The sequence below is a fragment of the Lolium perenne genome, chromosome 1, assembly GCF_019359855.2.
Source record: "Lolium perenne isolate Kyuss_39 chromosome 1, Kyuss_2.0, whole genome shotgun sequence".
NCBI lineage: Eukaryota > Viridiplantae > Streptophyta > Magnoliopsida > Poales > Poaceae > Lolium > Lolium perenne.
In genome coordinates, this window is record NC_067244.2 from 254406573 (window position 1) to 254478661 (window position 72089).

Genomic DNA, 72089 nt, shown 5'->3' on the forward strand with positions numbered 1-72089 from the left:
ACCTGACTTGTCATCTCTACGTTAGAGGATATGGTTCCGGTCTACCCCTGGCCTTATATTACAATCACGAGTATATTACTTGGACCATCTGTACAACATACTTTTGTTGCTCCTTGCAAAAAAAAAATACTTTTGTTGCGACTGGATTATTAATAAAGGCCGTGTGCATCACCACGATGCAGAGGCTGGGGTCATATCCCCTTTTCGAAGAAAAAAATTACTTAGACCATAGCCTTATTCAAAATCAATTCTTAGTCAAGCTGCAAAATCTCCTAGTACCAATCCCGAAATATTTCAGAAGGGCTTTTCAAAATTGATTTTCAAGATATATCATGATTATGATCGTGGTAACCGATTTTCAACGTGATGATGACTTGATGTGACACTTGGCCGTACTAGTACGGTCTCATATTTTTGTATTACTTGGACTGTAGCCAAATTCGAAATCTCATTCCAGCGGCAAAACTTCCCGCCCGAAAAATACAAATATTTCACACGCCTCTAACTTCCCATTCTACCCTCGTAAAGATGACAACAATGTCCATGCATAAGTCGGTTGGTGGGGGGTCTACCCGTCATTTTTTTCGATCACCACCTCCCTAGCTCCGAAACTCCCCGAAAAAAAATTCATTTCCCTCACTCTCTCCTCTGAGACCACCCACCGGAACTTCCCAAGTCCCTCTCTCTCCCACCTCCACGACCACCGCACCGGAACATCCCCGCCGGACTTCCTCGGCCTACCCGAGGCCTCGCGATCCTCGTCATCCCATTGTCTGCCGGAGCCGCTTCATCGACGCCGTCATCAACCGGACTGGATCATCCCCGCCAAACCTCGAAACCATATACTCATCCAGCAGTCTACCGCAGTCGCTTCAGCTGCGGTATCGTCCACCCCACCGGAGCCGCTTCGCCGGATCCGTCGTCCACCGCATCGGATCTAGCTCACCGACACCGTTGTGCATGAACCGGATCTGCTTCACCGGCGCCTTGCATGATCTAAACTCTTCTACTGTCGCTTTTCTATTGCTTGCCTGCAAGTTCTTGGTTAATCTTGGGGGAACCTGTTTGTGCTAACGACGCGCCGTTACGTTTTTGCAGATGAGATGAGTAATCATGAAGTGTAATGGCCGTCTCTCCAACCCCAACTAGCACATGTAGCGTACTTCATCACCGGATCTATCAACCCCAGGAAGATCTGCTGTGACTCCCACAGAGTGCTTCTCCTAATGTAAGTCCCTTGTTTTAGCGCCATGTTCTGGGTTCAGATGCTTGTTTGTCTGAAGCTCTTTTAGTTCATTCCTAGCTATGACCGTAACACGTTGCTATTTTCTACTTCATTGCTAACTTTAAGCGATTGAACATTTTGGTTTGCATTCCTCGCTCTGTAGATGTAGCCATCATAACTTCTATCTTGCTCAGTCGTTGTTACAAAATTATAGGTATTATAGTAACATCCTGCTATTATTTAGTTCATGGACAATTTTAAGTAATTGCACATGTTGGTTCGCATTCCCTGCTCTATAGCTTTTGGCATCGTAACTTCTATATTTGGTTTACATTCCCTGCTCTGTCGATCTAGCCATCATAACTTTATCTTGCTCAGTCGTTGTTACAAAAATTATGGCCTGCTACTATGTTGTTTGTGCCAATTTTTTACTCCATGAACATGTTGGCTTGCATTCCCTGTACTACAGGTGATGCCATTGTTTTGTATCTAGTTCATTGTAAGCTAACAAAGTAAGGACTTAGTTTGGCATGCTATCACTCTGCTATCTAGCCTGTAGTACAAATAAACTTGTCATACTACTAGATAATAATTTTGCGTGCCATCTTGTTCTTCAAAAGCTGCATTATTGACTTGTTTCTCTGACTTGGCATGACGCTCACATATGGAAAGCTGAACATATTGGTTTGCATTCCCTCTTATACAAGTTCACAGGTGATCCCACTATATTCTGTATCTGGTCCATCCTAAGCTCCAGCATTAACTATCCTCTATGTGTTGCTCATTACAAGTTTATATCCCGAAACATCTTGATTTGCATCCCCTTCACTATAAGTTCAGGAGTATTATTTAGTTCACGGCCAAAATGAAGTAATTGCACTTGGCACATGTTGGTTCACATTCCCTCCTCTTTAGCTTTTGCCATCGTAACTTCTATTTTTGGTTTACATTCCTGCTCGTAGATGTAGCCATCATAACTTCATCTTGCTCGATCGTTGTTACAAAATTTATAGCCTGCTACTATGTTGTTCATGCCAATTTTGTACTCCCCGAACATGTTGGTTTGCATGGGACTCGGCGTAGTAAGTCTCATTGCTTTCATTCTAACATGCTCGTTATATTGGCTGTTGGTATGCGGCATGCACTCTTTGTTTGCTTATTGTGCGCATTACAATGATCTTGTTATAACGACGAAATGATGAGTTCCAAATTCTTTGGCAAACAATATTGCAGTGTCTTTGCGTTTCCATAGTTGCTGTCTTAACTTGTAATGTCTTTGTTTCAGATATAGGTGCTGCATGGACAACTTAAAAGATTGCCGGATCGCTTCATTGTATTGCTAGGTTTAATTACCATTCAATTTCTCTGGATTCTGTAATATTTTTTCAAAGCCTTGCAGCTGATGTAATATTTAGTTAGTTTTTATAGTTCTTTCGCGCATTTTTTCTTTGGTGCTTGTGGTAAGTGAGGCTATCCGACAGAAATCAATGCTGCGTAAATATTCTCAGTATCTAAATCACGAATTCCCATCCCTTAAACGGCCCAATTAAGCGAAATCACATATGTGCCGGCCCGCATAAAATCCTAAGGCGCCTATTACGCCGCATATAAACAAAGAACTAAACGCGCTGGCCCACTTACTTATTGGGCCAGCCCACTTGATTTACGGTGGACCCCACACTCTAATTGGGCCGGCCCACTTGCTTGAAGGTGGACCCCACCCGCTACTGGGCCGGCCCACTAACTAGTTGGGCCAGCCCAATTGCTTTTGTGGTGGACCCCACATACTAAATGGGCCAGCCCTTTAACTGGAAAGTGGGACCCACCTGTGTTTTGGCCCGGCCCACTATCTTGTTGGGCCGGCCCACTTGCTATATGATGGACCCCACATACTAAACGGGCCGGCCCTTTAAGAGGAAAGTGGGACCCACATCGGAAGTTGGCCCGGCCCACTAGCGTGTTGGGCCGGCCCACTTGCTATATGGTGGACCCCACATACTAAATGGGCCGGCCCTTTAGCAGGAAAGTGGGACCCACCTGTGTTTTGGCCCGGCCCACTAACTAGTTGGGCCAGCCCAATTGCTTTTGTGGTGGACCCCACATACTAAATGGGCCGGCCCTTTAAGACGAAAGTGGGACCCACCTGTGTTTTGGCCCGGACCACTATCTTGTTGGGCCGGCCCACTTGCTATATGGTGGACCCCACATACTAAATGGGCTGGCCCTTTAACAGGAAAGTGGGACCCACCGGTGCTTTTGGCCCGGCCCACTGGCTTGTTGGGCCAGCCCATTTGATCAAATGTGGACCCCACGTACTAAATGGGCCGGCCCGATAGCAGGAAAGTGGGACCCACATGCTAATTGGGCCGGCCCAATAACTTCTTGGGCCGGCCCAGTTGCCTTAATGTGGACCCCACTTTGTAAATGGGCCGGCCCGATACCAGGAAAGTGGGTCCCACATGTCTTGTGGGCCGGCCTTTTTGCCTGTTGACCGGTCAAACGAGTGCATTCGGCCCGGCCCACATGCTTAGTGGGCCGGCCCATTAAAGTTTTGACCAGTCAACTTTAGAGGTTAGGCCGGGCCCACGTAACTAATGGACCAGCCCAGCTATATAGTTGACCGGTCAAACTAAGTCAGCTGGCCCGGCCCGTAAACTTAATGGGCCGGCCCGCTTAAGACGTGGCAGGCCTCGTGTGGGCCTACCATCTACCACGGGGTTTCAGCCGGTTAACGCCGTTAATCGCGCTAATCTGCGTACGCCACGTGTCAGTTGCATGACGTCAGCAGTCAACGGGCTCCCGGAAACACTTGGGCAACGGTCCGATTTTCCGTGGCGGAAGAGCGCCCAAGCGCGACGGACCGAAAAAATCGTCGTAGGACTTTGCCTGACGCAGTTTCCACAACAGAACCCATATCGTCGGGTTAGGCCCATAGGCGACGAAAAATACCCCTTAGCGGACGATTTTGAGACGTTGTCTATCAGAACTTTTCTTGTAGTGAAGTGTGCATCAAGTATTATCAAGAGATGATGCGTCGGCATTCTTACCAGGGGTGTTGCTCTTATCTTTCTTACTCTTATTCCCACTCTTTGGTCTAGGGAATACATGACCGCATCCGGGTGTAGAGGTAAAATTTAGAGTGCCTTTCCCAACATCTATGACTGCTCCCATGAGTTTCAGCAGGGATCTTCCAAGCGTGATTTGTCCTGTCCCTACACATTCAATAACGAGATAATCAGTGGATACCGTCCTTCCAAGAAAGGTTGTGAAAACACCTTCAGCTATACCCTTAGGAATTACAATAGAGTTATCCGTAAGAGTTATTTCTTCTCCCCCTTCAGTAAGTCCCCAAAGTGTCAAAGATTTATAAATTTTTTCAGGCATGAGGCAAAACTCGGACATAATATCACAACGAGCAGGAAAAGTTTCACCACCAATAGTAGCTTTAACGGTAGGCACCCACATTGAAGGTTCGAAGCTTAATGGAACATAATCATAATATTCGCGAATTCGGTTATACACTTCTTTTAAACAGGATATATTTGTTTCAATAGTGTTTAATCTATTATGCATGCTAGCATGAGATGGATCAAAATTATTATCGGAACTAAATGATGTAATCAATTTCCTTATGGCATTAAAAGCTTGATCCCCATCACAATGAAGGAAATCTCCTCCCACTACAGCATCTAAGGCATATCTATAGCGAAGAATAAGCCCGAAATAGAAATTACTAAGAAGCAAACTTAAGGTCATTTTAGGTTCAGTTTTACTATAAGCATCAAAAATTCTAGACCATGCTTCTTTAAAATTCTCTTCACCTCCTTGTTTAAAAGTGAAGATCGATTCCTCAGGTGATAGAGTAATAACTACGGGACTAGACATGATAATAAAGTAAATGCGAGTAACTAATTTTTTTGCGTTTTTGATATAGCAAACAAGATAGCAAATAAAGTAAAACTAGCAACTAATTTTTTTGTATTTTGATTTAGTGCAGCAAACAAAGTAGTAAATAAAACTAAGCAAGACAAAAACAAAGTAAAGAGATTGGGAAGTGGAGACTCCCCTTGCAGCGTGTCTTGATCTCCCCGGCAACGGCGCCAGAAAAAGAGCTTGATACGCGTACAACACGCGTCCGTTGGGAACCCCAAGAGGAAGGTGTGATGCGTACAGCGGCAAGTTTTTCCTCAGTATGAAACCAAGGTTTATCGAACCAGTAGGAGCCAAGAAGCACGTTGAAGGTTGATGGCGGCGGGATGTAGTGCGGCGCAACACCAGAGATTCCGGCGCCAACGTGGAACCTGCACAACACAACCAAAGTACTTTGCCCCAATGAAACAGTGAGGTTGTCAATCTCACCGGCTTGCTGTAACAAAGGATTAGATGTATAGTGTGGATGATGATTGTTTGCAGAAAACAAGAGAACAAAGATTGCAAGAGATTGTATTTCAGTATAGAGAATTGGACCGGGGTCCACAGTTCACTAGAGGTGTCTCTCCCATAAGATAAACAGCATGTTGGGTGAACAAATTACAGTTGGGCAATTGACAAATAAAGAGGGCATGACCATGCACATACATATTATGATGAGTATAGTGAGATTTAATTGGGCATTACGACAAAGTACATAGACCGCTATCCAGCATGCATCTATGCCTAAAAAGTCCACCTTCAGGTTATCATCCGAACCCACTCCAGTATTAAGTTGCTAACAACAGACAATTGCATTAAGTATTGCGCATAATGTAATCAGTGACTACATCCTTGAACATAGCACCAATGTTTTATCCCTAGTGGCAACAGCTGACAAGGTATCAACTTGTCAATGCCTATGGATTGTAGGCTAGGGTTTAGTTGGAAGTAGAGGGTAAGTAGATCTCGAAGGTTTCAGCCGAAAAGTACTCGACGATTATGAAAACTAGGGTTTGCAGACAATGATTCGATTGATTCGTCGTCCCTCGACTCCCCCTTTATATAGGAGGTGGAGCCGAGGGATTCGTGCTATACAAGTTTACAGAGTCCGGAACGGTTTATAACTCATCCCGCCAGATTACAAATAACACTTCCTATCTATCTTTCCTTAATAGATCTTGGGCTCCCGAATCTTCTTATTCTTCGGGTATTGGGCCTCCAGTAAACCCCGGGTACTATATTCGGCAGGACCATTTGGGATGCCTATGTTAGTAGCCCCCGAGATTTTGCTTGAATCGTAGAGTCAGGGAAAATCTCCACTGTTTATTTTTACTCGAAAGCTTTAACTTTTTTATATTTCTTCACATAAAATTCTATATTGTACAGGGATACTGGTAGTTGGGGCTAGTTCATCTGACGGATCAGGTACTAGTTAACTGCTCTAGTGGCAATCAGCAAAAACCTACTTCAAAATCACGTCCCTGGACATGATCTCGGGATACTGGTGTAAACTTCGACAGGTGCCGCTTAAGGTCTTACCATTCTGTCGAGTCCCAGTCAAATTTATCGGGTACCTAACGCGTCCGTTAGGATTTTTCTTCGTATCTGTTGATACGGATAAAAGTAGCAGAGCGCAGTCTTTGGCGATGCCACGCCCAGCAGAACGGATCTGGGGTCTTATCTTCGCAAATTTGCGGCATTCAGAAATTGATCGCAACTTCGGCGTTCTGAGAATATATTGTCGAGTGCTTTTCCGGCTGTTGGAATGGCACATTTTATCGAGTCAAATATGACTTATATTGCTCTCCCGATGGGAGTATATGTAGAGTTAATTATAACTCGAAATATACTCTCTTACTTTTCTATTTTTCATTTGATAATTTCATCGGGCACGCGAACAGCGTTCCCGATGGGAGTAGCCCCCGAGGCTACAACCAAGAACTTGTGCTTGGTTGTAGGCTCAACGTTGTAGTCCATCTTGTCGCTATATTGTCAATATTTCCCAATATGATCTCTTTCTTTCTTCTCTTCTCTTTTTTTTTTTTTTTTTTTTTTTATCTCTCGGGTGCGCGAACAGCGCTCCCGATGGGAGTAGCCCCCGAGGCTACAACCAAGGACTTGTGCTTGGTTGTAGGCTCTCGCAATTTCTATATTGCCATACTCGAAATTTTACTTTCTGTCGAAGTAGCCCCCGAGCATTTGGGCAAAAACTTGTTTTTGATCAAAGGCTCGCCAATCTTCTTTTATTTTTCTTGTCGACATGCTTCCCTTAATCAAATTTACTTCATCCTTCTCGAATAGTCGTGATTTTTTCTGCCCTGTGGGTCCATTGCTTCCACCACGTTGACACGTCGTGCAAGTGGGGGACACACGTCCTCCGCTTTTTCTGGCGCTCGTACGGTAACGCCTATCTCAGTAAAAATACCTTTTTGCCCTTGTATCTAGAAGATCTATTCTCACCACACGATTTCTTCATCCAACGGCACACTGCTTCACCCGATTCTTATATAAACCTTTCTTCAACCTCCGTTCATCCCCTCGCTTGCGCCGCTCACCTGTTCCTCTTCGCAAAACTTCCCCTGCGCCCAACTTTCTCTGATCTTCCGCACGCTCATACATTGCTTTGCCCATTGCCGTTGATGCCACCGCGCGCGCGTCTGACTCGCCACAAAGACTCGGAATCCAAGATGGCCGCCGAGGATCTTGAGTGGGAGAGATCCAAAATCTCCAACCAAGACACCAACATGCTGAAGAGGCTTGGCCTCATGAAGAAGGAGGACGCCATCCGCTTTCCCAGCGAAGAAAGCTACCCCAAGCCTCCAATGGAGTACCGGGTTAGTTTTGTTGATCACCTAATCCGCGGCCTTTCGACCCCAATTCACGATTTCCTCCGCGGCCTTCTTTTCGTTTATGGGATTCAACTGCACCAGTTGACCCCCAATTCCATCCTTCACATTTCTATTTTCATCACACTTTGCGAATGCTTCCTCGGAATCCCTCCCAATTGGGCTCTGTGGAAGCGCATTTTCTGCCTCCGCCGCAATGGCTCCCACAACGTCACTTATAACATAGGTGGCGTTGTTATCTGTGTTCGTACTGATGTCGACTATTTCGACGTCAAATTTCCTGATTCTGTCCAAGGATGGCGCAAAAAGTGGCTCTACATTCACGAAGAAAGCGCCAACTCCGTTGAGCACAACATAATTCCTTTCGACGGAAGTGCCAGAATTCAGCGCCGCCGCTCCTGGGATGCCGAAGCTTCCGAGGAAGAGAAAAAGGCGACAGAGGCACCGATGTCTCGTATTCGCCGCCTTCAAAACACTCGAGGCAAAGAGCTGTCTGGTGTTCAAATCACTGCCTACTTCCTTAGGATTAGAGTGCAGCCTCTTCAGGCTCGCAAAAATCCCCTTTGGACGTATTCTGGTAAAAATGACGCCAACAGAATCTCCGGTGATCTTTCCACCAAGGACTTGGAGAAGTTGGTTCGAAGACTTTCTCGCCTGGGCAAGGACCCAGTTCCTTCCTCTTGTCGCGTGGAACCGTACAGCTCCGCCAATCCACTCCCCGAGGTATTTTGTCTTCCCGAGTTTTTATCTTGTTCCGCACTTTCTCTGCATCTCATTGTATTGTCATCTCTTTAATTTTCCTTTGGTCACTATTTTTTACAGAACCATCCTACTATGACTTCCCTTCCTCCTCTTCCGGAGGGTGGAGAAGTCGAAGAACAGGCCATCGTCGCCGAAGATACTCAAGGTTCTTCTATTCCTGAAAGTGAAGTCGCGGGTTCTCACAAATCTGCGGCTTCTCATGAAAAAGAAGTTGAGTCTGAAGCCAGTGAGTCGACGCAATCCCTTCCTCCTGCTGTTTCTCCAAAGAACAAAAGGAAAAGGACTGATGCCGAGGATTCTGGCACCTCTAAGGCTGAAGAAGTTGTTCCTTCTCATCCGAAGGCAGCTTACGATCCTTATGTTGAATCCCTCGTCAGCTCGTAAGTCGTCTTTATTTCTCCCTATTTTTGTACTCGAAATATTTATCCTGTCTTGCTTTTTATGCTGCCGATTTTTTGACCAACAGTGATGACGAGGAAGAAGTACCAATTACTGACGTGGCTCCTCGGACAAGCACGTCACGTACTGTACTTGCCTCAGACACGCTAGTTGAGGGAGAAGAAACCTCGCCTCCTCAACAAAACGTCGTCACCACTACTCCACCATCAAGCCCCCTTGCTCCTTCACCAAAAAGGACAAGGGTTGAAAAGATTGTTGAACCTGCCCCTCAGTTGGGCAGTTCGTCGACTCTGCTCTTAGATGATGTAAGCTTGTCGACATCTATATTTTCCTTATTTTATTTTTTCACACCTTTTCTCTTTTTCATGCCGATGTTTCTCTTGCTGTGTTCACCTTGAACAGCCTATGATCAAAGATCTTCTCCGCATTGGTTCCCAATTTATTGGGTACCGTGAATATGCTAATAGAGCCGAAGGTAACGACTTTTACACTTGCTGTTTTTCCTTGATTTTTTACTCCTGTTGCTTGTCGCGATTTTTGATCTTTCTTCTCTCTCTTTTCCATATCTCGACAGAGAAACTTGCAGAGGCCAACGAACGCGCCGACGCACTTGCTCAAAAACTTGAGCAAAGTGAGGCGGCTCGCAAGAAAGCCGAACTCGCTGCTAGCAAAGCCAAGGCCGAAGCTGATGAAGCCAAGGCGAAAGCTGCTGGTGTCGAGGAACTGCAGAAAAAACTTGAGGATGCTACAGCTGCCTTAGATGAGCACAAAGCTGCGCAAGCTTCTCGTGAAGAAGGAATCCTCAAGCGCCTGAAAACTCAGAGTCGCCGCACTTTCGGTAATGTTGCTGATCCCATCTATCTTTATGAGAATCGTTGTTTCTTGTCTTTTCACTAATGCTTTGTTTCCTTGACAGTCCAAACAAACCAGGAGTTTGATTTGACGAATCCTGTCGATGACCCGCTCCTTGACGCGCTTTCCTATCTGGAGCTTCATGGGTCCGAGATTCGTGAAGGTGTGTCGAATGCTAACGCAGTATTGTCGGCGTTGTTCCCCTACTTCTTCCCGAAGAAAGAGGAGCCCGCGACTTTTCTCAACCTTGCCAAGATGTTCAATACGCCGGAAGACCTTGGACTGAAGATGCGCCAGGAGAATATGAAGGTTGCCGTTGAAAACACTGTCGCTTTGGTTGCTGAAAGTCGACAGACTATTGACTGGATGAAAGTTGGCGACACCGAGCAAATAGAGCAATCAAGGTGGAAGTCGCTAATCAAGGCAGCCAAGCCCAACACGAAGAAGATCTTGGCTTATCTCGGGATTAAGCCAGCGTCGACTCCTAGCTCGTCAAGGCCGGAGGTCTAGTTGCATGCCTCTGTTTTTCTTTCTGTTTCTTTTGCTCTTGTCGCCAAAGTAATCATTTGGCGACACGTATTTCCTTAGCTCCACTGTAATGCCCTTGTAATTATTCCGAGAGATTAATGAAAAACTCTATCTTTGCTTGTCGTTTGATGTTGTCCTGTTTAAATTTCAGTTGATATTTGATAACTATACTCCAACTTCCGCTCCTTCCAATGTTTCGCCTTCTTCTTCTCGCGCGAGGAGAGCTTTTGCTGATATCGCACTGTCGACGATACCTTGTCGCAAGAACTGGACGAACTTCGACAACAACTTCAGTATGCGAAGAAGCAAACACTTATGATGATGGAGCAATCTCGTAAGTCATCTGAAGCCGAAAAAGTTGCTCTCCAGCAAGCTCGCGAGGCCGTGGCTGCTAAGGAAATTGCTGCTTCCGAGGCTGAAAAGGCGACTACTCGAGAAAACTTCATGCTCGAATTAATGAATGAAGCCAGTGCAGATATGTCGGGTATGCCTGTTTCATCCTCTGATATCTTTCATCTTCATGCTATTGTCTCTTAAAGGTTTTCACTTCTTTGTTTTGATAGGTGCCTTTACTGATGCTGCTGCCGAGGAAGAGAGGGTAAATGCTAGGACAAACCTCCTTGTTAATCTTTCCCTGGACCATGGTTCTTTGTTTTGGGCTACCCCAGAGAGGACCCGCCAAATTGTCAGATTTCAAGATCGCACCTCTCAAACTCGCGACTTCCTTGACTTCTCTACCAAGACCTTGTCCATGGTTTACAACTCCATGTTTCCTCGGAACGTCCAACCAAAAACTCTTCCTGAATTGATGGAAAGGTTCAAGGATGCTCGCAGTATCCATGATTTTGTCAAAGCTCAACTAGTAGCTGGCGCCAGATTTGCTCTTATCATGCTCTAGATCTGCCACTCGAATCTTGACCTTACCCAAGTTGTCGCGAAGGTTCACCAAAAGGTAAAACGTCGGAGAGTTGGTGTTGACAGGATTAACACGAAGGTTACGCCTATAGCCGAAGAAATGATTGAGGACCTTCTTCGGATGGACGCCGACTTTTTTGCCGATGGCCATTATGCCGATTTTCTTGGTGCTGCTCCTGAAGAAAACAGAGTTACTCTTGATGACATATTGAATCAAGACTAGTTATTTTCTTCTTGTAGATATTTCTTCTTTGTAATCCATGACTATATTGTAAAGCAATCATTATATTTTTCTGTTTGTCTAGCCCCCGAGTGTTTCGGTGACTCTTTACTGTATTTGTATATTTGCGAGGTTTTGAACCAAGGCATTTATATATTTATGGCGAATATGAGCCCCCGAGCTTTTTATTGAGTACTATTTTGTATTTTTATTGACTCACGAGGTATTTGAATACCAAGGCAAGGCTTTTCTGTTGTCGATGAACTATATTGAAATTCGTCGGAGCAAAGACTTTGATCATGTCGATAAAGAAGAAAAGTTATATTGTCACTATCTTTATTATATTGCAGCACCGCGAGCCCGCCTCATTAAAAACCTTCTCCGGCCCCACTCGGTGCCCCGAAAAAGGAAAAGAGTGCGTCTGAAAACTCGCGGGCGTTTCAGTACATTGAAGTTTTACAAGGACTATATTTCGACTCTAAGCGTAGAACCGCCTAAGTTGCGCCACGTTCCAGGGGTTTGGCTCCTCCACCCCTGTCTTCTTGTCCTTTATCCTGTATGCTCCTCCTCCGATTACTTCCGTAACAATGTAAGGGCCAAGCCATGGTGACTCGAGTTTTTCATGACTTTTTTGCGTGAGCCGAAGAACTAGGTCTCCCACCTGAAAAGATCTTGGCCGCAAACGTCGACTGTGGTAATTCTTCAAGTCCTGTTGATATTTGGTTACTCGAGATAATACTTCATCTCGAGCTTCATCAAGTGCGTCAACGTCGTCTTCTAGCGCTCTTCTCGACGTTTCTTCATCATATTCAGCGACACGTGGAGAGTTGTGCTCTATCTCGATTGGTAGTACTGCCTCTGCTCCGTGAACCAGGAAAAACGGAGTTTCCTGCGTTGCTGTGTTTGGTGTTGTTCGGATGCTCCACAACACGCTTGGTAGTTCTTCTGGCCAGGTATGTCGAGCTTTTTCCAGTGGTCCTAACAAGCGCTTCTTGATGCCATTGCAGATGATGCCATTGGCTTTCTCGACTTGCCCATTGGTTTGAGGATGTGCAACTGACGCAAAGTTCAGCTTGATACCCACCTCTTCGCAATAATCTTTGAATTCATGGGATGTGAAGTTACTGCCGTTGTCTGTGACGATGCTGTGGGGCACTCCAAATCTGAAGACGAGGCCTTTTACGAATTTTACTGCGGTTGCTCCATCTGGTGAATTTATCGGCTTCGCTTCTATCCACTTTGTAAACTTATCGACAGCTACTAGCATGTACTCCTTTCCTCCTGGCCAGGATTTGTGTAACTTACCCACCATATCAAGTCCCCATTGAGCAAAGGGCCATGACAATGGTATTGGTGCTAGCTCTGCTGCTGGAGAGTGAGGTTTTGCGGCAAACCTTTGACACGCGTCGCAAGTTCTTACTATGTCCTTGGCGTCCTCGATTGCTGTCAACCAGTAGAATCCTGCCCGAAAAACCTTGGCTGCGATAGCTCGACTACTTGCGTGGTGGCCACATATTCCTTCGTGTACATCCTTCAGAATTATTCTTCCTTCTTCGGGTGTGACACACCTTTGCAAGACGCCTGAAATACTTCACTTATACAATTCTCCCTTGACCACCGTGAAAGCTTTGGAGCGTCGAATTACTCGCCTTGCCTCAACTGGATCGTCGGGTATTTCTTTCCTTAGGATGTATGATATGTACGGCTGCATCCACGGTATCTGTATCACCATGACCAAGTCCTGATCTTCTTCTTCGTCCTCTTGCTTTTCCTTGGTAGCCCCCGAGGGTTTCTTCTCCTTCTTTTTTGATTTTGTCGACTTAGTGGATCTCTCTGTTATCTCTTCCCAAAATACACCTGGCGGGACTGCAAGGCATTGCGACCCGATGTTTGCAAGAACGTCGGCTTCGTCGTTGCTCAATCTACTAATATGATTTACTTCGCATCCATCGAACAACTTCTCGAGCTCGTTGTACACCTCCTTGTATGCCATCATGCTATCATTGACTGCGTCACATTGGTTCATAACTTGCTGTGCCACCAACTGTGAGTCGCCAAAGATTTTTAGTCGAGTTGCACCGTTGTGCTTTCGCCATCTTCATCCCGTGTATGAGAGCCTCATATTCTGCTTCATTGTTAGATGCGTTAGGGAACGTCATCCGAAGGATGTACTTCAACTTGTCGCCTTCAGGTGATATGAGTACTACTCCTGCGCCAGCCCCTTCTAGTCTCTTGGACCCATCAAAGTTCATGGTCCAGGTTCTCGATAAGTCTGGGGTCCCGTGTTTTGCAATTCCATCCACTCTGCGATGAAGTCCGGCAGAACTTGCGACTTTATTGCTTTTCTTTTCATACGTGATGTCCCGAGGGAAAGTTCTATTCCCCAAAGGGAGACACGACCCGTAGCTTCGGGTTGTTCAATATATTTGACAAAGGAGCTTCATTGACCACTATGATCGGATGTGCCGAAAAATAGTGGCGCAATTTTCGTGCTGTCGTGAACACTCCATATGCTATCTTTTGGTACTGCGGATACCTTTGTTTTGAGGGCGATAAAACTTCGCTAACAAAGTATACTGGCCTCTGCACGCCGTGGAGCTTTCCTTCTTCTTCCCTTTCGACAACTAGCACCGTGCTCACCACTTGGGGCGTGGCTGCGATATACAGCAGGAGAGGTTCCCTTTCTTTTGGCGCCACCAAGATTGGTGGTGTCGAGATCGTACGCTTCAAATCCTCGAAAGCTCTGTCGGCTTCTTCGTTCCACTGGAATTTATCTCCTTGTTTTATCAAAGCGTAGAACGGCAGCGCTTTTTCTCCCAACCTCGCGACGAATCTGCTCAAAGCAGCGACTCGCCCAGTTAGCTGTTGTATTTCTTTCAACTTTGTTGGCTTCCTCATTGTTACGATAGCTTGTATTTTATCGGGATTTGCTTCAATCCCTCTTGCTGAGACTAGGAACCCCAGAAGTTCTCCTGCTGGGACGCCGAAAGAACACTTCGTCGGGTTCAGTTTGAGGCAGAACTTATCAAGGTTGTCGAAGGTTTCCTTGAGATCCTCGATCAGCGTTGCCCCCTTTTTTGATGTTATGACGACATCATCAATGTATACTTGCACGTTCTTCCCAATCTGTGTCGCCAAACACTTCTGCATCATCCTCTGATATGTTGCTCCCGCATTTTTTAGACCAAAGGGCATTGTTCTGTAGCAAAACACGCCGTAAGGTGTAATAAACGCAGTCTTTACTTCATCTTCTTCTTTCAATCTGATCTGGTTGTAACCAGAGTATGCATCCAGGAAGGAAAGACGTTCACATCCAGCCGTGGAGTCGATAATTTGATCGATCCTTGGGAGGGGAAAGTGATCCTTTGGACAATGTTTATTGAGACACGTAAAGTCGACGCACATGCGAAGGACCTTAGTGTTTTTCTTCGGCACCAGCACAGGATTTGCTACCCATGTGGCTTCTGTGAATATCTCTTTGATAAATCCAGCTTCTTGTAGTCGATTGATTTCTCGACAAAGCATGGCTTTGCGGTTTGGTTCCAAACGCCGCAAAGGTTGTTTGATTGGTCTCGCTAGTGGATCCAAGTTTAGGTGGTGCTCGGCAAGTTCCCTGGGTACTCCTGGCATGTCAGCTGGACACCATGCGAAGATTTTCCAGTGCTCACGGAGGAACTCGACGAGCGCGCTTTCCTATGCGATATCCATGTTGTTTGAGATAGATGTCGTCTTTTTTGGGTCTGTCGGGTGAATCTGCACCTCTTTTGAATTTTTCTCGGTACTGAAAGTTGATTCTTTGTTTGGCCTTCCAACGTCTGGGCAAGACGTCGTAGTCAGTCATGCTTTTTGACGCCAAGTACTCAGCTTGCATCCCGAAAGTTTCTGACAACCGGTGGAAATCCTTGTCGCACTTATCGGCTAAGGCAAAGCTTCCTTTGACTGTGATTGGTCCCTTTGGTCCAGGCATCCTCCACAACAGGTATGTATAGTGTGGTACCGCCATAAATCTAGCATATGCTGGTCGTCCCAACAGAGCGTGATATTGCGACGGAAAATCCACGACTTCAAACTCGAGCCTCTCGATTCTATAATTTTCTCGGGTCCCAAACTGAACGTCGAGATTGATCTTTCCCAATGGATAACTTGGTTTCTCTGGTGTGATGCCGTGGAACCTTGTGTCTGTTGGTTTCAAGTTTGCTAAGGATATGTTCATCTTCCTCAATGTATCTGCATACATAAGGTTTAAGCTGCTGCCGCCGTCTATGAACACTCGAGAGACATCAAATCCCGCTATAACTGCTGGCAAAATAAGTCTTGATCGCCCTGTCGAGGAACTTGCTGCGGATGATCTGCTATTGTGAAGCCGATATCTTGTCCCGACCAATTAAGGTACTCAACTGTTGGTGGAGGCATTTTCTCTCGCCATAAACACCTGTCGTGAGATTACTTTCTCGAGCTCTATTGGACGGCCTTCCCTTCCGAATCATCGACACTGCTCCATTGGAGTTAGGATCAACATAAGGTGGTGGTGCAAAGCTGCCGCTATTCTGAGCTGATGCCGATTGTCTTCTCGTAATCGCGGGAGGAGGCGGCAAGTGAATCTCGCTCGGGTTCTCGGGGATTTCTCTGTGCTGCCCGCGCATTAGCGTTCTCTGCATACCGCAACATTGCCTGAAAATTTCGACAGTCTTTCTGCAGGTGCCCTGACTGTCTTTTACCGTTGCTGTCGAGGAAAAAATGCATCTGGCACGGTCCATTCATCATCTCTTCAGGGGACACGAAAGGTCTTGGGAACCTAGGCCCGCTACTTTGCATGTTGCGTGAATCATCCCTGTTATCACCTCGCTGTTCATTGCCTCTCTGGTAATCATCTCTGTTGCTTCCTCCTGTATTTGTCCGAAAACCTGCCGAAATTTGTCCTGGAGCGTCATAGTTCTGGTACGACCGAGGAAATCGTCGCCTCGGTTGATAGTTTCGACCACGGTCCTCCTCTGGCGACCTGTGCCGTTTGTTATGGACGGCGTCTTCTCCATCTGCCCATTTATTTGCTATCTCCATTAACGCGGATACTGTCTTTGGATTGGTCCGTCCTAAGTCCTCGACAAAATCTCCACGCCTGACTCCTGCGACAAACACATCTATTGCTCTCTCGTCAGATATATTTTCTGCCGAGTTTTTGATGATATTCCACCTCTGGATGTACTTTCTCATTGGCTCATCTGGCTTTTGTCGACACGCTCTCAACTCCTCTAACGACGCGGGTTTTTTGCACGTGGATCTGAAGTTCTTGACGAACACATCCTCGAAACTTTCCCAGCTGTCGATGGATCCTGGAGCGAGTTTCTTTATCCAAGATCGTGCAGCTCCACTCAAATGCACCTGGATGCTTTGCATGGCTGTTGCCCTAGTTCCTCCTGTCAGCTTCACCGTCTCCAGATAGTCGACTAGCCAATCCTCTGGATCTTGAAGGCCGTCGAACTTCTTGAAATTATCGGGTAACTTGAATCCCGAGGGACTCGAGTTTTCCGGACTCTCCTTGTAAAGCATGGCAAGCCACACATATCTTCGTCGGTCAGCTCCGGAGATTGCCGATGATCCCTTCTGCTCTGCCGCGCTCTGTCGACTCTTGCTTGTGCTGCTGTGTCTCTTGCTCCACTTGGCCCTTCAGGTGCTGCCAGCTGTTCTTTGCTTTGCAGGTCGTGGACTATTTTGCCTTGCCGCTCCTTCGGGAGGCGTTGATACAAACGCTGTCCCCATAGCTCCAACTCCTGCTACCGCCATATTGTACAGTGTTTCCCTTGGATCACCTGGAGTTGGTTTAGATGCAAGGATAAAAGCATGTGTCGCCATATACCCAGCCTCTGGTGTCTTAGGGATGATGTTTCCTCTTGTATCTATCGACATAAAAGACATGTCGAGGTTTTGGACCAAGTGCTCTCTTTCTGCTTCGGGTATGTGTTGCAGCCTTGATCTTGCTCATTCGCGCCTCCCCGTGGCTATCACCCGTAGTTCTAGATTGTCGACTTAGATCTGCCCTTCTCTGCTGGATGCGTAAGCTGCCTCCTTTCTCTGTTCAACTCAGCTGTCTGTTTTTCCAATTCCCCGGCAGCTCGTGCGAGCCTATATTGATATGCTTGCAATTCCTCCGGTGTGGCTGTGGTAGCCATTGGTTACGTGCCGTTCATATCTATCGCCGCTCTGTCCCAAGCTGCTTGTTAAAGTTGAACTCTAACTCGATGCTCAGGCCCGACGTATTTGTTGCCCAGGCCTTGGCGCAGATTGCAGGGATCGACGTATGGATTTCCCAAAGCGTCGAAAGCCTCGAGATGTCTCCTCTTGATCTTCAATGGCGTAAATCTGATGATACTTTGTACTCAGATCTACGTTGGGTTTGGTGACATCATCGTTGAGATTGATGAAGACCTTGCCCACTGTGAGAGATTTGTCGATGAAGTCGTAACTGTCGACATCGCTTGAGCCATCGCTTATATATGAGTCCGCAGATGACTCAAACGACATGTCGTTGAAGATCTTGGCGAGTTTCTCTCTTGCTCTGGTGCTGACGTAGCGTGTCGCCGAGGTTTCTTCTTCTCCTGACTCGATAGACGATGCATAGCTTGAAAAATCGGAATCGACCACCGACGATCCCGACGAAATCGGAATCTCGACACGATACGATCCTTCCTTCTCGACGCGAAAGTGAAACCTTCCGAACGTCATCTCCATGGGCTCCGCCAGATACGTATATGCATCCAAACGGGAGGGTGGGTGAGGAACAAAATCGACAAGACCAGCAGCGATCTGTTTACCTCGATCCATTGTGTTGCTTGCGGTTGACGATGTCGAAGATCTTGAGCGTACCATCGAGATCAGATCCATACGCCTCTAATTCCCACAGACGGCGCCAATTGACAAGGTATCAACTTGTCAATGCCTATGGATTGTAGGCTAGGGTTTAGTTGGAAGTAGAGGGTAAGTAGATCTCGAAGGTTTCAGCCGAAAAGTACTCGACGATTATGAAAACTAGGGTTTGCAGACAATGATTCGATTGATTCGTCGTCCCTCGACTCCCCCTTTATATAGGAGGTGGAGCCGAGGGATTCGTGCTATACAAGTTTACAGAGTCCGGAACGGTTTATAACTCATCCCGCCAGATTACAAATAACACTTCCTATCTATCTTTCCTTAATAGATCTTGGGCTCCCGAATCTTCTTATTCTTCGGGTATTGGGCCTCCAGTAAAACCCGGGTACTATATTCGGCAGGACCATTTGGGATGCCTATGTCAACAGCACATCCGTAACCTTAGTGGTTCTTGTCACTCCTCCAGATTCACGGAGACATGAACCCACTATCGAGCATAAATACTCCCTCTTGGAGTTACTAGCATCAACTTGGCCAGAGCATCTACTAATAACGGAGAGCATGCAAGATCATAAACAACACATAGACATAACTTTGATAATCAACATAACAAGTATTCTCTATTCATCGGATCCCAACAAACGCAACATATAGAATTACAGATAGATGATCTTGATCATGTTAGGCAGCTCACAAGATCCGACAATGAAGCACAATGGGGAGAAGACAACCATCTAGCTACTGCTATGGACCCATAGTCCAGGGGTAGACTACTCACACATCACTCCGGAGGCAACCATGGCGGCGTAGAGTCCTCCAGGAGATGAATCCCCTCTCCGGCAGGGTGCCGGAGGCGATCTCCTGAATCCCCCGAGATGGGATTGGCGGCGGCGGCGTCTCAGTAAGGTTTTCCGTATCGTGGCTCTCGGTACTGGGGGTTTCGCGACGGAGGCTTTAAGTAGGCGGAAGGGCAGGTCAGGAAGGGGCACGAGGGGCCCACACCCTAGGTCGGCGCGGCCAGGGCTTGGGCCGCGCCGCCCTATGGTGTCGCCACCTCGTGGCCCCACTTCGTCTCCTCTTCGGTCTTCTGGAAGCTTCGTGGCAAAATAGGACCCTGGGCGTTGATTTCGTCCAATTCCGAGAATATTTCGTTACTAGGATTTCTGAAACCAAAAACAGCAGAAACAAAGAATCGGCACTTCGGCATCTTGTTAATAGGTTAGTTCCAGAAAATGCACGAATATGACATAAAGTGTGCATAAAACATGTAGATAACATCAATAATGTGGCATGGAACATAAGAAATTATCGATACGTTGGAGACGTATCAATTCCTCACCGTCCACACGGCCAAGAAGACCGGCCAGCACCAGCGAACGCCACCCGCCTTCCGGTCGACGTCGCCAGCCACCGTCCAGGGCCGCCGCCCCGGCGTTCAAACTCCATCCGCCGAAGATCCGAGGGAACCCGGAGGACAACAGAGCAAGGGATCCGCGTCCGTGAGCGCCCGATGGCCAGCAACATCACCACGATCCTGGAAGTGGCCAGAGCGGCACCCGCAGCCCCATGGCTGCCTCGGGTATCAGATCTGGGAACTTGATGGGCTCGGCCGGGCCAGGGGCCCCTACCCCGGCCCGAGCGCGAGGCGGCCGCACTGGCCGCGCTGCCCGTCCGGCTCCACTTGCAGGGCGTTGCGCCGCCGCTGGACTGCCATAGCGCCGTGGTCACCCACCCTCGCGCCCGCCACCCGCCTTCCTCAGTCCGCAGCGGGCCGAGCTCGCGTCGCCCGCCGTAGCAGAAGCTTCCGCGGAAGCTGCCGCCGCCCGAGCACGCACTACCCGTAGAGCCTCCACGCCGCCGTCGAACGGCCGCGCTGCCACGCCCCCTGCCCAGCGCCGCGCCGCCATCACCGCGAGGAGGAGAGAAGCCGCCCCGCCGCCGCCGACGCCGACCGAGCTTCGCCCGGTGGCGCCTCCTGGCGGCGGCGAGGCAGGAGAGGAGGAGGCAGGACGAAACGTTCTCCTAAGAATAACATCCACGGCTGATGAGTGTGCATATATAGAACATGAGGGCATGTGAACCCACTTTTTGAATAGTTCCGTTTGTGATGTCAAAACATGTTTCAAAAATCGAAACACAAAATGATTTCCTAGATGATCTCAAATATGTGCCCTGGACGTGAGTTTCGTGACGAAAAAACTTTTTATTTTGTCTCGGCAAAAAAGTGAAATTTTGCAAGGCTATATAGCAGTATATATGTGACGTATTTTGTCTTTTTTAGATTTTGAAATAAAAAAGTGGTTTCTCCGCGAAAACTTTCGACGCACACATGAAACATGCGTACGTACCCGGATATTTTTATTTCAGAATTTTTTAACATTTGAAAAATACATTTCCAACTAGGATTCACATGCACCCATGTTTAAACCGGACTTTTCCCTGATAGCACGCGCTATCGTTATTTACCAGGATCGAGTACCTCACATAATAATGCATATGTATGTACTACATACGTACAACTATAATTGGTCAATCTGCAAATCGTTTCGCATGAGTGGAATGCGCCAATTAATGTATAATTTTAATTATGAATTAGGGTAAAAGATATGGTAGTTAACTAGGGTCGTACCGTCTCTATATATGCCGAGGCGAGAGGCTGGTCGTGGCGACAATTGACATTGCCTCCATCTAGTTCATCAACGAAAAGAAAAAAAAAACTCTTCCGATATGAAGCACTGGTGGAAAAAGGGGCTTTGGTCGCGGTTCGCAACTGCCATTAGTCGCGGTTGCGCAACCGCGACCAAAGTAGCGCGACTAAAGGCCCCCCCCCCTTTAGTCGCGGTTCCTTACGAACCGCGACTAAAGGCCCGTCCACGTGGGCCGCAGGCGAGCGCCAGGGCGGAGGACCTTTAGTCGCGGTTCTTCTGGCCAACCGCGACTAAAGGCCTCCGCAGGGTTTAGGGTTTAGCCCCCCTCCCCCTAAATCTGGTTTCTTTTTAATTTGTATTGTTTTATTTCTTTTGGGTTTTAATTTTGAAGGAGTTTCACATATTGTACGGTACTGTATACATACATGCATATGAATGTACAATTTCAAACAAATTTGAAATTAGAACCAAAAAGAATTCAAGAGGAATATACAATATATATTCAATATCGGATGACCATATACAATATATATTCAATATCGGATGACCATATACAATTTTGAACAAGTTAGTTACAAATTCTGGTGCATATAAAGTTCTACGTCATCGTAATAGTGTTCTCCTCTAGGATCGATGACTTCCCTCGCCAACCATCCAGCTAGTTCCTCTTGAAGTGGTCGGAAGCGAGCTTCTGGACTAAGCGTCTTCCGGAGGTTATTCCTCAGGATGTTGTTCTCACACGTCTGGTCCCGCTCATTGCAGTATCTCCGGATCCTCTCACAAACATAGTATCCACATAGATTGGTCCCCGGTGGCTGAATATCCCCGATCGTCCGCACTGCCATTTTAAAATGTAGCTCTTTTTTGAATTCACCGACCTTGGTATCTACGAACCGTCTCCAAACCCTACGAGGCAAAGAAAATTAAATAAACAAGAGAGTTATTAATTAGTTACTTGATATTAGTAAATGATGAACGAAATAGGCCGATCGATATAGAGCGCAAATGAATGAAAATAATTACTTTTGCATCATTTTTCTCATGTCGGCCCAAAGCGCCGGATCCATATTCAGAGAGTCGTGGACGAGAACAGAGGAGGTCTGAACTTGAATTACCATAAGAATCCAGTGGAACCTGCGGACACGATACATGCACAGTCATGCATAACTCATCGATTAGCCACATACCATGCATGGAGTAAACAAAAGAGAATGTGCTCAAGACAGAAACACTCACCCAAAATGGTAAGGAAATAGAATATCACTTTTCTGTTGCTGTTTTCTAATAAACCGCCACAGGTCATCCTCCACGTCGGCGGGGTGGTGTTCTAACACATGTGAATTAACGATGTGTGGGTCAATGAACCCAACATCATGGATGTTCCTTATTCGCATTTCCCGCTTCTTCATTCTGCATAATAGCGTACACAACAAGATAGTTAGGACAAGCAGGCAATGAACGAGATGGGGTAGAAATTAATAAATCACTTACGTAACGTAGCAACCGATGATAGATTTGTCGAGGTCGCGCAGATTGAACAATGGAACAATTCACTCAGATGAATTTGTACCCAGTAATGTTTGAAGTGATGCTCATATCTAACTTCCGCATAGATATACTCTTTGGCGTTTTTATGTTTTATGTAACCCTTGTACCAATTTAGCAGACCTAGCATTTGTCGAGGTAGATCCCCTTCCTGCGCAGGCTCGACGAGAGGGCCATTCTTCACATATGTAAATACTACGTCCTTCATTGGCGCCTCATCAAGGCCTAGCGATTGCACGAAGAGTGATACCTAACTCGGCCGCTTGTTCTCCGGCACTCGTTACAGTCAATCCATGTCTGCCGCAGCTGCTATGATATCGGGGGCATCCGGATCGGCGGCTTGCACTATGAGCGGGGCGATCGATTGTTTACTTTGTTCCCGAGCTGGGCAACTTCTTTCCCCTTTCTAATTTTGACTCGGCCTCGTCCTTCAAGGCTTTCTTCTCCGCCAACTCTTTCCTGTTCTTGAACGCGAGTGCTTGCCTACGAAGTTCACGTAAATAGTCGTCAGGCAGATTCTTCGCGGCTTGGGACGGTGTGTTCAAAAATGACTTAGCCCACTGCTTTTCCTTGTCGAATATACGGCTTGGGCTCGCCTCTATTTTCTTCTTGACGCTCGCCTTCCATTTCTCTAAATCAGCAGCCGCGCCCGCCTCGACTTCCTCGGCACTACTTTCCCAAGGCCTCGTGGGGAGAGGCTTCAGTGATACCTCCGGTACCTTTGTTTTCTTAGGTACGTAAGGGTCCGGGTTAATAACCCAGGACTGCTTCTGCTTCTTCGCCGGAGGTGGATTGGGGGGCGGTACCGGTGTCTGATCACACGCCGGACGAGGATCGGGGCGCGGCGTCGCTGGCCGACGTGAATGAGGTGTATTAGGTGAAGCACCACCGCCACCGTCACCGCCACCGCCACCGTCACCGCCACCGCCACCGCCACCGTCACCGCCACCGCCACCACCACCACCGTACGGGGTGGACTTGTTGGCGCCGCCCGGAAACTTGATAAATTTCTTCTGCCATAGAATGAACTGCGCTTGACATCTCCAAGTCTTTTCACCCCTTCGTGTATAGCAATGTCAATGTCCAGGTTTTCAAACCCTTGGACTATCTCCTCCACCGTGACACGAGCATAGCCATCTTGAATGGGGTTGTTGTGGTGGAGTGCTCCAGGTGGCAAAGCACTGCCGATGGCTACCTTCATGGACATGTTCCCGATAGGATAATACAGATGACATGCTTTCATCTCCTTTATATCGTCCACGGGGTAGCGAGGAGGCTCCGGTGCAGTAATTTGGACCACCAGAGGCTCCGGTGCAGTAATTTCTATCGTCGGTGCACCAGCCGGTGAGGCCTCCGTGGAAGCCACGCTGCTTCTTCTCCGCTGCTGGCTTCCGAGATCCATTGGATGATCTTCAGCATGCTGCGCCCGAGCTGCATCTCTTTCGGCTACTAGTACACTCACGGTTTCCTTCAAGACATCCATTTCCGTTACCAACTTCGCCACAACATCTCGCATCCCGATCCATCTTTCTCTTACGGCTTCGTAACCGTACGGGTCATCGTCTGGGGGAACCCTACTTTCCACGGAATGGGCCCCATGCCTCGTATACGTCCTCCGTGTTCAGGATTCCCGAGGGCTTTTGTCAGGGCGTCGTTCTCTCTGTTGAACCTGATCCTCCCCTCTTGAGCCTCCCTCATTGCCTTAATAAGCTTTTTGGTGGGTGTAATTATTTTGCCCTGGTAAACACACTCCCCTGTCTCCGGGTTCAGCGATCCCCCATGCCCGTACCACCAGCTTTTGGCCCTTGGGTCCCATCCCTCCGTACCTGGACGGATTCCTCGCGCCCTCAGCTCGTTCTCCATCTTCTCCCACTTAGGCTGCCAAAAGCGATACCCTCCTGGCCCCATTTTATGATTGTACTCCTTCTTGGCCGCATTTTCCTTATTTTTTTTCGATAGTTCAAGGAACTGCTCCGATTTCTTTTGCTTCACAAATTCTGGCCAATCATGTTGCAGTTTCTCATATTGTCCTTTGAAATCCGGAGTCTTGCCCTGGTTGACAAAGTCATGGGCTAGATTTTGCTTGTATTTCCGGAATGCGTTGGCCATCCTAGAAAGAGCGAACTGTTTGACTAGCTTGCGCCTCTCCTTGTTTTCCGCAATCTTGTTACCCTCCTCATCGTATTTGCGGTATTCCGGAGGTAGAACGAAATGTTCCATAAGCTTGTTGAAGCAATCTTTTTTTTCTCTCTTATCGACAAAAGTGAAACCAACACGTGCCTTCTTTGGCTCATTCCACTCCTGGCGGGTGATCGAGACGTTGTCTCTAACAACGGCTCCGCATTGGCTGACAAACTTGGTGGCGTTCTTGCTGGGCTCCAGCGGCCTGCCGGTTGCTTCGTCGACAACATCGATGGTGCATGTTTCTCCTGGTTTCATCGTCTTGGTTGCGCCACGCTTTGACGACGTACTCGATTTTTTCGACGATCCGGCCGAGGGCTAAAATAAGAAAGAGAGTCGCGCGCGTTAGTACACACACATTTATTCAAATCAGTTAGTTTGTATCACCAGACGCTCAAGATGTATATATATATACCTCGGCGCCGGAGGTGGTTGCTACTTCCAATTGAAGATCATCGTTTATCGACGTTTCTTCGGCATCATCTGCTTGCTGACGGCGCCCTTCATCTTCACACTCAAGGTTCAGATAAGAAGAGATATCATCTTCTTCTTCTCCGGTCGGCACATATGGAATATCGCCTTTTATGATGCCGAACATATGGTCTTCAGCGTCCGGATCATAGTTGTCCAGAATCGGGTCAGCTCTATCGTCCGCCATATGTCAGTCCTGAAAACATGTAGTCAAAACAAATTAATTAAGTGCAGAAGGGGGGCGGTGGCGGTGGCGAAAGGGCGGTGCCAAAAGGAGGGGGCGAGGAAAGGGTGGGAGAGGGTGTCGCGGTATATGCGGGGTCGCGGTGGCGAAAGGGGGGCGGCGGAAGGTAGGCGCGCGGTGGCGGTGGCGAAAGGGCGGCGGTGGCAAAAGCGCAGTGGCGGTGCCGTGTGTTCTCCTGTCCCCATTACCCCATCCCTGTTTGCTGTGGCTGTGCGGTGGTGGGATTGGCCGACTAGTCCGTCGTTAGCTTATATATGCATGATGCAACCCACCGGACTTCTTTCGTGTCATGGGATTGCCCGTCTCCTCTAACATGTAATTCGTTTTTTGTTGGTTCATCAAACATGTTTATTTGGTTCACCCACTTTAGTTACATATTGTGATGAAACAACAAGTTACATATTGTGATGAAACAACAAGTTTATTTGGTTCACCGGCCCACTTTAGTCAAATTTTAGTTTTTTAGTCAAATTTTAGTTTACAATTTTAATTAACAACAAGTTTATTTGGTTCACCGGCCCACTTTAGTCAAATTTTAGTTTTTTAGTCAAATTTTAGTTTACAATTTTAATTAACAACAAGTTTATTTGGTTCACCGGCCGGCCCACTTTAGTCAAATTTTAGTTTTTTAGTCAAATTTTAGTTTACAATTTTAATTAACAACAAGTTTATTTGGTTCACCGGCCCACTTTAGTCAAATTTTAGTTTTTTAGTCAAATTTTAGTTTACAATTTTAATTAACAACAAGTTAATTCGTTTAAGTCAATTTTTAGTTTTTTTTCCAAAATCTTTTGAAGTCAAATTTTAGTTTACAATTTTAGTTAGCAAAAACAAAAAAAAACAAAAAAAAATGAGATCGGGCCGGGCGCCGTACGTGTATCAAGGCGCGCCCCGCGCTTCTCTCTCTCCGCGCGGCGGGCGGCGGCGGTTCGAGAGGCGGCGACGTGCAGAGGGTACTGCGGCGGGAGGCACTGCGGCGGCGGCAAGGCAGGTGCAGCGGCGCGTGTGCGGCCGGAGAGTTCGCGCGGGCGCGGCGAGTCGACGACGTACGTACGGGGGCGCCGGGCCGGGGGCAGCGAGGTCGCCGAGGGCGGCGGCGGCTGCGGCCGTTGATGGCGGCGGCCTGGCGAGGGCGGCGACGTGCGAGGGCGCGGGGGCAGCTCGACGGCGTCGCCGAGCAAAGCGAGCGAGGGCGGCGACGTGCGGAGAAGCTTCACGGATCGACGGAGAAGACGAAGATCGAACCGCCGTCCGCGGAGCGCGGTATTTATATCGTCGGGGCTTTAGTCGCGGTTGGGTTACCAACCGCGACTAAAGGGTACTTTAGTCGCGGTTGGTAACCCCAACCGCGACTAAAGCCTTTTTTCGCACCTTTTGCGGTTCATGAAATCGATTTAGTCGCGGTTGGCCTGGCCAACCGCGACTAAAGGCTTTTCGAAATTATTTCGTTTCAAAAATGTTGAGAGTACATATAATATATCAAAAAATTCATAAAAATAAAACTAATTCAATTCAAAATGTTAAAAATACAAATTATATATCAAAAAATTAAGAAAAATAAAACTAATTCATTTCAAAAATGTTTAGAATACATATAATATATCAAAAAATTCATAAAAATAAAACTAATTCAATTCAAAATTTTAAAAATACAAATAATACATCAATAAATTCAGAAAAATAAAACTAATTCAATTCAAAATGTTAAAAATACAAATTATATATCAAAAAATTAAGAAAAATAAAACTAATTCATTTCAAAAATGTTTACAATACATATAATATATCAAAAAATTCATAAAAATAAAACTAATTCAATTCAAAATTTTAAAAATACAAATAATACATCAATAAATTCAGAAAAATAAAACTAATTCAATTCAAAATGTTAAAAATACAAATTATACATCAAAAAATCAAAAAGTAAAACTAATTCAATTCAAATTCTTAAAAATACAAATAATATATCAAAAAATTAAGAAAAATAAAACTAATTCATTTCAAAAATGTTTACAATACATATAATATATCAAAAAATTCATAAAAATAAAACTAATTCAATTCAAAATTTTAAAAATACAAATAATACATCAATAAATTCAGAAAAATAAAACTAATTCAATTCAAAATTTTAAAAATACAAATAATACATCAATAAATTTAGAAAAATAAAACTAATTCAATTCAAAATGTTAAAAATACAAATTATATATCAAAAAATCAAAAAGTAAAACTAATTCAATTCAAATTCTTAAAAATACAAATAATATATCAAAAAAATCAGAAAAATTCTTCCCGCCACTTTCTTCCCGCCACTTTCTTCCCGCCTCTTTCTTCCCGCCACTTTCTTCCCGCCACTTTCTTTCCGCCTCTTTCTTCCCGCCACTTTCTTCCCGCCTCTTTCTTCCCGCCACTTTCTTCCCGCCACTTTCTTTCCGCCTCTTTCTTCCCGCCACTTTCTTCCCGCCACTTTCTTCCCGCCTCCTGTCTTCCCGCTCCCATTTTTCTCGCCATTTGTCACTACATATAGGTAGCCCGGCTTGGCCAGCATTATCACATCTCTACAATCTCTCATCACTCTCTCATGGCTTCCACCGCACCCACTCTAACCTACCAGCAGGTGGAGGAGCTTTGCGCCTCGAACTACCCTTGCCCACCGGGCTACCGCGTCCCTTCCGGCTGGAGCCTAAGCGCGGCGGCGTGCCGGTCCCTCCCGTCCTCGTGTACTGCGCGTCGGGCGGCCATCACGAACCACTACTACCTCGACCTCACGCCGGAGCAGCGGATGAATCCCCGCTGGCATCCCGATAACCAGCATACTTGGGACGCCTTCTTCATCAATCGGCGTGAGAGGGCGCTCGCCAGGTATGAGGAGGACGGTCTGCCTCCTGGAAACTTCCACGAGGCCGGCCGTCGGCTATGGTGGTACGGCCGGACTCTGCAGAGCGTCATGGACTACATCACGGCCGGCGATATCCCCCGCCTGCGCTACCCTCGATTCGAGCCACGAGCGCCGCCCCGACGACAGCCGACGACAAGCAGCGACGACGACGCCGGCAACTTAGAAGGCGACGACTACCAGTACAACGGCGGCGGCTATGAAGACTACGAGTATGCATATTATACGCCTAGGCAGGAGTATGACTAAATCACTCCAAATTTCATGTATGCAGGAGTATGACTTAGTCACTCCAAATTTCTTGTATGCAGGAGTATGACTTAGTCACTCCAAATTTCATGTATCATCAGTGCTATCTCGAGTCAATTGAATCATTCGAAAATGGACACCAAACACATCACGGGTAATATAATTCACATGATCCATTCAACAAAGTTTGGTACAATAAATTATTACACATCATTTCTTTCCTTGTGTCCCTGCTTGCTTACGATTGTGCCGTATCCATGGAGCATCCTCATCATTTAACTTAATGCTTGGGTCGGTGTTCACTTTGAAGGGCGGAATTTCAGCAAACATATTATAATCTTCTGACATGTCTGTCTTCTCCTCCACTCCCACGATGTTTCTTTTCCCTGAAAGAACAATGTGGCGCTTTGGATCATCGCATGATGTACTGATCGTTTTCTTATCTTTCCGTTTCCTCGGTTTGCTACTCATGTCCTTCACATAGAAAACCTGAGCGACATCTTTCGCTAGGACGAATGGTTCGTCAAGGTAACCAAGATTGTTGAAATCCACCATTGTCATTCCGTATTGCTGGTCCACCTTTACCCCACCTCCTCGTTAGCTTGAACCATTTGCACCGAACAAAGGGACCCTAAAGGAGGGTCCATAGTCAAGTTCCCATATCTCCTCTATGTAACCATAATATGTGACCTTTTGCCCATTCTCGGTTGCTGCATCAAAGCGGACACCACTGTTTTGGTTGGTGCTCTTTTTATCTTGGGCGATCGTGTAAAATGTATTCCCATTTATCTCGTACCCTTGGAAAGTCGTTATAGTCGAAGATGGTGTCTTGGCCAACATGTACAAATTGATCTACAACCTTATTGTCACTCATTAAATGTTTTCTCAACCAACTGCCGAAAGTCTCCATGTGGGCCTTCCTAATCCAGGATTCGGGCTTCCCAGGGTTGTCCGAGCGTAAAATATTCTTGTGTTTCTCAAAGTACGGAGCCACCAAGCTGGAATTGGTCGAATCGTGTGGTGTGCTTCAGTCAGAGAATGGCCGTCCATACATATCATTGATTTCCTTCCGATCGTGCCTTTTCCACTTAGTCTCCCCTCGTGCCGCGATCGAGGAAGACCAATCGGCTTAAGGTCAGGAACAAAGTCAACACAAAACTCAATTACCTCCTCATTTCCATAGCCCTTGGCGATGCTTCCTTCTGGCCTAGCACGGTTACGAACATATTTCTTTAATACTCCCATGAACCTCTCGAAGGGGAACATATTGTGTAGAAATACAGGACCGAGAATGGAAATCTCATCGACTAGGTGAACCAGGAGGTGCGTCATAATATTGAAGAAGGATGGCGGGAACACCAACTCGAAACTGACAAGACATTGGATCACATCTTTCTGTTACCGTTGTAGAACTTCTGATTGATTACCTTCTGAGAGATTGCATTGAGGAATGCACATAGCTTCACAATGGCTACTCGAACATTTTCCTACAGAGCCCCCTCAAAGCAATCGGAAGCAATTGCGTCATAATCACGTGCGCTCGTGAGACTTCAGGTTTTGGAACTTTTTCTCCGCCATGTTGATTATTCCCTTTATATTGGACGAGAATCCCGACGGGACCTTCATACCGCTCGTGCATTCAAAAAAGATGACCTTCTCTTCTTTGGTCAGAGCGTAGCTGGCACGACCTTGAAACCGTTCCGGATGCCGGTCATCAGGGTCTTTCAAACTTTGCTGGTCCTGCCGTGCTTCCTTTGTATCATTTGACTTCCCATACACGCCCAAGAAGCTTAGGATGTTCACGCAAATATTCTTCGTAACGTGCATCACGTCGATTGCAGAGCGGACTTCTAGGACTTTCCAATATTCTAGCTCCCAGAATATAGATTTCTTCTTCCACATGGCTACGTGCCCGTCAGCTCCCTTCGGAACTGATTGTCCGCCAGGACCCTTTCCAAAGATGACTTTCAAACCCTTGACCATATCAAATACCTCAGCACCAGTGTGTTCTGCAGGCTTCGGCCGGTGATCTGCCTTGCCGTTGTAATGCTTGCCTTTCTTTCTTACTGGATGACCTTTCGGAAGAAATCGACGATGCCCAAGGTACACGTTCTTCTTACAATTTGGCAAATGTACACTTTCAGTCTCATGTAAGCTGGGCGTGCATGCTTTGTATCCCTTCTTTGACAGTCCCGAAAGGTTACTAAGAGCAGGCCAATCGTTGATGGTTACGAAAAGCAACGCTCGTAGGTCAAATTCCTCTTCTTTGTGCTCATCCCACACACGGACACCAGGTCTGCCCCAACTAATGGCCTTAGGTACACATCGATGTCGTTGCCGGGTTGCTTCGGACCTTGGATGAGCACTGGCATCATAATGAACTTCCGCTTCATGCACAACCAAGGAGGAAGGTTGTAGATGCATAGAGTCACGGGCCAGTACTATGGCTGGAGCTCGCTCGCCAAAAGGATTCATGCCATCCGTACTTAGACCAAATCTTATGTTCCTTGCGTCGGCTGCAAAATCTTTGAACTCTCTCGTCGATCTTTCTCCATTGCGTTCCATCTGCGGGGTGTCTCAACTCCCCGTCCGACTTACGGTCCTCTTTGTGCCATCGCAACAACTTGGCATGCTCTTTGTTCCTGAACAGACGTTTCAACCGTGGTATTATAGGAGCATACCACATCACCTTGGCGGGAACCCTCTTCCTGGGTTTCTGGCCCTCAACATCGTCACCAGGGTCATCGCCTCGATCTTATAACGCAATGCAAAGGTATACCGGGCATTCATTCAAATTCTCGTATTCACTGCGGTAGAGGATGCGATCGTTGATGCATGCATGTATCTTCGTAACCTCTAAACCTAGAGGGCAGACAACCTTCTTTGCTTCGTACGTAGTGGCGGGCAACTCGTTATTCTTTGGAAACATATTCTTCAACATTTTCAGCAAGTTTTCAAATGCCGAGTCAGCTACACCTGCCCGTGCCTTCCATCTCAGCAAATCCAGCAGCAGCCCAGCTTTTTCAGACCATCATCGCATCCGGGGTACAGCGCCTTCTGTGATCCTCTAACATGCGATCCAAATTCTCCTCTCTTTTTCAGTTTCGCAGCGTCTCCGTGCATCAGCAATGGTCCGACCAAGATCATCAACGGGATCATCACGTGCCTCTTCTTCACCTTCCCCTTCACCTTCCCCTTCACCTTCAGCATCCTCCATGAAAGTATCACCGAAATGAGCAAGATAGCTTTCATCGATGAAATCATCCCCTTCTTCATCTTCTTCCATTATAACCCCTCTTTCTCCATGCTTGGTCCAACAATTATAGCTTGGCATGAAACCGTGCCGAAGCAGGTGCATGTGAACATCTCTTGAGGAAGAGTAACCATTCTGATTCTTACATTTAACACATGGACAGATAACAAAACCCCCCTGCTTGTTCGCATTAGCCACTACGAGGAAATCTTTCAAACCCGCACTGAACTCGCCGGAGAGTCGGTTACCGTACATCCATTGTCGATTCATCTGCATTATTATAATATAAAATATATAATTAACCATCATATGCATTTGTTAAACTAACTAGCTACAAACAATATAAATTAAACAATGAACTACACACACATGCACATTTTATCAACGACACATCAAAGGTTCAAGTTGCTAACCGCGATCGAGGAGGAAAAAATAAATGAGAAAGCTCAAGTGTGGCTCCAACACTTCATATCATGTTTGTTTCATGCTCTTGGGGCATTTCATCAAACACCTTATGTGCATAAGAGGAACCAAAAGCAAACCTAACACCCACTTGTGAAGCTTGTGAAGAGAATGGCACCAAATGGCTAAGTGTTGGCTGCTGGGTGGGTATATATAGGGGAGGGGCTTTAGTCCCGGTTGGCCTGGCCAACCGCGACTAAAGGCCTTCGGGCACCTTTAGTCGCGGTTGGCCTGGCCAACCGCGACTAAAGACCCCCCACGTGCACCGGCTGGCCACCGAGCGCCCTGGGCCCAGGCCTTTGGTCGCGGTTCGCCACACGAACCGCGACTAAAGACCCCATTAGTCGCGGTTCCTTCACCGTCGCGACTTATGGGGCTTCCCGGAAGCCTGTTTTTCCACCAGTGAAGGAGGCCAGCGTGGTGAACGTGATTGCTCATGTGTTGATGGTGTGCCTTCTTGTCGGTGGAGACTGTAAGCATATCATCACAACTATCCACTATCTTTTAGAAAATCGACTTATCCATGTATATATACGAGGTATATATACTTGCATATTTTGTGAGCTGACAAGTATAGGATATTGTATATGTATAGGATATATATTGTATATGTAGGTCGCCCTGATACCCGAAGGAGCTACCGAGATGCTCGTGCCGACACAACTTCGGTTGATTTATCGTCAGATGAGAGTAAGATTAAGTTAATAATGTGTCTCCTAGGGGATGCAAGAACAAAGGTGAAACAATTATCGTCCAGTGCATCTGTTGCCTAACTAAGCCAGACGTGCCGTGTTTTCATTCCATAACAGTGTCAGGCAAATTGCCCACCCCTGAATTTAAAATAAGGGTGTGCATTACTAACCATATAAAATACTCCCTCTATTGGTAGAAAGGATGTCTCAACTTTGCATGTATCTACACACTAAAATGTGTGTAGATACATACATATTTTACAAATTTCAGACTTCATTTTATGGACGGAGGGAGCTATTCGAGTAAAATTATGTATCGTGTTCAAATTTTGTATACAAGTTTTAGGGTGATTGGCATTTTTAATAACCGTTCATCTGCCCCGATCTAACGGTGATAATTAGACGGAACCAAATTGACGGAACCGGAACCGCGGGACCAGAACCAAAATTTGTGGGACCGGAACCTCAAATATAATTTACCAACATTATAAAAAACACCTCATATTTACACATATCTTAAATCTGCCCGGTGTAGACCAAAAAAAAACCACCCCTCATATTATCAGTACTATCCGCTCGTCTCTCTCACAGCCGCTCAGCTCAGTCTCTCTCACTCTCTCCACAGCTGCGACTAGTACTGGCGTCGGGACGGAAGGGATGGCGAGGGGACGGCGACGGAGTCACGGCGATCCCCGCGACGGAAGGGATGGCGAGGGGACGGCGGCGGCGGGTCTCTCCCGTCCATCTAATGGAGGGGAGGGGAAGGGGACGGACCAGCCTGCCCCGGCGATCCCCGCGACGCAGGTGACGGTGAGGGGACGGCGACGGAGTCCCGGCGATCCCCGTGACGGAGGGGACGGCGGCGGCGGGTCTCTCCCGGCCATCTAATGGAGGGGAGGGGAAGGGGACGGACCGGCCTGCCCCGTCGATCCCCGCGAGGCAGGGGCGGAGACGGCTGCCCTCCGACGGAGGGGAGCCTGTCCCGGAGCCGCCGCCGCCACGGAGCCGCCGCCGCCACCGCGAGCCGCCGCCCCTCCCCCGTGGCGGGACTCACAGCCCCGGCCTGTCCTTCGAGCGTCGACACCCCCTCTCCTCTGCCGCGAGCCGCCACGCCCTGCTCCCGTCGCGGGACCCGTCTTGTCCGCCGACGAAGGGGATGGGATGGTGGGAAGCGCTTGTCGCCGCGGCTGAGGAGGGGAGGAGCGGCGGCAGCGACGTTTGTAGAGGCCGGAGAGGGGAGGAGCGGCGGCTGCGGCGTGTAACGTGACCGGCGAGAAGAGAAGCGGTGGCGGCGGCGGGTGGCTGTCGGCCGACGGAGCTAGGGGAGGAAGGAGTGGGCGGCGGCCGCTTCGGCGCAACTTCACATGCCCGGTAAGGCATCGATCATTGCCAAAATGCCAGGTGACCTTAGTATAGCCTACTTCCGATGCCCTGTGCTTATCAGTATTTGATGTATCTCCAGTATTTGATTTATCTTCGGCGTTTCTTCTGATGCCCTGTGCTTATCAGGATACAGAAGGTATGATTGTTCTGATATCGTTAGCTACATGGGTGGTGTGAACTGTGGCAAAACGACAATGACAAGAATCTGAATGCACTTAAGAAGCATAATCTTGTAAGGTTGTCCTCCTCCGATAGTTCTTTCCCCTGTTCTTGAAATTTTCAATTTTGGACTAATATTCTCTGATGCTTCTGTTACTGAACTTTTGTAATTCTGTTTCTAGGTCCAGGCCACTGGTGAGGACTTTTCTGTTGAGCCATCTGATGAGAGGAGGTAAGACGGCAGGTGCATGTGTTTGATCTAAGGTAATGTGTAGCTGTGACTGGAGCAAATATCTTACTATGCTTACCACATTACCGATGAACAGAAAAATCAGAAGCGGTATGGTGAAACAATAAAAATGCCTTCTAATGATGTTGGAACTTGTTCATTTGGCGTTTGTGAATAGTGATATAGTCAACCTTTATATACAATAACTGTGGTACTAATCATACTGATAACATCAGCCCTTATTATCAACTTGAAACTTATCGGAAGCCAGCTGATGATCACAAGGATTTTGTAACCTATAACATTGCTTAGAACTAGTAGCATAGAAATAACAAGTCAAAACAACTGGAAAATTGAAGAGAATTCTAATAAGATCATTCATCACCGTTTGAGCAACTTCAAACTTATCGGAAGCTTAAAAATAATAGGTGATGGTCACGAGAATTTTGTAAGCTATAACAGTTGCTTAGAAGTAGTAGCGTACAAATAATAAGTGAAAAACAACTGAAAATTGAAAAAAAAATGCTAATAAGATCATTCATCTCATTTAGAGACCACATCAAACTTCATGGTGTTGTGTACGGGCTGGTCTTTGTTTTTGATGGTTTGCGTATGCGTTTGCCGTCGGCAAGTCCAGCGGGAGTCTCGGTGGCAATTTCTTGTTCGACCGTATCGGTTGGAGTGTTAGTCTTTACTTTTCTCGGACGGCCACGTTTGCGCTTGGGTCTAGGAGGGCTGGTTTCCATGACGACGTCTTCCTTGGGTTTCTCGGAAACATTAGGATTGCTGATTTCCCTGATGTCGTCTTCCACATCTTTAGGATCCTGTGCAATGCTGGCAGTATAGTTCTCTTTCTGTACAGCAGAAAGCGGTGTGTCAGTTGCATTCATGAAAAGTAGGAAATATGTGACATGAAACGTTGGCTGTGTAGCACTAACCGTTATAGGTTTCTTGTAGGATTCTTTTCGAAGCGGGTTGCAATCTGAACGCAGCAGCCTTGAGCATATTTTGAAGCTAAAAATATCTATCAGCGCCTAAATTCGATACCGACGTAGATGTTAGCATAGCCTTGAAGGCATAGAAAATTAATGGGTGCAAATGAAATAGTTTTTTCACACTGACCTGCGTGAAATAATCCATCATTTCATTTCCGTCCCATGACAACATGTATTTCAACGTGTACGCCCCACAGGAGTGGCTGCAATGTAAAGTAAAATTTTGGTAATCTTGTGCAGGTGAGTAATAACTTAGCAAGCATCACATACCCATCCTTCTGTTGTGGTATGTTAGTATAGCATACGGTTTTCCACTTGGCAATATTGATCTGCTTAGACGTTGTTACCCAGCCAGTGTTCACGGCTTCGTTAATGCACGACTGAATGGACAACACCTGATTTACAAATAGTTGTGTTAGTAATTTAGAAGTTCACGTGCCATGCGGTACTCACAGGCTTACCAGGTCTCTTTCCGACTCTTCGTCACGATATGAAAGAAATGCAAGTTTCCTAGCAAAGTATATGCTTCCAAGACGAAGACAAATTGAAGTAATTAGGGAGTTTTACACAAGCAGAATGAGTGTTCCCCACAAGCCTAGATGCTGAAACTGGATTTGGTTTCCTGCAACTTCATTTTCCAAGCAGAATGAGTTATTGAAATTAAAATTTACGCAAGATGCTTCCACCTATACAGAGATAACATGTTTTCTTTTTATTTTTTCTTGAAATCACTGACAAGTTGATAGAAAGTGAAGCACAAAGATCAGACAAGAATAATACCTCTACAATCAGACTTCAAATGCACCCGTCATAAAGCTTCTTCTCGCAGCTTGTTGTCCTACACAACAGAAGGAACCATTAATGGCACACACCACATTAATGACTAATGCACACACACGAAACAAGATCAGATATATTTTCTACCTCTTTCAACTTTTTGCATGTACGAACATTGTGACCCTCGTCCCCGCAATAGCCACATTTGCCCTTTGATCTTGGCTTCTTCATCTTTGCCTGCAGCCTTTTCTTCGGCGCACCTCGGCCTTGCACACACAAGGGATCCAGAACCTTCCCCAAATCCCCAGGAACAGTTTGCTCAGTTAGAGGCAGCACCGGGCCAAACCTAATAGATTCATTCTGACCACTAGTTGATTCCATGCTGTCGTCTGGTGCTTTCAGAACCATCTCAAGACGATGGTACGCCTCGTCCGACTGACATGCCCTGAAACATGCCGCGTGACTCAATTTCCGCAACTCACGGTACCTCATCAGGCTTTTCGAATAGTCATACATGCCACTATTTCTGCTCGGAAGAGGGTATGCAGACCTTGCACTCATCGTCCACCTGGTGGGAACACAGCACCTAGGAAGTTCTTTTGCTTTAATTGTTCCTAATACGTACAGTATGTGGGAGCATGGTGTGCCTACGCATTCCAGCTTACGGCAAGAGCAACTGATCCTGTACGGAGAGCCTTCTTTCTCCACAGAGCGCACTTCAAACTTCTTCTCTCTTCTATCTTTCTTAGCCACAACAAACGTAACCAAGTCGGATCCATCTAGGTCACTTCCATCTAGTATATTGCTCATAAAACATTTGCTGACAGCATCTAAGCTATATCTGACCATCTTAAACACACTAGATGTGAAAACCATTGCAGCGTGTACCTCAAGACTTGAAGCATCCGGCTCTGTATATGGAACGGACTGCAAGGACACGATGTTTAGGACCGTCTCATTCAAGCGTCGTGTCGAAAGACAACGCTCATAATGCTCTAGCATTTTAAATAATGTCATCTGCGAACTAAGATGCGTATGAAGGACAGAGTTTAAGCTCTCGCTCCGCTGATTACTGCTCAATCCTAAGAAACAACGGCCCGCCAGATATGGGGCACACCACAGCTTCCTCATCTGATACATCTGATGCAGCCACGACTCCTCACTTGTTACTTTATTCCTTTCCAAGAAATCTAGCCATTTGCTCTCATGCTCGGCAATGGAAGAGGAATCATATATGAAAGATCTGAATTCCTCCTTAACCTTGTCATCACTAAGATGACGTACAATGTTCTGCTGAATGTGCCATACACACAGCCTATGGTTCGAGTCAGACCAGATCACCCTGATTGCTCTCTGCATTGCAAGGTCCCCGTCGGTGATCACAGATATTGGGTGCTTCTGGGACATGGCTTCACTGAAGACCTCCAGCATCCACTCGTACGCCTCCGTCGTCTCATGGGAAATAATACCACATCCAAAAATAACAGTGCTGCGGTGGTGATTCAACCCAACAAACGGCACAAATGGCAGATTGTACTTATTGGTCCTGTAGGTGCTGTCGAAAACAACAACATCGCCGAAAGCCTTGTAGTCAAGCCGGGATTGACTATCACACCAGAACAGTCCCTTCAGATGATCATCTTTATCAACCAGGTATCTGAAGAAAAAACCTGGATCTCTCTCTTCACGCGCCATCATGTGACGGATCACAGTTTGAGCATCACCGTCAGCAACTGTTTCCTGCTTGTACTGATGGCAGAAATTATAAATGTCCCTTGTCGTGCATCCAACCTTATCGAAACCACCGCATTGCATGCGCAATACATCCATGATTTTGTGTTTGCGGATCCCAGCAGTTTCCATCTCTATAATGTCCGCTTTCTGCTCGGCGCTGATTCTTCTATGTGAACGTAGCAGGCAAGCAATATCCCCTGGGGCCAGTTTATGCGTGTGTACATCGATAAAATCCTTCACAAACCACTGCCCTGTTTCCTCGGCTCTTGCGATGACCAGTTTGGCTTTACACCCAACACGAGTGATATTCCGTGGCCTCCTCTTCATATCTGCTCTCTTCCTCTTCATGTGCTTCTCTTCACGACAACCTTCGCGACTACACACAAATTTCCTCAAAATTATCTCCTTGTTGGCTTCATCCCACTCAACGTAGCTTCTCCGCACGCTAAATCCTTTCTCAAGAGCATAACTGTTGTAGAAATTGAATCCGTCTTCCTCGCTAACAAACGTCTTGATAACGATCTCATGGTACTCTTTACAATCCCCGCTCATATCAGCCATATCTTCCTGCATATCACATACAAACTAACAATTCATATTTTTAATCACGGTACAAGTATAAAGCAGAAAAGACCGAGGACAATATTATACGTGAATCATTAACGATTTAAAAAAGATTGTATGTACAACTAGTCCTTACCTGATTATATACTACGATATAGAATGGTTAAGTTCATAGCTATAATGGTACCAGTCAAACAAAGCATCCGAGGCCATACACTTGCCATAAATATACAACTAGCCCTACCAGCAATATTGTATCTAGTGGTGAACATGTAATAGCAAGAAGCAACCAGGTTCAGTTTCATGCCAAACTGTTGATCATCTATTAAAAACTGGACTCTCGTATAGTTGATTACAGTATCGCGTTATCTTGCTGATTTATTTGCTGCTCATATATCTGAGCACATGGGTAAGCTGATACAGTGATACTTACGGTACTTTTCATGCATATTTGGAGAAAGCAGCATCAGACTGCAAGCTCAACAGATTCAGAACACTATGTATAAAAATGGAAGACTTGTTTTGGCGGGACTCAGCTAAAGCACAGTACCAAAATAAAACTTACACTGTTACACACTATGTACCAGGTAGGACTTTAAAAATCTAGATATTGTGTTAATATAATTAACAATCTATAATTGCAACAGAAAAAGAAAAAACACTCGCAAAGCTGACACCAAGTTTCAGACTTCAGAGAACAAATGGGTGCACTTGCATGGCAAGAAGCAAGCAGGTTCAGTTTCAGCAGATGTTGTACACAGCAGATAGCTAAAGCATTGACAGACGGTGCCCGAAGAGGTCAAAGCTAATCAAACAGCGGAAAATGATAGGGCTTAGTTCAAGGATTAAGCCAATGTATCAATATTGAAGGACGCCAACACACGATCATTCTTGTCACCATTACCACATGGGCAGGCACCAGATCTTGAGACCCTTACATTAGTAGTATAGATTTACTCAGTAATGCGCGTCGACCGGCCAACCCATCCAATGCTACAAGAGACTCCTTTGATGATACTTTGTGTGCAAATTTTAATACTGTGGTTCCGCAGTGAAGAACAAAGCAATGTGCTGGCTCAATTTTAATACTTTGTGAAGAACAAAGCAATGTGCTGGATCAATTTTAACAAAGCAATCTTAATACTTTGTGTGCAAATTTTATGAATCGGAGCTTACCGACGTCCACAGAAGCGATGCTCCCGGCGATCCCAGCGAAGCTCCGGCCGATTCCCGATACCGAGGGGATGGGCCAGTGACTCCCCCGGCGATCCCCGTGACGGAGGGGAGGGGGTGGCGACGGAGATGAAGGGACAGTGAATCTCCAGGCGATCCCCGCGACGGAGGAAGGGGCGGCGGCGGCGGCTCTCGGCTGCGGCGGACAAGACGGGTCCCGCGACGGGAGCAGGGCGTGGCGGCTCGCGGCGGAGGAGAGGGGGTGTCGACGCTCGAAGGACAGGCCGGGGCTGTGAGTCCCGCGACGGGGGAGGGGCGGCGGCTCGCGGTGGCGGCGGCGGCTGCGTGGCGGCGGCGGCTCCGGGGCGGCGGAGGCTGCGGGGCGGCGGCGGCTCCGGGGCGGCGGCGGCGGCTGAGGGGCGGCGGCTGTCGCTCTGGAAGACGAGTCAACTCGTTTCTGTTCTGCCCGTTTTTCCTTTTCTATCCCTTTTGATTTTGGTTTCATACAGATTCAATGAGTTGGAGTTTAAAACGTGCTTTCAGAATTATCGTAGTATTGTAGGAGTTACAGAAAAAGTTATCACTGATTTAATCAACGGTCAAGAAAAATTAGATTAGACGGAACCACAATTTAGTTAGACGGAACCAAAGTTCCGTGCCAATCACCGTAAAAGAGCTCAATTTTGTATTATGAGAGTAGTTGTATTAGCTATCTTGTGTTGTGTGTCTCACTAAAATATTCTCTTTCAACGGGAGGTAGTGTGGAGATATAATTTTTTTCAGCGTGACGATTGTGTTATATAAAGTGAGTCTCCTCTCCGATTTCCTTTAACAAAAACCAAAATTTCCGCTACAAATAAACAGAAAGAAAGAAATCTAAAGAGAGTTCCAAAAAATAAAAGAAAGGACGCTTCTAAGATGCTACCCAAAAGGCTACATCAAACGAAAACTACCAGACGCCTGGGCATCCCCGGGATGACCTGTAGCTACACGCTTTTGCTCCGGTGCTGCCCCCCCTGCCCCCCCCCCCCCAGGAAAAGTGGAATCGTCAAAACACATCAACGGCTGAGATCGCACGATACATGTTCGGATTCAGGGGTAGTTTCGTAATTTCACATTTCGGACAGATACGTATAGGCCCGGTATAGGCCCATATGGCCCGCGACTGTACTGTATGTATTCCGTGTACCATCGTGTACGTGGCAAAGTCACGTGCGTGTACCGAAGTGGAAGGGGCGTATAAAAGCCTCGTGGGCTGCTCCGCCTCCCTCGCCCCACCATTTCCCCCCCAAATCAGGAACGGAGAAAACCCTCTCCCTCGAACACTTTGTCTTCTCCACTCCCTCTCCAGTGCCAGTTCTCTTCTTTAATCTCTTCTTCTCCGCGCATTTCTGTCGAATCGGAGGTCGATGGAGGGTAGCAGCTCCACTGTGCAGGCGGCCGCCGCTGCCTTGGTCAAGAACTTCGGCGTGGCGGAGGCAGATGTGGTGCCGGGTGGAGGGAGCTGTCTTGGTGCGGTCGCATCGGGCGGCTTGGTGGCGGCAGCGGTGGACCAGGAGGAGCACGGATTTGGCGGCGCAACCGTGCCGGATCTGAACGTGGTGCCGGCGGGTGACACTCTGGTATATCTCGCTAGATTCTCCATCTTCTATCCCCTTCTCTGGCACGGGTGCTTATGGTTAGATGAAAGAAAAAAGGCGATGAACCCTAGTGTTGTTATTAGGGTTCGATTTTAATGGAATAGATGGATGTAGTATCTTTGTGCGGATAAGGTTGATGCATACCTAGGCAGTAATTTCGGTTGGAGGTAGTACCGATTGCCCTAGGGTTTGTGATGGATTTTATTTCATTTTACATCGATAAATTTGCTGCAAATATTATGTGTTGGAATGACAGTTGAAATGGATGTGGAAATGATGGTCAGCCGCATCAGCATTAAGTTTATTTTTTGCTTCTGATTCATAATCATCTCAACACAAGAGCAATGATGCAAATGCAAATTATTTCATTGCCCTTTGTCTTTTAGATAGCCACCCATTGCTAATCTCTAGCAATTGCTTTTCATTCAAATATTGACCACAAGATGCAACATCTTCTGGTGCTCAGGTGCCTATTTTATTTGATAATTATTGCTTATAAAATTTATGGTGCTGCTCCAGGGGCATTCCCATTTGTGCATAAGATATTTCATTTTTTAGATTGTGTTGTAATCTATTAATTCCACCTGTATTAAACATGCTTTCTGTAGTAAGATTTAACATGCTTTGTATAGTAAGATTTAATTGTCATGTTTTGAATTTACTATTGTAATTTAGAATGTGCTTCCTTTCTTTGAAGCACCTATAATTTCGTAATGATTGCAATAGAATCTTGACTCTGATTCCTCTATTATCTTTACTATTAAGAGCAATATTATTTTAAGGTGAAACACAATATTGCTCTATGATTACTTTATGATATTAAGATCAGTATTAATGATAGGTTGTCTGTTGTTCTGATTGTGTTGAGTCTGTTGTTCATGAGCAACCAAGCAAAAAAATGTCTGTCTCGGGATATTACATATCTTCCATAACACAATTTGTTTGTTAGTAGTAGCATCAATTGTTTGCTACAAAGTTTCAGTAGTATATTTTTATTACATGATTGCATAATTGCTTTAGGGATTCACATTGATTTTAAAATCTATGGTAATGCTCCTATGCTCTAGGGGTGTTATCTTGATATGATGGCAACAACATTGACATAATAATTTTTTCCCTGTATTTATTTTGTAAAAAATATTATGCAGTCACAGGTTATCTTCTATTTCATCAATTAGTATATATACATGATTGAACACAAACATATGGGAAAATATGTAGTTACTATAATTGTACATCACCACTGTATGAATAATAGCATGTGTACCTATTATTTGAAATGGTATGATTTGGCAGGACCTCCACTTGTGGGTGTTAGAAGCTAAAAACCCATAAATGCAATATGATAGCACATTTAAATGTTACTGTAATTTGCATCCTCTTCCATTGCAATTATGCATAGTTAAATGCTACTGTTATTTATTGCCAAGATATGCATATGTAGCACTATCCATTTGATTTATTGTAGTACTATATATGATGCAAAATGTTGGTTTGTTGTTAAATTTATTAGGTCTAGTGTTAAATTTTGGTAATAATGAGTAAATTTATTAGGTGTAGAGTTAAATTTAATTACAACAAAGCATCATATATTGTATTATCTGCTTAGTAGGTCAACTTATTTAGTTGATATTTGACAATGTGAAATCTCTATTTATGCAACTTTTTTTGCATGTTTGTAAATCAGGTTGTCAAGACCTCGGCTGCTGCCTCTGGCCGCAAGAGGAAATATTACCAGTTGTACGATGAGGTTTCCTATTAGTTAGCCCATTCCTACTTCTCCTCTGAAATCTCTTCCGGTGATGCCGTGTCGGTGAGATCCTTTTCTCAACGTTAAATGAGCATGGTGTAATTGTAATATGTACATTTTTTACCTTATTGTTGTAGAATACATGTGATGAATGCATATGATGTTGGTCTAACTGAGATTTGTTGTTTGCAGTACAAGTCAACATCATCTAATGCCTCCTCAGATGCAGATGTCAGCAAGTACAATGTGGCGTCGTACGAGAAGAAGATTGAGGAGAAGATCTGGAAAGAGGGTCTGGATGCTTACCTGAACAAGGACTTGGAGAACTACTGCAAGTTCCATCCCAACAAGCAGGTTCCTAGGGATGGTAGCTAGAAAGGGCTTGTGACCCATGCGAAAACTGTGAAGCCAAAGGATCTGCGCGACAAGGCCAACCATGCTGCCTGATCAAAGTACTGGAGTACTTTGGTCAGGATTGACTGAATGCTCTGAAAGGATGTGAACCAGTACATCATCAGTATAGATACGATGATGTTTAATTATGTGTCTTTTGAACTACTGTTGCTAATGTGTGCCCCTTTCTATGAAGACTACTAGATCTTATGTTGTGGTAACCAGAACCAAAATTATGTAGCAGTGTGGAACTGCATGATGATCCAATAATGTATGAATTGTACATGGTATGTAGCAATTGTGTTTGTTGTTGCTTGTGCTTCACTTTGTTCTATATATAAGTGAAGTATCAATTGTGTTTGCTTTTTTATTGTGCTTGTGTTATCACCAGAATTTGACTGAATCAGAGGTGGGCCGCGATCGAGATGGGCTTGAAGAATATACATGGAAGAATATACGTGAATCGGCCTTATATGCAAAGTTTGGGCTAGTTTGCCCGTGTATCTGTAATATAGTAGGATACGTGTCGGTTAGATAGAGTTTGGCTCGTGCCCGGTTGGGATTATTCCCACGATTAGAAAGTCTACGGACTATAAATATGTATCTAGGGTTTATGAAATAAACAACAATCACGTTCACCACAAACCAATCCCGCCAACTCCCTTGTCTCGAGGGTTTCTTCCGGGTAAGCATCATGCTGCCTAGATCGCATCTTGCGATCTAGGCAGTACAAGTTTATTCGCTGTCCATGCGTTGCTCGTACTGAAGCCTTTTTGATGGCGAGCAACGTAGTTATCTTAGATGTGTTAGGGTTAGCATTGTTCATCGTATCATATGCTATCGTCGTGCAACCCTTAGACATCTAGCCGCCCTTACGCCTATCTTAGGTGTAAGGGCGGCACCCCGCTTGATCATTATTTAGTAGATCCGATCCGTTATGGTTGCTCCTTGTTCTTCAAGGATTAGTTTAATATCTGCATAGTTAGGCCTTACAAACGGGTTGAAGGATCCAGTGGCGCGTAGGGTGTAGTTTGCTAGCCCTAGACAGGATGTTCCGGGGATCAACCTTGTGTTGGTTTTTAGGCCTTGTCTAGGGTCGGCTTACGATCACCGTGCGTGGCCGCCAGGCTCAATCACGAGTAGGATGTTCCGATTATGTGGTGAAAACCCTAAATCGTAGTAGGTCGTTTTAGCTTTATTTTGATCAAGCAGGACCACCATATATTCGTACACCCCGTACGGATCATGGGTGGATCGGCTCTTTGAGCCGATCTACAGGACAACCTGAGAGCCGATCGAGGCTCGTATTTAATGTTTACGTGTATGCCATGCAGGAAACTAAGCGAGACACATCCATCACCTTCCTGACCAGGTATAGGTCATGTGGCACGCCCTTGCACCAGCATCGGACGTGCGTGCCGAATCTTTGCGGGCCGTCGCTCGGAGGGACCAGGGCCAGCCGCAGTCCTGGGAGCCTCCCGGCTCTACTGTGTTGCCCGTCGCTGCTCGCCGGTGGGTTTCTGACCGCAACACATTCTGGCACGCCCGGTGGGACCATCTTCGACATCAACCGCATCGCCATCTACATCTGAGATGGCGGAAGGCACTCCAGTCACGTACGAGGATTTGACCGAGGAACTCAAGAAGAAGTATGACGAGGTCAAAGCAATCCTCGAAGCCGACCTCATCGGCTCTTTTCACAGAACCCGCTCACATGGCATCAGGTGGAAAGGGTTCTCACTGAAAGGCGCTCGATGGAGTGGACTGTCCGCCCGTCGAAGAACGCACCGAGGTCTGCGTCAGGAGATTAACTTCATGGTAGCTCATTCGCTACACCGCCATTCTGAGAGCCTGGTGAACACTTTGGAGCGTGTCGCTCTTCGGGTGATCCAGGAGATCATGAGGCATCAGTACTCTCCGTCAGGACCAGCTCTCGGGACTTACCAAGGAGAGATGCCACTCCAGTCCTGTCCACCGCTGCCATTCGCGTTGGCAGCACCAGAAGTGCCGAATTCACCGGCATACGTCGTCCACAAGATCGGTGGTGACCCTAGTGACTACCAGTTCTTGCATGAGGCGCCTAAGGAGATCCCTCACGGATACACGTGCACATACGTGCCGCATCGCAGAATCGGGCACTCACAAACCAGATCGCAACGGCAGGGACTTCGGAACAACGGGAGGAACTTCGGGAACGGATCTCGAGAAGCGAGACGTGGCTAGCTAAGTATGCCACTCCGACAAACCTCCGGAGCTCAGCTCCTGCAGTTGGCTCAGAGCTGGAAAAGCAAGCATGGCTGGCTAAGTATGCCACTCCGGCGAATCTTCAGAGTTCGACTCCTGCAGCCAGCACCGCGGATCAGATCAGTACCATCCTGAGAGACCAGTTCGGCATGGTGCCGAAAAGGAGGACAATCGGCTATTCCAGGCCGTACCCCAACGAGTACGAGTTGATCCCGCTACCACCCAAATATCGGCTCCCCGATTTCTCCAAGTTTAATGGATCAGATGGTTGCAGCTCCATCGAGCATGTGAGCCGATATTTGGCACAGCCGGGCACGATCTCAGCATCAGATGAGCTGCGTGTGAGGTTCTTCGCACAGTCCCTCACAGGATCGGCTTTCGGTTGGTACACATCGCTGCCACCAGACTCAATCCGGACTTGGAAGAAGTTGGAAGAGCAATTCCACATGCAATATCACTCAGAGGCTTCCGAGGCTGGCATTGCCGATTTAGCACAAGTACGTCAGAAGCGCGGAGAAACAGTGTCAGAATACGTCCAGCGCTTCAGAACTGTTAGGAACCGATGCTATTCGGCTCGTTTGACCGAAAAGGAGGCAGTCGAGTTGGCGGTGGTGGGTCTAGCATCACCGATCAAGGATATGGCTTCCCAAGCAGACTACCCTTCACTGGCGCACATGGTTCAGAAACTGTCATTATATGAGCAGCGCCACCCAGAGCTGTACCAGGACAAATCCAAGCGTGCAGTAGTCCTGGTTGAAACAGAAGAAGATGAAGGGTCTGCGGGAGATCAAGAGGTAGCAGTGGCTGAATGGACTCGGGGGGCAACCCCCATATCCTGCAAATGGGTTAAGCCACCAGGTCCGCCCAGAGGGTTTGATTTCGACGTAACTAAAACTGAGCAAATTTTTGACCTCTTACTTAAGGAGAAGCAGTTGAAGTTACCCGAAGGCCTCAAAATCCCCACGGTACAGGAGCTGAACGGGAAGCCATACTGCAAATGGCATAACTCGTTCTCCCATACCACCAACGACTGCAGGGTGTGGCGTCAGCAGATCCAAATGGCGATAGAACAAGGACGTCTAATTTTCAACCAGTACGCCATGAAAGTCGACACTCACCCCTTCCCCGCCGTTAACATGGTGGAGTGCACTTACCCTGGAGGGTGCCAGCCAGGATTCTCGTTCAACATCAACATGGTAGGACCTGGACACCACTCTGGTAAGGACGGAGACGAGGGCAGCTGCTCTCGTAGCAAGGACACAGAGGAAGCCGTTCCACGCGATCGGCTCCGTCACGATGGCAAGCGCTACATCACAGAGGGAGAAGTGAGGAATGTTAGATATCAGCGACCTCTCTCTGATCACCTCCTCAACAAGTATGTGAGTCAATATGACCAACGCCGACGGCCCAACGACGATGATGAAAGAGATCGTCTGGCTAGGGACGCCAGGAGGCATCGTCGGCATGATCGCAACGAGGAGAGATATGAGCGCCAAGCCAAGGAAAGGTCAAGAGAGCAAGACAACGAGGATAAGCACTGGGACTGTCCCTTCTTCAGACACTGCTGGGATTCAGGAATAAGCCGATTGCCTACAATCGGCAACTGCCCAGAATGTAGACAAAAGAAGGAGGATGCAGCTAACGTGTCCGTGTTCAAACGTCTAGGACCTCTCCCGCCTCGGAACAAACACGCTGAGTCCTCTCGGGTGGAAGATCTCGAGGAATTGGAAGATGATGATGAAGAAGAAGATAAGTACCACCGGCCAAGGTGGTGCCCTGATGGACTCAGCCGTTCCCAAAAGCGTAGGGTTCAGCGACTACGTGGTCTGGAGGAAGCCGAAAGGTTGTACCTGCACACGTTGAGGAAGGCGCGGCCTGATCTGGCCGCTAAAATTCAGCGAACCCTGGACGAAGAAGGTCGGCCACAAAGGAAAGAGTGGTGCCCTAGACAAAAGAAAGCCGATGATGAAACATCGGCTGGCACAAACATGGTGTTCATCCTTCCGACGGAGTTTAGTGCTCCAGGATTAGACGAAGCACCTGTGGCACAACTTGACTGCGGCCCACGGCCAGTTATCTTTGAGAAGCCACGAGAAAGAAGCTACAGACATCTGAAGGCCCTGTACTTGCGAGGTTATATCAATGGGCAGCCTGTCAACAAGATGCTGGTGGACACCGGAGCGGCAGTCAACATTATGCCATACTCCATGCTACGTCGGTTGGGACGCTCCAGCTCGGATCTGATCAAGACCAACGTGACACTGAGCGATTTCAACGGCCAAGCGTCTGACGCACAAGGTGTTCTGAACGTGGATCTGACCGTAGGAAGGAAAACCATCCCTACGACGTTCTTTATTGTCGATAGCAAGAGCACCTATGCTGTCCTGCTAGGAAGAGATTGGATCCACGCCAACTGTTGCATTCCATCCACGATGCACCAATGCGTAATACAATGGGATGGAGATGAGGTAGAGGTCGTCCATGCAGATGACTCAGCCGAGATTTCAACGGCTGGCATGAACGCTTGGGAAACAGCAGGCCAAGAGCCACTCTCAGGCATCAATTTGGACGACTGCGAGCGCATCGACGTGACAAAGGATGGGGTTAGGCTGGTCTTATCCACCGGCCTGACCGTGTAGCAAGAACAAACCTATGGACAAACGTGGCGAGGCCGATCCTTGGGATCGGCCCCAAAAGATCTATGGAGGAACATTACAAAACCTTCATTGAGTGATTCAATCGACATGGAGGCCGATTCCAGCAATCGGCCAAAATTATCTTCACCACACATTCTGCCTGTGTTCAACGTCGATCTAATGGGCAGCGGTCTTACGTCGGCTGATGAGAGTCAACATTGGTCCTAACGGAGCCGACGTTCAAATACAGTGCCTTGGCTAACTACAGAGCCGATATCTGCAGTTACCTGACAGATTCGGCTCGGGGGGCACCTAATCAGATGAACATGTGCAATACATGTGCAGTGAAATGTTGGGGGCCGATAGAAAATCGGCCAGTAAAAAAATTTTCATGGTATACAGCCGATGCACGGGCATCGACTTTAGAGCTAAGAAACAAAGCCGATGCACCGCCATCGACTCTAGTACAAATTACAGATCTACCAGCTGCGTGTTCAAGACGCGGATTTTCACCAAGTCGGTCTTCAGTTCAGCTTCAAGGCCTTCTGTTTCCTTGAGGGAGTAAACAATGAGAGCTTCCTCAGCCAATGAGCCGATTTTGGTGCCCGAACTTTCTCTTCGAGGACTTCCAACCCTTTGCGCCAGTTCAGCAGCGCTGTCAGAAGCGTCAGTTTTGGCATGGAAGGCAGCCTTTTGCTCACTAAGCCGTTGGTGTTTCGTCTACAATATCGGCTTTCAACGGAGGAAGAGGCGATCGATGGGGGCAAGTTTGGCTGGCTCGGCATGTTGGCTGTCTCAACATTGCCTGAGTTCAAGGCCCTTGGACTGAACTGTGTGTCCTCGCCACTGTTCTCACCTTAACTGAGGCTCGGGGGGCAGCTGATTTGGTAGACACTCTGTTTTTGGAAGCCGATTGGAGTGTCATCGGCTGACCCTGCATCATAACCTTCTTCGAAAGCGGTGAGTTGTTGCAGAAGAAGACTACTAGAGCTGCGGAAGGAGCCTGAAAGGGAAACCGTCGTCATCTACAGGGTCTGGTGGATTCTCAAAACAGCCGATGAACAACCATCGGCTATAGGATTGCAAAGTATTATGGTCAGACATCAAATTACAGTCTGAATTTGAGAAGTGCTTGACTGACGGTCTAATTGGTATCTGAGTCTGGCTTCATGGGCGTCGGAGGCGAAAAGTCCGATACGTTATTATCGGTCTTGGTGCGGCAAACGAAAGACTTGAAATTGGATTAATTGAGAATCAAATTAGAAGAACAATTCTTATTGATTCAAAGGAACGGCTTTACAAGAAAGAGCCGATGGCTCTCAAAAGGGTCATCCGATGCCTAGTGCACTGCTACTACTAGTCCTACACTAGTTGGCCCCTGTTCTAGGGGTCGTCGCTGTCCTCATCGTCGCCATTATAGCTGCCGCCGGCGCTGCTTCCAGAGAGTTCCTCGTCGCTGCTGCCCCAGCCCTCGGCCGGAGCCTCTTCTTCCTCGTCATCATCATCATCCTCGCTGTCCGCCCAAGCGCGGAAGCGCTTCGCCGGCGGATACCCAGCGGAGGAGGAGGAATCATCCTCCTCCTCTTCCTCTTCTTCCTCTGCTTCTTCTTCTTCCTCCTCCTCGTCGGAGGAGGTGGAGTTCGCCCAGGAGTGGAGGTCGTCTTCGCTCTCGCTCTTCAGTTCCCCTTCGATGAGGAACTCGAGGTCGTCTTCTCCATCGGTCAGGGGTAAGTCACCATCTGACCCGACGAGTGCTTCGGGTGGGCCATCCGGCACGGGATCAAAGTTCCACTCCTGCTCGCTTGAGGAGGAAGATTGGAGAGAGAGGCCTGAGGAGATGGAGGAAGAAGAAGACATTGCTACAGGGAAAGAGGGGTTTTTAGGTGCCGATGGCCTGAGCAGAGCAAGGGGATGAGGTGGCGAACCGTTCGGCACAGTTAAATAAGGGGGAGCCTAGTGGAGATTCAATGCCACAGCAGTTTCCGAGGAAGTGGTGCCCAATAAAAAAACAAAACAATTTTGCCAGGACACACGGAAGTGGAAGAGGCAAGGCATCATGATGAAGGATACTGCGATGGTTCTACCACGACATGACCCGACGAAGAAAGAGCGGAGTGATTTTGGAATTATCAATTCCAAAACCAGGTGGGCAAGTGTTATCACCAGAATTTGACTGAATCAGAGGTGGGCCGCGATCTAGATGGGCTTGAAGAATATACATGGAAGAATATACGTGAATCGGCCTTATATGCAAAGTTTGGGCTAGTTTGCCCGTGTATCTGTAATATAGTAGGATACGTGTCGGTTAGATAGAGTTTGGCTCGTGCCCGGTTGGGATTATTCCCACGATTAGAAAGTCTACGGACTATAAATATGTATCTAGGGTTTATGAAATAAACAACAATCACATTCACCACAAACCAATCTAGGCGCATCGCCAACTCCCTTGTCTCGAGGGTTTCTTCTGGGTAAGCATCATGCTGCCTAGATCGCATCTTGCGATCTAGGCAGTACAAGTTTATTCGCTGTCCATGCGTTGCTCGTACTGAAGCCTTTTTGATGGCGAGCAACGTAGTTATCTTAGATGTGTTAGGGTTAGCATTGTTCATCGTATCATATGCTATCGTCGTGCAACCCTTAGACATCTAGCCGCCCTTACGCCTATCTTAGGTGTAAGGGCGGCACCCCGCTTGATCATTATTTAGTAGATCCGATCCGTTATGGTTGCTCCTTGTTCTTCAAGGATTAGTTTAATATCTGCATAGTTAGGCCTTACAAACGGGTTGAAGGATCCAGTGGCGCGTAGGGTGTAGTTTGCTAGCCCTAGACAGGATGTTCCGAGGATTAACCTCGTGTTGGTTTTTAGGCCTTATCTAGGATCGGCTTACGATCACCGTGCGTGGCCGCCAGGCTCAATCACGAGTAGGATGTTCCGATTATGTGGTGAAAACCCTAAATCGTAGTAGGTCGTTTTAGCTTTATTTTGATCAAGTAGGACCACCATATATTCGTACACCCCGTACGGACCATGGGTGGATCGGCTCTTTGAGCCGATCTACAGGACAACCTGAGAGCCGATCGAGGCTCGTATTTAATGTTTACGTATATGCCATGCAGGAAACTAAGCGAGGCACATCCATCACCTTCCTGACCAGGTATAGGTCAGGTGGCACGCCCTTGCACCAGCATCGGACGTGCGTGCCGAATCTTTGCGGGCCGTCGCTCGGAGGGACCAGGGCCAGCCGCAGTCCTAGGAGCCTCCCGGCTCTACTGTGTTGCCCGTCGCTGCTCGCCGGTGGGTTTCTGACCGCAACAGCTTGTGCTTCACTTAGTTCTATAGATAAGTGAAGTATTAATTGTGTTTGCTTGTGCTTGTGCTTGTGATATTGATATTGTTGTCAATAGTTTTGAAAACACAGTACAAAAGTTGTTGGGCAAGAGCACTGCATGTTTGGAATTATGGACATATTGTCTATTTTAAGTAAGATTGTTACTTAAATTACTTCCAAAATTTTAAGTTATATTTTGAGAACATCCAAATTTGTAAATGCTTAAAGAATGGCTACCCCAAGCACTAATTCTAGCCCATACTGGACGGCCAAACAATAGTGCCTAGCAGGCCATAAACATGTCAGTCCATAAATCATTAATTTTATCTATTTCCTATTTTGAAGTGAATTATAAAAAATCAAATTTGTAAACAGTTAATATTCACAAAATGAACACAAATTTATTCAAGAATTCCACCCAACCTAGTTTGTTTTCATTAATTAGTTTTTGAATTGTCCTTTATCAAAATATTTGAAAGTATAGTGATTGAAATAAAATTGTAAAATTTATTTTTAAATGTTTTTTAATCATAATTTTTTTTACATGCATGGGACCATATAAAAAATTAGGATGAATTAGAGATGGTTGAAAAAAATCACTATAGCCCCATTTTTAAAGCAAGTGATTTCTTGGACCTCCTACAAATCACCTCAAATTTTGCACACATAGTCTGTAACACAAACAAAGATGGAATGTGAAGATTTTTTTCATTTTTAGTATTTTCGGATTACTAGTGGACGCTCCATGGCGGGGAGGTGCCGAAACAAGGGTTTTATGGGCAAAATGGGTCTACCATGCCCTAATATAAATCTAACCACCTTGGATGGGGCCAATATTTGGCACACTTGTGCATGGTGGGGTGCACCACCCTTGGTACCTTGCTTTTTCTAGGTTGGTTGTGTGTTGCATGGTGATCCCATGGTTGGGAGGTGTCGAAACAAGAGTTTTAGGGTCAAAATGGGTCTACCATGCCCTAATATAGATCTAACCGCCTTGGATGGGGCCAATATTTGGCACACTTGTGCATGGTTGTGTGCCCCACCCTTGCTACCTTTCTTTTTCTAGGTTGGTTGTGTGTTGCATGATGATCCCATGGCGGGGAGGTGCCGAAACAAGGGTTTTAGGGGCAAAATGGCTCTACCATGCCCTAATATAGATCGGAACACCTTGGATGGGGCCAATATTTGGCACACTTGTCCTTGGTGGGGTTATCCACCCTTTCTACCTTGATGTTTATATGTTCGTTGTGTGTGGCATGGTGATACCATGGTTGGGAGGTGCCGAAACAAGGGTTTTAGGGGCAAAATGGGTCTACCATGCCCTAATATAGATCTAACCACCTTGGATGGGGCCAATATTTGGCACACTTGTGCATGTTTGGGTGCCCCACCATTTATACCTCGCTTTTTCTAGGTTGGTTGTGTGTTTCATGGTGATCCCATGGTTGGGAGGTGTCGAAACAAGAGTTTTAGGGTCAAAATGGCTCTACCATGCATGCCCTAAAATAGATCGAACCACCTTGTATGGCACCAATATTTGGTACAATTGTGCATGGTGGGTTTCCCCACCCTTTCTACCTTGCTTTTTCTAGGTTTTTTGTGTGTTGCATGGTGATCCCATGGTTGAGAGGTGTCGAAACAAGGGTTTTAGGGTCAAAATGGGTCTACCATGGCCTAAAATAGATCTAACCACCTTGGATGGGGCCAATATTTGGCAAAATTATGCATGGTGGGGTGCCCCACCCTTTCTACCTTGCTTTTTATAGGTTGGTTGTGTGTTTCATGGTGATCCCATGGTTGGGAGGTGCTGAAACAAGGGTTTTAGGGTCAAAATGGGTCTACCATGACTTAATATAGACCTAACCACCTTGGATTGGGACAATATTTGGCACAATTGTGCATGGTGGGATTCCCCACCCTTTCTAACTTGTGTTTTCTAGGTTGGTTGTGTGTTGCATGGTGACCCCATGGTTGGGAGGTGTCGAAACAAGGGTTTTTGGCTCAAATTGGGTCTACCATGCCCTAATATAGATTTAACCACCTTGGATGGGGCCAATATTTGGTACAATTGTGCATGGTTGTGTGCCCCACCCTTTATACCTTGCTTTTTCTAGGTTGGTTGTGTTTTGCATGGTGATACCATGGTTGGGAGGTGCCGAAACAAGGGTTTTAGGGTCAAAATGGGTCTACCATGGCCTAAAATAGATCTAACCACCTTGGATGGGGCCAATATTTAGCACATTTTTCATGGTGGGGTGCCCCACCCTTGATATCTTGCTTTTTCTAGGTTGTTTGTGTGCTGCATGGTAATACCATGGTCGGGAGGTACCGAAACAAGGGTTTTAAGGTCAAAATGGATCTACCATGGCCTAATATAGATCTAACCACCTTGGATGGCACCAATATTTGGCACACTTGTGCATCGTGGGGTTCCCCACCCTTGATACCTTTCTTTTTCTAGGTTGTCTGTGTTTTTCATGGTGATCTCATGGTTGGGAGGTGTCGAAACAAGGGTTTTAGGGGCAAAATGGGCCTACCATGCCCTAATATAGATCTAACCACCTTGGATGGGGTCAATATTTGGCACACTTGTGCATGGTTGGGTGCCCCACCATTTCTATCTTGATTTTTCTAGGTTGGTTGTGTGTTGCATGGTGATCCCATGGTTTGGAGGTGACGAAACAAGGGTTTTAGGGTGAAAATGGGTCTACCTTGGCCTAAAATAGATCTAACCACCTTGGATGGGGCCAATATTTGGCACACTTGTGCATGCTCGGCTGCCCCACCCTTTCTACCTTCCCTTTTCTTGGTTGGTTGTGTTTTGCATGGTGATAGCATGGTTGGGAGGTGCTGAAACAAGGGTTTTAGGATCAAAATGGGTCTACCATGGCCTAAAATAGATCTAACCACCTTGGATGGAGACAATATTTGGCACACTTGTGCATGGTGGGGTTCCCCACCCTTTATACCTTGATTTTTATAGGTTGGTTGTGTGTTGCATGGTGATACCATGGTTGGGAGGTGCCGAAACAAGGGTTTTAGGGGCAAAATGTGTCTAACGTGCCCTATAATAGATTTAACCACCTTGGATGGGGCCAATATTTGGCACACTTGTGCATGTTGGGGTGCCCCACCTTTTATACCATGAATTTTCTACGTTGGTTGTGTGTTTCATGGTGATCCCATGGTTGGGAGGTGGCGAAACAAGGGTTTTAGGGTCAAAATGGGTCTACTTGTGCATGGTGGGGTGCCCCACCCTTTATACCTTGATTTTTCTAGGTTGGTTGTGTGTTGCATGGTGATCCAATGGTTGGGAGGTGCCGAAACAAGGGTTTTAAGGTCAAAATGGGTCCACCATGCCCTAAAATAGATCTAACCACCTTGTATTGGGCTAATATTTGGCACACTTGTGCATGGTGGGGTACCCCACCCTTCATACCATGTGTTTTCTAGGTTGGTTGTGTGTTTCATGGTGATACCATGGTTGGGAGGTGCCTAAACAAGGGTTTTAGGGTCGAAATGAATCAACCATGCCCTAAAATAGATCTAACCACATAGTATTGGGCCAATATTTGGCACACTTGTGCATGGTGGGGTACCCCACCCTTGATACATTGCTTTTTCTATGTTGGTTGTGTGTTTCATGGTGATCCCATGGTCGGGAGGTGCCGAAACAAGGGTTTTAAGGTCAAAATGGGTCTACCATGGCCTAAAATAGATCTAACCACCTTGGATGGGGCCAATATTTGGCACACTTGTGCATGGTGGTGTTCCCCACCCTTTATATTTTGATTTTTCTAGGTTGGTTGTGTGTTTCATGGTGATCTAATGGTTGGGAGGTGCCGAAACAAGGGTTTTAAGGTCAAAATGGGTCCACCATGCCTTAATATAGATCTAACTACCTTGGATGGGGCCAATATTTGGCACACTTGTGCATGGTGGGGTGACTCACCCTTGATACCTTGTGTTTTCTAGGTTTGTTGTGTGTTTCATGGTGATACCATGGTTGGGAGGTGCCTAAACAAGGGTTTTAGGGTCGAAATGGGTCTACCATGCCCTAAAATAGATCTAACCACCTTGGATTGGGCCAATATTTGGCACAATTGTGCATGGTGGGGTACCCCACCCTTTATACCTTGCTTTTTCTATGTTTGTTGTGTGTTTCATGGTGATCCCATGGTTGGGACGTGCCGAAACAAGGGGTTTAAGGTCAAAATGGGTCTACCATGACCTAAAATAGATCTAACCACCTTGGATGGGGCCAATATTTGGCACACTTTTGAAGGTTGGGGTTACCCATCCTTTCTACCTTGATTTTTCTAGGTTAGTTGTGTGTTTCATGGTGATCTTATGGTTGGGAAGTGCCAAAACAAGGGTTTTTAGGTCAAAGTGGGTCTACCATGGCCTAAAATAGATCTAACCACCTTGGATTGGGCCAATATTTGACACAATTCTGCATGGTGGGGTTCCCCACCCTTTATACCTTGATTTTTCTAGTTTGGTTGTGTTGCGGTCAGAAACCCACCGGCGAGCAGCGACGGGCAACACAGTAGAGCCGGGAGGCTCCCAGGACTGCGGCTGGCCCTGGTCCCTCCGAGCGACGGCCCGCAAAGATTCGGCACGCACGTCCGATGCTGGTGCAAGGGCGTGCCACCTGACCTATACCTGGTCAGGAAGGTGATGGATGTGCCTCGCTTAGTTTCCTGCATGGCATTCACGTAAACATTAAATACGAGCCTCGATCGGCTCTCACGTTGTCCTGTAGATCGGCTCAAAGAGCCGATCCACCCATGATCCGTACGGGGTGTACGAATATATGGTGGTCCTGCTTGATCAAAATAAAGCTAAAACGACCTACTACGATTTAGGGTTTTCACCACATAATCAGAACATCCTACTCGTGATTGAGCCTGGCGGCCATGCACGGTGATCGTAAGCCGACCCTAGACAAGGCCTAAAAACCAACACGAGGTTGATCCCCGGAACATCCTGTCTAGGGCTAGCAAACTACACACCCTACGCGCCACTGGATCCTTCAACCCGTTTGTAAGGCCTAACTATGCAGATATTAAACTAACCCTTGAAGAACAAGGAGCAACCATAACGGATCGGATCTACTAAATAATGATCAAGCGGGGTGCCGCCCTTACACCTAAGATAGGCGTAAGGGCGGCTAGATGTCTAAGGGTTGCACGACGATAGCATATGACACGATGAACAATGCTAACCCTAACACATCTAAGATAACTACGTTGCTCGCCATCAAAAAGGCTTCAGTACGAGCAACGCATGAATAGCGAATAAACTTGTACTGCCTAGATCGCAAGATGCGATCTAGGCAGCATGATGCTTACCCGGAAGAAACCCTCGAGACAAGGGAGTTGGCGATGCGCCTAGATTGGTTTGTGGTGAACGTGATTGTTGTTTATTTCATAAACCCTAGATACATATTTATAGTCCGTAGACTTTCTAACGTGGGAATAATCCCAACCGGGCAAGGGCCAAACTCTAACTAACCGACATGTATCCTATCATATTTACAGATACACGGGCAAACTAGCCCAAACTTTGCATATAAGGCCGATTCACGTATATTCTTCCATGTATATTCTTCAAGCCCATCTTGATCGCGGCCCACCTCTGACTCGGTCAAATTCTGGTGATAACACATGCCCCCCTGGTTTTGGAATTGATAATTCCAAAATCACTCTGCTTTTTCTTCGTCGGGTCATGTCGTGGCAGAGCAAAACCATCGCAGCATCCTTCATCATGCTGCCTTGCCTTCTCAACTTCTCCTCGGAAACTGTTGTGGCATTGAATCTCCACTATATCCCCTTTATTTAACTGCTCTGAACAGTTCGCCACTTCATCCCCTTGCTCTGTTCTGGCCATCGGCACCCAAAAAATCCCCTATCTCCCGTAGCCATGTCTTCTTCTTCTTTCTCCTCCGCCTCGTCGGATCTTTCTTCCCAGTCCTCCTCCTCTTCGTCCTCCTCCACCTCGTCAGTCTTTTCCGACTCTTCCTCATCTCGCGAGCCGACGCTGGAGTGGGGCTCGCTGGCGGCGCATGACATCCTCGTCGCATCGGAGTGGGACAAGGAGGACCACGAGCCCTATGTCTGGTCCGAGGACGACAAGTCCTTGACCAGTGGCGATGACGACCTTCAGTTCCTCGCCGATGGGGAGCTGGAAGCGACGAGCGAGGACGACTTGTTCTCGTGGGATGGCTACACTTCCTCCGAAGAGGAGGAAGAAGAAGACGACGACGACTCCCTCGAGGACTACCCGCCGGCGAAGCGCTTCCGCGCCGGATCGGATGATGACGACGACGACGACGAGGAGGAGGAGGCTCCCATAGAGGGCTATGGGAGCAGCGACGAGGAGCTCGCCGGCAGCAGCACCGACGAGAGCTCCGACGATGACGGCAGCGACGGCCCGTAGAGTAGGGTCTACTAGTATAGGTCTAGTAGTAGTAGATCGGCCGATAGGCCCTTCTTTTGTTCTTCCTCCCCTGAGCAATCGGCTCTTTCCTTGTAAGAAATCCTTTATTAATGAAGAAATATTCCCCAATTAATTTTGCTTCTTTGTCGATTTTGCCGATTGTCAAACGAAGTCAATGCACAAAGAACCGATGGCAGGGCATCGGCTTATGCCACAACATGCTTTAAGGCCATAAAAGTTGCCTATTCACGCGGTCAACAGATCCAATTCGTGTCCACGCCATCTCCCGGTCTCAAACGCACAGATTCAGCAAAATCCACGGGAAAAACACCTCAGGTGCCATGAATTCTGGCATGATCTAATCCGCTCCATTGAGTTTTGTTCCTCTAGAGTCGATGGCTACACATCAGCTTTTCATTATTCTAAAGTCGATGTCCGTACATCGGCTATACTGGTATCCATATTTCTCAAGTCAATGTCTACGCATCGGCTAAGATTCGTATAAAAAAATTTCACTGGCCGATTTCCAATCGGCCCCCCTTCATACTTCATTTACTGGTCCTCCCACATGCTTGGGAAATACTTCTTGAGGTGTTGACCATTGACGGCTACTGGCAACTTAACGCCGTCCAGCTGCTCCAGCATATATGCATTACCCTTCAAGGCCTGGATGACTTTGTACGGACCGTGCCAATTAGGAGACCGCTTGCCATATGCTTTGTCCTTGGTTCCTAATGGCAACACAGTTTCCCACACTAGATCACCAACTTGAAACTCCTTTGGCCTAACCTTCTTACTGTATGCACGAGCTACCCTGGCTTTGTTCTCTTTAATCTTCTCCAACGACCAAAGTCTAAGTTCCGTTGCGTCCTCAATAGTGTCACTCATCAAAGCTGCATATTCTTCAGCTGTTAGATCATTCTGAAACGTGACACGTCTTGATCCAGCCGTAATTTCCCAAGGTAATGCGGCTTCCTGCCCATAGACGAGCTGGTATGGCGAAGTTTTTATAGCTCCATGGCACGACATGCGGTAGGCCCACAACGCTTCTGATAACGTTTCATGCCAATCCCTAGGGTTCTCGTCAATTTTCCTCTTGATCAGCTTGATCAGGCTCTGATTGGACGCTTCAGCTTGCCCGTTGGCTTGAGCATAGTATGGAGATGATCGGATCAGCTTAATCCCCATGTCATCACAGAACTTTCTGAATTCTTTAGAAACAAAGACCGAACCTCCATCGGTCGTGATGGTTTGGGGAATCCCGAACCTATGAATGACGTGTTCTTTCACAAACTTGATCACATCTTCTGATTTCACCTTCTTCATAGGGACGGCCTCCACCCACTTGGTGAAGTAATCTGTAATGACCAAAATCCATTCATGTTTTTTACTCGACGCCGGATGGATTTTGCCGATCATATCCATGCCCCACCCTCGAAACGGCCACAGCTTGATGATAGGGTTCATTGCTGATGCGGGTACCATCTGAATCTTCCCGAACATCTGGCACGCTTGGCACCCCTTGTAGTACTTGAAGCAATCCTCAAGCATGGTGGGCCAATAAAACCCTGATCGCCTAATTAGCCACTTCATCTTATGAGCCGACTGGTGAGTTCCACAGGCGCCTTCATGCACCTCATGTAGGAGCCGATTAGACTCAGTTGGTCCCAGGCACTTGAGTAGTAACCCTTCCAACGTCCTGTAGAACATGTCGTCTCCTATGAGGACATACTTCATGGCCTTGTATCTTATCCGTTTAGGTGCCCCCCGAGCCAAATCTTTTAAGTAATTGAAGATTTCGGCTCTCCAATCAACCTGTTCCAGGAACTGCACCTGAACTTCTGACCCGTCTGATATGTCCTTATAGCCTGACGCCATTTGTGCGAGATCGTTGGCCTCGGTATTTCGGGATCTTGGGACCCAATTAAAGTTGATGTACCGAAACCGTGTCATCAACTCACGGCATTCCATCCAATATGGGAAAAGCGATTCACTCTCGCACTTATATTCATCCGTGAGCTGGTTAATCATCAACTTCGAGTCTCCAAAAAGCTCTACCGCTTCGCTGACTTCCAAAGAAGCAACTCCATTCCCTTACGCACTGCCTCGTACTCAGCGACATTGTTGGTGCAAGGGGTAGATAGTCTGATGGAAAAGGAGTATGTTGCCCCCCGAGGCGACACGAGTAGAATGCCGATGCCACAACCATCATCACAAGCCGATCCATCGAAGAACATAGCCCATGCACGTATAGATAGTGCTGCTATATTGGTATTGATCCGTTCAGCTATAAGGTCGGCCAACGCTTGTCCCTTGACCGCTTTCGCAGGCTGATACCGAAGATCGAACTCCGACAACGCAAACATCCACTTACCAAGTCGGCCTTTCAAAACAGGGGCCGACAGCATGTGCTTGACAACGTCTGACTTGCATATGACGATGATCTCTGCCGTCAAAAGGATGTGATGAAGCTTGGTGCAGGTGAAGAACAGGCAAAGGCAAAGCTTCTCAACCTCAGGATACCTTGTCTCCGCATCCAACATCCTTCTGCTGAGGTAGAAAACGACCTTTTCAACACCCTCATAGAGTTGCACCACCACCGAAGCGATGGACGTGTCAGCTACTGACAAGTAGATATAGAACGGCCTGTCTTGTTGGGGCGGAACTAGCACAGGCGGTGTTGTCAGATACCGCTTAATCTCATCAAACGCCTGCTGCTGTTCTGCCCCCCAGTGAAACTCGTCATCAGATTTAATTTTCACCAGTGCTATGAACGGCTCGATTCGTCCTGACAGGTTAGAGATGAATCGTCGGACAAAATTGATCTTGCCGATAAGACGTTGGAGTTCCTTCTTCGTGGTGGGCGGCTGCATGGTACGCACTGCCTCTTGACTTTTCAGGCCGATCTCAATTCCCCGTTCATGAACCAGAAACCCTAGGAACTGACCAGCCGTCACACCAAAGGCACACTTCTTTGGATTCATTCTCAGTCCGAACTTCTGAGTTCGGTCTAGGATGCGTCGCAAATCATCCAAGTGTCCCTCCATGGAGACAGATTTGACTACCACGTCATCGATGTAGATTTCCACCAACTTGCCGATCAGATCGTGAAATATATAATTCATGGCTCTTTGGTACGTTGCACCAGCATTCTTCAACCCAAAGGTCATGACTACATACTCAATCAAGCCTACCGCCTGGTACTCTGAACGCGGTCTTGTGTATATCTTCTGGAGCCATGAAGATTTGGTTATAGCCGGCGTTTCCATCCATGAAGCTCAACACCTTGTGACCAGCAGCTGCATTGATCAACGTTTCTGCCACAGGCATCGGATATTCATCTTTTGGGGTGGCTCTGTTGAGATCTCGGAAATCGATGGCCACACGCCATCGGCCGTCCTTCTTCTCTACAGGAACGATACTGGAGATCCATTCAGCGTACCTGCATAGCCTGATGAACCCGGCGGCCAACATCTTCTCGATCTCTTTCTTGACCTCTTCCAGAATTTCGGCCTTCATCTGACGCGCTCGTTGTTGGAACGGCCGAAATCCCTTCTTAAGGGGGAGCCGATGTTCAATGATGCTCCTGTCTAGTCCAGGCATCTCTGTGTAATCCCACGCAAAGCAATCTGGGTATTCTTTTAACAGAGCTATCATCTGACCCCTAAGATGTGGATCTAACTTCTTGCTGATAAAAGTTGGTCGCGGCTTATCCCCAGGACCGATGTCGACTTCTTCTAGCTCATCAGCCGATGTAAACCCATACCCTAACTTTCCGTCACCTGTGAGGTCGACACCACATACAGGGAGAGCGTGTGGTAAGGGTAATATGGGCCCATTGCTGGAATCGGCCTCCATCTTGATTGTAACCAGGACTCTTTGGGAGTGTCGGAGCCGATCGCGTGGAACGGCTTCCTCCTTGTCCTCGCTATGAGAGCAGCTGCCCTCGTCTCTGTCCTTACCAGGGTGGCGCCCAAGTCCTACCATGTTGATGTTGAACGAGAATCTTGGCTGGCACCCCCCAGGGTACGTGCATTCCACCATGTCAACGGCGTATGCCGGTGAATTCGGCACTTCTGGTACTGCCAACGCGAATGGCAGTGGCGGTCGGGACTGGAGTGGCATCCCTCCTTGGTAAGTCCCGAGAGCTGGTCCTGACGGAGAGTACTGATGCCTCATGATTTCCTGGATCACCCGAAGAGCGACACGCTCCAAAGTGTTCACCAGGCTCTCAGAATGGCGGTGTAGCGAATGAGCTACCATGAAGTTAATCTCCTGACGCAGAGACCTGGTGCGTTCTTCTGACGGGGCGGACAGGTCCACTCCATCGAGCGCGCCTTCAGGTGAGAACCCTTTCCACCTGATGCCATGTGAGCGGGTTCTGTGAAAAGAGCCGATGAGGTTGGCTTCGAGGATCGCTTTGACCCCGTCATACTTCTTCTTGAGCTCCTCGGTCAAATCCTCGTACGTGACTGGGGTGCCTTCCGCCATCTCAGATGTAGATGGCGATGCGGTTGATGTCGAAGATTGTCCCACCGGGCGTGCCAGAATGTGTTGCGGTCAGAAACCCACCGGCGAGCAGCGACGGGCAACACAGTAGAGCCGGGAGGCTCCCAGGACTGCGGCTGGCCCTGGTCCCTCCGAGCGACGGCCCGCAAAGATTCGGCACGCACGTCCGATGCTGGTGCAAGGGCGTGCCACCTGACCTATACCTGGTCAGGAAGGTGATGGATGTGCCTCGCTTAGTTTCCTGCATGGCATTCACGTAAACATTAAATACGAGCCTCGATCGGCTCTCAGGTTGTCCTGTAGATCGGCTCAAAGAGCCGATCCACCCATGATCCGTACGGGGTGTACGAATATATGGTGGTCCTGCTTGATCAAAATAAAGCTAAAACGACCTACTACGATTTAGGGTTTTCACCACATAATCGGAACATCCTACTCGTGATTGAGCATGGCGGCCACGCACGGTGATCGTAAGCCGACCCTAGACAAGGCCTAAAAACCAACACGAGGTTGATCCCCGGAACATCCTGTCTAGGGCTAGCAAACTACACCCTACGCGCCACTGGATCCTTCAACCCGTTTGTAAGGCCTAACTATGCAGATATTAAACTAATCCTTGAAGAACAAGGAGCAACCATAACGGATCGGATCTACTAAATAATGATCAAGCGGGGTGCCGCCCTTAAACCTAAGATAGGCGTAAGGGCGGCTAGATGTCTAAGGGTTGCACGACGATAGCATATGACACGATGAACAATGCTAACCCTAACACATCTAAGATAACTACGTTGCTCGCCATAAAAAAGGCTTCAGTACGAGCAACGCATGAATAGCGAATAAACTTGTACTGCCTAGATCGCAAGATGCGATCTAGGCAGCATGATGCTTACCCGGAAGAAACCCTCGAGACAAGGGAGTTGGCGATGCGCCTAGATTGGTTTGTGGTGAACGTGATTGTTGTTTATTTCATAAACCCTAGATACATATTTATAGTCCGTAGACTTTCTAACGTGGGAATAATCCCAACCGGGCACGGGCCAAACTCTAACTAACCGACACGTATCCTATCATATTTACAGATACACGGGCAAACTAGCCCAAACTTTGCATATAAGGCCGATTCACGTATATTCTTCCATGTATATTCTTCAAGCCCATCTTGATCGCGGCCCACCTCTGACTCGGTCAAAATCTGGTGATAACAGGTTGTGTGTTTTAGGGTGAAACCACGGTTGGGAGGTGCCGAAACAAGGGTTTTAGGTCAAAATGGGTCTACCATGGCCTAAAATAGATCTAACCACCTTGGAAGGGAACAATATTTGGCACACTTGTGCATGGTGGGGTGCCCACACTTTCTACCTTGCTTTTTCTAGGTTGGTTGTATTTTTCATGTTGATCCTATGGTTGGGAGGTGCCGAAATAAGGGTTTTAGGGTCAAAATTGGTCAACCTTGCATTAATATAGATCTAACCACCTTCGATGGGGCCAATATTTGGCTCACTTGTGCATGCAGGGGTGCCCCACCCTTGATACCTTGTGTTTTATAGGTTGGTTGTGTGTTTCATGGTGATACCATGGTTGGGAGGTGCCGAAACAAGGGTTTTAAGGTCAAAATGGGTCTACCATGGCCTAAAATAGATCTAACCACCTTGGATGGGGCCAATATTTAGCACAATTGTGCATGGTGGGGTTCCCCGCCCTTCGTACCTTGCTTTTTTATAGGTTGGTTGTGTGTTGCATGGTGATACCATGGTTGGGAGGTGCCGAAACAAGGTATTTAGTGTCAAAATGGGTCTACCATGGCCCAAAATAGATCTAACCACCTTAGATGGGGCCAATATTTGGCACACTTGTGCATGGTGGGGTGACCCACCCTTTATACCTTGCTTTTTCTAGTTTTTTGTGTACTGCATGGTCATACCATGGTTGGGATCTGCCGAAACAAGGGTTTTAGGGTCAAGGTAGCACGGTAGGGTGCCCCACCATTGCTACCTTGTGTTTTCTTGTTTGGTTGTGTGTTTCATGGTGATACCATGGTTGGGAGGTGCCGAAACAAGGGATTTAGGGTCAAAATGGGTCTACCATGGCCTAAAATAGATCTAACCACCTTAGATGGGGCCAATATTTGGCACACTTGTGAATGGTGGGGTGACCCACCCTTTATACCTTGTTTTTCTAGCTTTTTTGTGTACTGCATGGTCATACCATGGTTGGGAGGTGCCGAAACAAGGGTTTTAGGGTCAAAATGGGTCTACCATGTCCTAAAATAGATCTAACCACCTTAGATGGGGCCAATATTTGGCACACTTGTGCATGGTGGTGTGACCCACCCTTTATACCTTGCTTTTTGTAGGTTGTTTGTGTATTGCATGGTGATCCCATGCCGGGAGGTGCCTAAACAAGGGTTTTAAGGTCAAAATGGGTCTACCATGCCTTAATATAGATCTAACCACCTTGGATGGGCCAATATTTGGCACACTTGTGCACGGTAGGGTGCCCCACCATTGCTACCTTGTGTTTTCTTGGTTGGTTGTGTGTTTCTTGGTGATACCATAGTTGGGAGGTGTCGAAACAAGGGTTTTAGGGTCAAATGGGTCTACCATGCCCTAAAATAGATCTAATCACCTTGGATGGGGCCAATATTTGGCAAACCTGTGCATGGTGGGGTTCTACACCCTTTCTACCTTGATTTTTATAGGTTGGTTGTGTGTTTAATGGTGGTTGGGAGGTGCCGAAACAAGGGTTTTAAGGTCAAAATGGGTCTACCATGGCCTAAAATAGATCTAACCACCTTGGATGGGGCCAATATTTGGAACACTTGTGCATGGTGGTGTGCCCCACCCTTTTTACCTTTCTTTTTATAGGTTGGTGATACGTCTCAAACGTATCTATAATTTCTTATGTTCCATCCTACTTTTATGATGATACTCACATGTTTTATACATACTTTATGTCATATTTATGCATTTTCCGGCACTAACCTATTGACAAGATGCCGAAGAGCCAGTTGTTGTTTTCTGCTGTTTTTGGTTTCCGAAATCCTAGTAAGGAAATATTCTCGGAATTGGACGAAATCAACGCCCAGGGTCTTATTTTTCCACGAAGCTTCTAGAAGACCGAAAGGGAAACGAAGTGGGGCCACGAGGCGCCGCCGCAACAGGGTGGCGCGGCCAAGGGTGGGGCCGCGTGGCCCTGGCGTGTGGGGCCCTCGTGAGGCCCCCTGACCTACCCTTCCGCCTACTTAAAGCCTTCGTCGCGAATATCCCTGTACCGAGAGCCACGATACGGAAAACCTTCCAGAGACGCCGCCGCCGCCAATCCCATCTCGGGGGATTCAGGAGATCGCCTCCGGCACCCTGCCGGAGAAGGGAATCATCTCCCGGAGGACTCTTCAACGCCATGATCGCCTCCGGATCGATGTGTGAGTAGTTCACCCCTGGACTATGGGTCCATAGCAGTAGCTAGATGGTTGTCTTCTCCTCATTGTGCTATCATGTTAGATCTTGTGAGCTGCCTATCATGATCAAGATCATCTATTTGTAATGCTACATGTTGCGTTTGTTGGGATCCGATGAATATGGAATACTATGTTATGTTGATTATCAATCTATCATATATGTGTTGTTTATGATCTTGCATGCTCTCCGTTGCTAGTAGAGGCTCTGGCCAAGTTGATACTTGTAACTCCAAGAGGGAGTATTTATGCTCGATAGTGGGTTCATGCCTCCATTAAATCTGGGACAGTGACAGAAAGTTCTAAGATTGTGGATGTGCTGTTGCCACTAGGGATAAAACATCAATGCTTTGTCTAAGGATATTTGTGTTGATTACATTACGCACCATACGTAATGCAATTGTCTGTTGTTTGCAACTTAATACTGGAAGGGGTGCGGATGCTAACCCGAAGGTGGACTTTTTAGGCATAGATGCATGCTGGATAGCGGTCTATGTACTTTGTCGTAATGCCCGATTGAATTTCACACTACTCATCATGATATGTATGTGCATTGTTATGCCCTCTCTATTTGTCAATTGCCCAACTGTAATTTGTTCACCCAACATGCTATTTCTTATCGGAGAGACACCTCTAGTGAACTGTGGACCCCGGTCCAATTCTTTACATCTGAATACAATCTACTGCAATACTTGTTCTTACTGTTCTTCGCAAACATCATCTTCCACACTATACATCTAATCCTTTGTTACAGCAAGCCGGTGAGATTGACAACCTCACTGTTAAGTTGGGGCAAAGTATTTTGATTGTGTTGTGCAGGTTCCATGTTGGCGCCGGAATCCTTGGTGTTGCGCCGCACTACACTCCGTCACCAACAACCTTCAACGTGCTTCTTGACTCCTACTGGTTCGATAAACCTTGGTTTCTTACTGAGGGAAACTTGCTGCTGTACTCATCATACCTTCCTCTTGGGGTTCCCAACGGACGAGTGCTTTACCGTCACAAGGAAGCTACTTTCTGGTACCGTTGCAATCCAACTCCCACGTCAGCAGCTAAATTTCTGGCGCCGTTGCCGGGGAGATCAAGACACGCTGCAAGGGGAGTCTCTCACTTCCAATCTCTTTACTTTGATTTTGTCTTGCTTTACTTTACTTTATTTTCTGCTTTGTTTGCTTTCTTATATCAAAATACAAAAAAAAAATAGTTACTTGCTTTATTTTATTTATTATCTTGTTTGCGTTCTCTATATTAAAAACACAAAAAAATTAGTTACTTGCATTTACCTTATTTACCTTTCATTTATTTCATCATGCTTTCCTCTAAGTTCACTCTGAAAGATATACCGGTAGGGCAAGGGTCTATCATTGGAAGAGATAATATAGAAGAACTTTTCACCCTGATACGTCTCCGACGTATCGATAATTTCTTATGTTCCATGCCACATTATTGATGATATCTACATGTTTTATGCATACTTTATGTCATATTTATGCATTTTCCGGCACTAACCTATTGACGAGATGCCGAAGGGCCAGTTGCTGTTTTCTGCTGTTTTTGGTTTCAGAAATCCTAGTAAGGGAATATTCTCGGAATTGGACGAAATCAACGCCCAGAGTCTTAAAACTCCACGAAGCTTCCAGAACACCCGAGAGCCGCCAGAGGGGGGCCACAGGGGCCCCAGATGACAGGGTGGCGCGGCCAGGGCCTGGGCCGCGCCCCCCTATTGTGTCATCGCCTCGTCGCCCCTCCGACTCCGCCTCTTCGCCTATATAAAGGTCCCTGACCTAAAACATCGACACGGAAAAGCCACGGTACGAGAAACCATCCAGAGCCGCCGCCATCGCGAAGCCAAGATCTGGGGGACAGGAGTCTCTGTTCCGGCACGCCGCCGGGACGGGGAAGTGCCCCCGGAAGGCTTCTCCATCGACACCGCTGCCATCTCCACCGCCATCTTCATCAACGCTGCTGTCTCCCATGAGGAGGGAGTAGTTCTCCATCGAGGCTAAGGGCTGTACTGGTAGCTATGTGGTTCATCTCTCTCCTATGTACTTCAATACAATGATCTCATGAGCTGCCTTACATGATTGAGATTTATATGAGTTTTGTATCACAATTCATCTATGTGTTACTCTAGTGATGTTATTAAAGTAGTTTATTCCTCCTGCACGGTGTAATGGTGACAGTGTGTGCATCGTGTAGTACTTGGCGTAGGTTATGATTGTAATCTCTTGTAGATTATGAAGTTAACTATTGCTATGATAGTATTGATGTGATCTATTCCTCCTTTCGTAGTGTGATGGTGACAGTGTGCATGCTATGTTAGTACTTGGTTTGGTTATGTTGATCTGTCATGCACTCTAAGGTTATTTAAACATGAACATCGAATATTGTGGAGCTTCTTAACTCCGGCATTGAGGGTTCGTGTAATCCTACACAGTTAGTGGTGTTCATCATCCAACAAGAGGGTGTAGAGTCTAGCATCTATCTATTTATTCTGTTATGTGATCAACGTTGAGAGAGTCCACTAGTGAAAGTATGATCCCTAGGCCTTGTTTCTAAATACTGCTATCATCGCTGCTTGTTTACTGTTCTACTGCATTTGTACTGCCTGCAATATTACCACCATCAACCACACGCCAGTCCTGGACAGCAAAGCACTTTTCTGGTGTTGTTGCTACTGCTCATATACATTCATACCACCTGTATTTCACTATCTCTTCGCCGAACTAGTGCACCTATTAGGTGTGTTGGGGACATAAGAGTATTCTTGCTTTGTGGTTGTAGGGTTGCATGAGAGGGATATCTTTGACCTCTTCCTCCCTGAGTTCGATAAACCTTGGGTGATCCACTTAAGGGAAACTTGCTGCTGTTCTACAAACCTCTGCTCTTGAAGGCCCAACACTGTCTACAAGAATAGAAGCTCCCGTAGACATCAAGCACTTTTCTGGCGCCGTTGCCGGGGAGGAAAGGTAAAAGGCACTCATATTCCGGTTCCAGGTAACAGTACTTTTCTGGCGTCGTTGCCGGGGAGGAAAGGTAAAAGGCACTCATACTTCGGTAACAGTACTTTTCTGGCACCATTGTGTTTGTGCTCGAAGCTATTTCCTTTAGATCCTGCAATTGCATCTTTTTGTTTCTTGTTTACACTAGTTAGGCATAATGGACAACAATGAGCTTCTTATTCTATTTCCTGATTTAAGACATGGATGGTTTGATCCGAAAATTAAAAAACCCATGGAACGTATTAGCATGAACACATTGAACACTATTGTTGCTAATGCTATGGAAAATTCTAAGCTTGGGGAAGCTGGTTTTGATGAGCATGATCTTTTTAGTCCCCCAAGCATTGAGGAGAAAATTTTCTTTGATGATACTTTGCCTCCTATTTATGATGATTATAATGATAGTAGTCTTTTGGTGCCACCTACTACGGAGGATAAATCTAATTATGATTACAATATCCCTCCTATATTTGATGATGAGAATAATAATGATAGCTACTTTGTTGAATTTGCTCCCACTACAACTAATAAAATTGACTATGCTTATGTGGAGAGTAATAATTTTATGCATGAAGCTCATGACAAGAATGTTTCATTTGATTGTTATATTGTTGAATTTGCTCATGATGCTACTGGACATTATTATGAGAGAGGAAAATGTGGTTGTAGAAATTTTCATGTTACTAAAACACCTCTCTATATGCTTAAAATCTTGAAGCTGCACTTGTTTTATCCTTATATGCTTGTTGCATTATGCTTCATGAATTTGTTTATTTACAAGATTCCTATGCATAGGAAGCATGTTAGACTTAAATGTGTTTTGAATTTGCCTCTTGATGCTCTCTTTTTTGCTTCAAATACTATTTCTTATAAGTGCATCATTAAAACTGCTGAGCCCATCTTAATGGCTATAAAGAAAAAACTTCTTGGGAGATAACCCATGTGTTTATTTTGCTACAGTACCTCTATTTTATATTTGTGTCTTGGAATTTGTTACTACTGTATCAACCTCTCCTTATCTTAGTTTTATTGCATTGTTGTGCCAAGTAAAGTCTTTGATAGTAAGGTTCATACTAGATTTGGATTACTGCGCAGAAACAGATTTCTTGTTGTCACGAATCTGGGCCTAATTCTCTGTAGGTAACTCAGAAAATTATGCCAATTTACGTGAGTGATCCTCAGATATGTACGCAACTTTCATTCAATTTGAGCATTTTCATTTGAGCAAGTCTGGTGCCTCTTTAAAATTCGTCTTCACGGACTGTTCTGTTTTGACAGATTCTGCCTTTTATTTCGCATTGCCTCTTTTGCTATGTGGGATGGATTTCTTTGTTCCATTGACTTCCAGTAGCTTTGAGCAATGTCCAGAAGTGTTAACAATGATTGTGTCACCTCTGAACATGTGAGTTTTTGATTATGCACTAACCCTCTAATGAGTTTGTTTCGAGTTTGGTGTGGAGGAAGTTTTCAAGGGTCAAGAGAGGAGGATGATACAATATGATCAAGAAGAGTGAAAAGTCTAAGCTTGGGGATGCCCCGGTGGTTCATCCCTGCATATTTCAAGAAGACTCAAGCATGTAAGCTTGGGGATTCCCAAGACATCCCCTTCTTCATCAACAAATTATCAGGTTCCTTCTCTTGAAACTATATTTTTATTCGGTCACATTTTATGTGCTTTACTTGGAACGTCTGCATGTTTTCATTTTTGTTTTTGTTTGAATAAATGCTTGAGTGGGAGAGAGACACGCTCCGCTGGTTCGTATGAACACATGTGTTCTTAGCTTTTAATGTTCATGGCGAAGGTTGAAACTGCTTCGTTAATTTGTTATATGGTTGGAATCGGGAAATGCTACATGTAGTAATTTGTAAAATATCTTGGATAATGTGATACTTGGCAATTGTTGTGCTCATGTTCAAGCTCTTGCATCATATACTTTGCACCTATTAATGAAGAAATACATAGAGCTTGCTAAAATTTAGTTTGCATATTTGGTCTCTCTAAGGTCTAGATAATTTCTAGTATTGAGTTTGAACAACAAGGAAGACGGTGTAGAGTCTTATAATGTTTACAATATGTCTTTTATGTGAGTTTGGCTGCACCGCTTCATCCTTGTGTTTGTTTCAAATAAACCTTGCTAGCCTAAACCTTGTATCGAGAGGGAATACTTCTCATGCATCCAAAATCCTTGAGCCAACCAATATGCCATTTGTGTCCACCATACCTACCTACTACATGGTATTTCTCCGCCATTCCAAAGTAAATTGCTTGAGTGCTACCTTTAAAATTTCCATTCTTCACCTTTACAATATTATGGGACAAATAGCTTAAAAACTATTGTGGTATTGAATATGTACTTATGCACTTTATCTCTTATTAAGTTGCTTGTTGTGCGATAACCATGTTCCTGGGGACGCCATCAACTACTCTTTGTTGAATATCATGTGAGTTGCTATGCATGTTCGTCTTGTCTGAAGTAAGGGAGATTTACCACTAAAATGGTTAGAGCATG

The 72089-nt window shown here is 46.6% G+C and overlaps 1 protein-coding gene and 1 long non-coding RNA gene across 2 annotated transcripts; one reads left to right on the forward strand and one right to left on the reverse strand.

Annotated features, from left to right (window-relative positions):
• Positions 1 to 33745: 33745 nt before the first annotated feature.
• Positions 33746 to 35205, forward strand: LOC127327675 (uncharacterized). The gene is made up of 3 exons (XR_007868675.2): positions 33746 to 34538; positions 34677 to 34787; positions 34892 to 35205. It is a non-coding gene; the product is annotated as an uncharacterized lncRNA (long non-coding RNA).
• A 162-nt stretch (positions 35206 to 35367) lies between these two features.
• On the reverse strand, positions 35368 to 40708 carry LOC127327674 (protein FAR1-RELATED SEQUENCE 5). Its single transcript, XM_071824989.1, has 8 exons — positions 40185 to 40708; positions 36858 to 39011; positions 36714 to 36771; positions 36395 to 36619; positions 36204 to 36328; positions 36061 to 36136; positions 35877 to 35972; positions 35368 to 35792 (listed from the first exon to the last, which is right to left on the reverse strand). The coding sequence occupies exons 2-3, from the start codon at positions 39003 to 39005 to the stop codon at positions 36742 to 36744; spliced, it is 2178 nt and encodes a 725-aa protein (XP_071681090.1). The 5' UTR covers positions 39006 to 39011; positions 40185 to 40708; the 3' UTR covers positions 35368 to 35792; positions 35877 to 35972; positions 36061 to 36136; positions 36204 to 36328; positions 36395 to 36619; positions 36714 to 36741.
• Positions 40709 to 72089: the final 31381 nt, after the last annotated feature.

What these genes read in the sequence shown, in the direction of transcription:
- LOC127327674 (XM_071824989.1), bottom strand. Translation starts at nt 39,005, where the DNA reads ATGGCTGATATGAGCGGGGATTGTAAAGAGTACCATGAGATCGTTATC. An exon ending in CATGCAAAAAGTTGAAAGAG is followed by an intron (nt 36,772 to 36,857) that starts GTAGAAAATATA and finishes TCTGTTGTGTAG; the next exon opens with GACAACAAGCTGCGAGAAGA.